We start from the raw sequence: 72,089 nt of genomic DNA, 5'->3' as shown, positions 1-72,089 counted from the left end.
TTGGCCTTGCTGTGTCTCATCGATTATCTCGGATAACTGACTCTTGGTGAACTAGTTGTGAACCAGTGGTGAACCTACTCAGAACTTTCACGCTCTTACGGCCCCAACAATGGCTTCCTTGCCTAACAACAGCCTTGGCGTCCCTTTCTTCCTTTGGTGAACTTCCTGCGAACTTCAGATCTAAGCTTTAGAGATAACTACTACCACAGCAGACAATATATGTGCGCAAAGTATTCAGATGCAGAATGGTATACTCATTTTATTTCAGAATGGATAAAGCTTCTTACAGAGAGATTCTTTACAGAGATTGACTATCATCGCATTTATCAGACTATATGTTGTTCGCAAGGAATAAGCAATACCGAAGGTTACCTGGCGAAAGATAGGCTCTGCCTCAGAATATGACTTCAACTCATATACAGACTAGATGACTTTCTAATATGATTCGACCGCTTTAGGTTCTCACCAGTGCCGAGCACATTGATGCGCAGGCTCCAAAATCACCTAAGGACTTGAGTTCTTCTCGTGATGTAAGCAGATTAGACTGAACGTCCGCAGATGCAGAGCAGGAGAGGCACTTGACACAAAACTCCCAAAGACTCAGACTGACTCAAACTCCGAATGCCTCAACAATGAGCCTTACCCTCATTATATAGGAAATGAGAGGGGAAAAACATTACTGTGGGCTATCCGTGAAAGGTGGATGGAATCATTACTTTCGGATAGTGCTAGGGCAATGTCCGCACAAAGATTCCAGTCCAATGGATGGAATGATTGCTTTCGGGTAATGCCAGAGCGACATCTGAACATAGATTCTCGTCCGAAAAATTAAATCTCATGAAAAATAATTTTGACAAAACACAGTGGATACTTTTATCCAAGCCCATGAGAAAATATAAAACCGACAAAACAAAGTGGATGCTTTTCATAAAAGCCCACGAGAAAATAGTGCATGAATTATTTACATAGTGGAGGCTTTAGTACAGCAAAGCCCACGAGAAATCTGGTCACAATTAAGCCCTTGTGACTGGTACTCATTATTACAGTATGGATGCTTTTATCGGAAAGCCCATGTGAACCGTCAAAATACTGTCAATCCAGGGAATCTATCTCTTCTATACAACATTTCGTCCCAGGCTTTTGTGTATATCCGGTGGACAATCATTGGTTTCCCTAGAACAATCTGATATTGGACTTTGGTTAATACAAGCCATTCCAAATGGTCTCTCATATATTCTTCAAGGGAATTATTATAAGGAGACGACTTATATGTAGACCACTCACCCTCTATCATGTCTTTTATAGTTCTATAGATTGGGTGAATACATTCTGCAAGGTTTTGTGCAATACATAGATTGCAATGGTTTTTACAATATAGTTCATGCCATACTGGGTCCATTGCAGTTCTACTGACACCATAATCAGTCCACCAATCTCTAAACCATTTACATTGCTGATATCCCTAATAATGGCCAATAGTGCTAAACTTTAATTTTGTGTAGTGAGTTCCTACCTTGTCATCAACGTTGAGGAAGTCCCACCAGATCTCTTTATATTCTGCAATGTTGTACATCGTATCTGGAAAAATAATCCTTGGGTCATTTCTGGGCCATCAGGCAGTAGGTTGAGTTCGGAGATGTATGCCTGTGTTGGGGCCTACATGGTACCAGATAGTGGCAATGTCATGAAAATTCTATTCTAGAGCTCTTTGTGCTATGTCAGCATCTCTCCTTGCTTTATCATATATCATGTCATGAATCCACCTACTTCCCTTAGGGTACACTTTCCGTTCTGGGACAAAGTGTTGGATGTCAGTGTGAGGTTGCAAGTTGGCATCCAATACTTTATTCCGAAGCTGCCAGGTGGGTTTCTAATTTCTTTTGTATTCTTCCCAGTCTTGGTCATCTGGGATAGTCCTTAGCACCTCCTATTTCTGATTTTGATCCCATTCTGTGATTATCATCATGACATGGTTATGTTCTTGTGCTTCAATATATTCCCTGCTAAGAAAATCAGGGAGATTGTTTTCTGCACCTCTAATGTGTTCCACTTGGAAATCAAAGTTTGCAAAAAGAGCTTGCCATCTGACAAACTTTGCTTCTCCGGCCTTCTTAATGTCCTCTGTTAACACCTTCTGTAAAGCTGATGCATCAGTTCTTAATAAAAAGGATTTATTAATAAGATACACTTCAAACTTACTGATGCAATTCCATGCTGCCTTGACTTCTTTTTCGATTGTGGAGTAGTTCTGCTCAGCTGGATTCCATACTCCAGATGCAAATTTTACTATTTGTTCGTCCTTTCCAACCTTTTGCTTTAAAACTCCACCCCATCTGATATTACTTGCATCTGATTCTACAATTTTATATGCAAGATCGTCAGCAACATATAAAATGGGCAAAGATTTTACCTTAGCCTTAATGTTCTGGACTGCTTTTTTATGGACTTCTATCCACTCTAGAGGATTCTTCTACAATCTCTTATTTAAAATTCTCCTAATAGTTGTACAGTCTTGATAAAAATTGCTAACATAGTTGAGGCAGCCTAAGAACCTTTGCAGTTGGTTCTTATCTGTGATGATATCCGGAAATTTATCTGCAAACTCTAGTGCATGTTTCTGCAAAGAAATCTACCCATTGCAGATTGTGTGGCCCAAAAATTTGATAGTGGTTTGGAAAAACTATATCTTCTTTTTACTAAGCACCAAACCATTGTGCTTAACTAAATTCTTAAATATATTTACATGGTTAAAGTGCTCCTGAATATTTTTGGAAAATATCAATACATCATCAATATATACAATAAGCCAGTCAAAATATGGCTTAAAAATACTGTCCATTACCTTTTGAAATTTTGATGGCGTATTCTTGAGACCAAAAGGCATGAAATTCCATTCATAATGTCCTGCTGGTATGCTGAAGGCAGTTTTGAATTTATCTTTCTCAGAAATGGCAACTTGCCAAAATCCTGCTTTCAGGTCAAACTTGGAAAAAATCTTAGCTCCAACTATCCTTCTGATTAAGTCTCCTTTATGTGGAATGGGATAGGTATCGTCTGGTTAGACTGAATTCAGAGGTTTATAATTGATTACTAGCCTCGGGATACCTCTGATCTGCTCAGCTCTTTTGTTCACATAGAACCCATAATAGTTCCAAGGACTGTTTGATTCTTTGATCAGCTTTCTGCTAAGAAGCTGTTGAATTTCGTTTTCACAAATATCTCTATATTCTTTGCTCATGGGAATAGCTCTGCTCTTACAAGGCTTACCAGCATATCCTTTCTTGTAAGGGAGCTCGACTGTGTGCTGCTTCCTATGCCAAAAAGCATTAGGTTCTTCAGAGCAGCATTCATCTTCTATCTGCTTTTTCAAATCTCCAATCTTGCTTTTCACCTGGGGCAATTTGAGCTGTTACTCTATTCTAAAAGTAGATTTCAGATCTTTCAAATTTGACAATCTAGGTTCAGCTCTGTCCAGATTCTGCACAGTTTGTACCATTGTGAAGATTCTTGGATTAGAAATATAAGGAAGCTCAATATTCTTCCTTGTCCCTTTAGATGTGGGGACTGATATAAAATATCCAGCTTTTCCTCCTTTGAGTCTGAGTGACCCATGAGGTTCTACTGCCACTAGAAAAAAATTGCCAAGTATGCAGTCTCCTGGGATGTCAGCTACTGCAAATTTCAAATATACACAGTGAGTATCAAAACAAAGAGAGGCTTTGGGTACCTCATATTGGAGCTTCTTATTACCCAGACCTACTACTTTCCTTTCTGCAGCAACCCAATATTTTGCTGGAATATTCTTCATGTTGAGGATATTAATATCTGCTCCTGAGTCCAGAAGAGCAATCATTTCAAACATTTGCCCTTTTATGCAGATATTTACCTTAACATGATGTTGCTGATAGGAGATAGTTAATAATCTCATATCTCTGAATCCAAAATTTGGATCTTTGGTTCCTTCAGCAACTTGGATTTCTTGATTACTGCTATATTGAGCAGTATCCCATGGCTGATCATTGTATTCTTCTTCTTTTGCCACTTGTTTACCTTTCTTCAATTCTGCAATCTGAGCTTTCATTGCAGAAATTTCTGTCTTAAGATTGTGAATCTCTCGACTCACTTCTCCTAGAGTAAGTGACCTTACTCTGTCAGGTTTCTGCTGATGCCTTTGAAATGATTTTGTGTTTCCTTCATATGAAGCATCAACAAATAAAGACTTTTTACCTGATTTTAACTGGTGCATGAATGCTTCAGTCAGGGGATTTTTCATTTCTCCGTCCTCCATGGCTCGGATCTGGGATAGAATCTTCAACTCATATTCTTCTGTAGCGGCCATGAGAACTTTTTCTTTTGGGGTTTTTTCTTTTCCCCATCTTCACTAGATTCACTGTAATATTCAGAATCATATCCATATTGGATTTGACAAGCACATTCTTCAGAGTCAGAACATAGACATTCTGAAGAATGAGAATCTGAATACTGCTGTATGTGTGCATGGAGTTCTTCTGCAGAAGAAGAACTGAAAGAATCATAAGAAGATTCCTATATCTGATGCTGCTGAGCTATCTCTCTGATCACAACATTTGGGCAGCGTTCTGTCTTGTGTGTATGAGAACCACATTTCATACATATCATTGGTCCTCTTCCTTCTTGCTTAACTTGTTTGCCTTTTTGAACAAAGGCTTCAGATTTCTTGCCTCTGTTTAGCTTTGACTCTTCACCTTCTGGACATCTAGAGGAAGTGTGTCCATTCTTTCCACATAACCAACAAGTAAGCTTATTCCATTTGTCCTGCTTAGTTGTGTGCAGGTGAATATCAGAGGGATTATAATAGTGTGTTCTAGGAACATACTTATAATATCCATTCTTTGTCCTGGAGGCTTGGCCTTGCCTCGGCTTGGAATATTGTCTTTTATTCTTTGGATAATTTCTTCGTTTTTTGTAGAAAGTTTCTTTGAACTCTCTTTTGGCTCTTTTCTTAGCCTTTCTTCATTTCACCAAAGGTTCATCCACTGTCAGTCCATACTTGCTGCAGATGGACTTTTTGTCTGGCAATCTGGAAAGTTTTTCCAGAGATTTGTTAACCTTTGAGCTGGTACAAAGACTTACTAGTGTTTTTTTAATGAGAGCATATATCTCTCTCCATGTATATGACTCAAAAGGTAATTGGAAGACTTTTTGCAATTTGATATAATCAACAAATCTGGATGGCAGGGCTGCAAGACATACCTGTTTCCATAACAGGTTCTTTGAATCTTTGACCTCGTAAATTCTCTCCATCTAATCTCTGTGGAAGTCTTCATATTGGGGCATTTTTTGGCACTTCAAATTCATTAGAATTACCTCATTTTTATCAGCAATCTCTGTTTCACTTCCACACCAATGTTCTAAGATCATTGATGTTAGTGCTCCTATCATATTGCTAATAATAGTGCCATCAGGATTGTGTATCACATCTCCTTTCTCATCCTTAGGAACTTCTGCTTCCATTGTTTCAATGAGTTTTCGAGAGGATTATGTCTCCCACTACATGAGGAGTGTACCTATAAAACACTGGATAATAGTCCTGCAAACATCAATTTCACTTTTTCCTCTAAGACACATGAGCTTATATTTTGTACACATCATATCAATCATTTGCCTGATTTGGCCTACACTCATGTTATCAATATTCCACTCTCTGTGGGATTCTAGGAAAAAAGCATGTGCTTCAGGAAGCTTTCCTTTTCCTTCTATATCAGGTGCTGGATATCCTGTGAACCTATGCTCAAGAGGTTCATATATGGGAAGGATTTGTGTATCCTGATTTTTCTGTTCTTTCCCTTTTTCTGTTTCTTCATCCTTGAATAAGGATGCAATGGTTATTTTTTTCTGTAGCCTCAGACTCTGAAGATGTGGCTACTTCTTTCGGAAATAGTGTTGGAAACCTGTTGACAGTTCTAACAGGATCCTGAATCTTTATGCTTCTTTTAACAAGAAAGGAGTTTGGAACTAGTTTTTCTACTTTTGACAGATTCATCTTTTGAACCTTACTTGTCAGACGAGTTATAAGATTTTTAGTTGAATCCAGATGATCAACTAATTTTTCTTCTACCCGTTTTATTTTAGATAAATATTCTCTTTTATATGAATGAATAAGACTGGAATAAAACTGTATATTATTCAAACATTTATTTACATCATTGAGTGATTCTTGAACACTATCAATTTGTTCCTTGACTTCTGCTGATTTTGCTGCAGTTATTTCTAAGCCTTTTAATGCAGTGTTTGTCCAATTGAGTTGTTCACTGGCTTTCTGTATTCTTCCATCAATGCCTAAGGCATTGTCATCTTTCTGTACCAGTGGAATGGCCTTGGCTGCGTTTTGGTTTTCTCCGATAACAATTCCTTTGAAAGGAGGAAATGTTGAAGGAGTTTCAACTTTTGTTCCATCTAGTGCAGTCCAAGCATGTTTATTTGTTGAAGTACTTGTGGAACTGGTAAAAACATATAATGGAGAAATATTATCTTTCCAAGAGTAGAAAGATATCCATGTGTTATTCATTTCCATAAAACGTTTCCAGTCTTCAGCTAATTCTTTTTTCTCTCTTGGAGTATAATGCTTATTAAACTCATCAGCCTGGGGATTGGTGTACAGATCCCAGTTTAGCATGGCTTTCTTCCATTTTTCACTAATCTCAAATTTCAGGCAGCCATCCATGAGAGAAAAAATTGTGTATTTCCATTACTGCAGGCTTTTTGTAGTCATCAGGAACTGGGTGAAATCTGCAATCTGGAATCAGGCAATTTACCTATTCAAGGTGTCCTAGACCATATCTGGGTTTGGCTGGTCTCATTAGACACATCATCTCAGTCAGCCTTGGGTCTTCTCCTTCTAATGTAACAATTTCATGCATCATAAGTACATGATCAACATCCTGCTCATGTGGGAAAGGAATGTCTAAGCACTTGGGATTTGGGCATGAATTAACAGATGTTGAAGGAGGAGCTATGCCAGTTCTGGGATTATGGTTTGAATGGATTGCAGTTTCTGCCAAAGTAAGCAGATTAATACTTTCTTGGCACTCAGGACATTTGACTTCTAAAGAGGAAAAATTTACAAGTTGTGCTAATTCATACAAAGGATTATGTCTACAAGAAGATGAAGTAGAACAAGCAGTATCTACAGTGGAAGGATCTCTGTAATATTTAGACTGTTTACAGGCAATCTCAATTCTTCGGCGGTCAATAGTGGATCTTCTGGGAAAAGATATGACTGCAGAAGATGAATTTTCTGTGATATCAGTGGAGGTAATTTTCTTTGGTATGAGAGGCTTAGGATTGTTCACCACCCAGTGTTCTGGAAATGTTAAGTCTTCCCATCTGATAGTTTGGTGTTCTATTTTCTGATTTTTGGGATCAGTCAGAACAACAATACTGGATTTGGAATCTCGACTGGGAGTATGGCGGATGGCTGGCCACAGCGTATTGGTGTGACGAAAATAGGCCTTGGTTTGTATGGCTATATTGTTTCTCTTTTTGTGCATATCGAAACCAATGGTTTGGATCTGGAGATGTAAGATCTGATCAATGGTTTCATCAAATGTATAAACAGAGAAATTTGGGTAATAGTCAAAATAGACTGGGCCATTAGACAAAGGAGCAACTATTCCGCCTATTAAGGAATCAGTGTGCTTATTATGCATCAGATCGCGGACAGTAGCTAACAAAAAAGTATGTAATCCTTTATGGATTAAAGGATTGATTCCTACTCGTATACAGCCTAAGTGCAGATAATTTGTCTTTAGTGTCTTGGCCTCTTCCTGTAACTCTTTTGGATTTAACAGACAAACGGTTTGAATACTATCGGCATTTTCTTAAATCTGGCTCACAGACTCTTTAATGCTAATTCTAGTAGCTGCGTTTAAATGGAAAACAGAAAGATCACTATATACTTCTGAGGGAGCTATAGCAGGTAGTTTGCATAGGGCAGAAGGCTGGGGTTCTTCATATTCAAGTTCGGCAGAATTTAGGACATGACAGGAACTTGATGCAAACATATCCATTAAAGGGTTTTATTTAGCCTTAGAATCTCTCTCTTCTAGTTCTCGGAAAGAAACTGATTTCTGGTAGGGGTCCATTCTTTTAATGAGTATAAGATTTAGAATACCGACCTCTAAACCAGACGTTGCTAGCTCTGATACCAATTTTAAGCAGGGGCTTCTGGTCACAAGCTTGCTACAGTGGTGCTATAGTGCTGCGCACTATGCTGCTGTCGCTTTCTCTGCTGACTTGACCTTGCTGTGTCTCTTCGATTATCTCTGATAACTGACTCCTGGTGAACCAGTGGTGAACCTACTCAGAACTTTCACGCTCTTACATATTTTAATTTATAATACTAAATTATAATTAGACGTGTGTATATATATGAGTAAATTTTTATTTTATTTTTATATATTTAAATAAATTATATGAAATAATCTTTTTAGCCGTTACCTATTTTAATTTATAAAAAAAATTATAATTATATATTTATAAAATATGAACATATTCGTCAGTAATGTATATATATATGAGTGAGTGAATGTTACATTTCCTTCAATGTGGTGGGTTGTACATAGAGATTAAGAAAATTAATATCTTAATCAATGAAGGTATTATAGTAAAACAATAAATTAGTAAAACTCATATTGTATTGGTATTATAGGATCAAATTTTCGGTATAACAAATTTTTTATATTTTTAAATAAGTTATAATATATAATAATCTTGTGGGTAAAATTATGGGTCGTTAAAATATGGAATCCAGAAATGATTTATAATAAGTTTTTTAGTTTACTTTATTGTTTTTAATTATATTTTATATTCTAATTTTATTTTTATGAGATTTGATCTACTCAAAATGTTTAGATACCATAACATAATATAAAAAGAAATTATAACATTTTTTTCACATTTAGACGTTTTTTAGTTTACTTTATTGCTTTAATTATATTTTATATCTTTTTTTTATTTTTATGTAGTTTGACCTAGTCAAAATGTTTAGATAGCATAACATAACATAAGAAGAAATTATAACATCTCTTCCATACTTATGCTTGTCATCCCAATAAAAAATGAATATATAATAATAAATATGGAATTAAAATTTATTATTGTTAGTTAAACAAATTAAAATAAAGAGAATATTAATTTTATTATGCGTTATTAATGTTATTATTAATAATAAGATGATCCTCTTTGTTTCTCTATTGGTAATCTTGAAGACATGGAAAGTTCGAACATTCTCTTTTTTTGGGATATTCATTGGGGTTTACATGTTGAATATTAATGATGAAAATATTTGTATCAAATGTGAGTTGAAGGGGATCATAACACCAAGTTTGAACCATTGTGAGGGTTTCTAATGTACCCAACGAATCTCTTGTGGTTTGATTGACACCCCCATCCCTCCCTACCAACTTCTCATATTAAAGCATTCAATGATTTGGTTTTTAATAGGCCCATGAATCAAAAGGAAATTCCCACTTGCTTTTCCAAGAATCTAGAGGAAACCTGTAAGGTAGATCCTTTGCCCCCCAGTCAAGATCTTAGGTTATACAATTCGCTGAGTGTACTCTTGTCGACTGCTTCATGGGGATTTGGCCCTCCCCGCACTTTGTGAAGGTATGGGTGGAAGTCATTAGTGAAGAGAATTTTGTCTTCCTCTTTCTTAGGGAAGGTTATTTTTACCTTCTTCCTTGAGAATAAATTAGATTGGAACTTGATCTCTATAAATGGGCTTTATTTTATGAGGTCGATTTGTTTTATCTTGATCGTTAGAGTCACAATTTGAATCCTAAAAGTAACATGTCACATATTTTTCTACTATAGGTGAACCTTCCATTTCTTCCCCTTCACCTCTGGCACAATACAACCTTTAGAAGTATCGATAATGCCTTCCATAAGTAATTTCATCATGTTGAATCAGAAGATGGTATCTTTTTATACGCAAGGATATATGTGGAAGTAGAATTGGATAAGGGGACTCTAGTGGCTATCAATTTGAATCTTGACAGTTTGCCTCACATCCAAAAGGTGGAATATGATCAAATTCCATTCTAATGCAAAGTATTCCATGAATATGGTCAGTTTGCATGACGTTTTAGAAGAAAATAAGAGGAATATAAAAAATAAGTTGAAGAGGGATATCAACGGTGAAAACCAAAGATAATAAGGGGCTCAGAAAGGAAAAGTAACAACAACCTAGTGAAACCTAACCCAAATGGAATTGAAGAGAAAGGATTAACGTCTCCAATAAAGAATTTGTCTAGTGAATAAAGAACGCACTAGCAAGACACATGGGAAGAAAGATAATAGAAATAACTATCAAGATTTGAATCTGATGAATGAGGAAAGAGAAATTCCTATGAACAACCTCCCAATGTCTCTGGAAAATGATCCAAAATTTACTTTTGAGTTAAATACAGAGTCAAATGATGAGAATATTCCTCCACTAGAGGATGTCCCTACTACTTCATAGACAATGAAAGAATCTTCCTCAGATGAGGAAGAATACCACTCTCTTAAGAACATTAACACAGGTCCTACCGTTGCTAGTTATCTAGACAAAAATTCTTAAGCAGGGAGGGAAAAAGAGTAATATTGGGTTCACAGAAAGGTAGGAAGGAACACAAATAAGGTAATAAAAATGGAAAAGGCGTAAAAGGATAAATAATTGGGAACCCAATTAATCCTAGATCCAAAATTTATCAAAGGAAGTAGAAATAATAGAAAAGGAGGAAAGTCTACCCCTCGTCAAGAGGAAACTAGAAGAATCAGTAAATGATGAAGGTAATCTCCTATAATTGTAAAGGGTTAAAATCTAAAATAAAAATGGCAAAGGTGAAATCATTAATCAAAGAAGAAATTCTTCTAGTCCTTTTGCTCTAGGAGACAAAAATAGGGTATCAAGAGATCCTCCAAAGACAACACAAGATATGACATGGTAGTGAAATTTTCCTAGTAAGTTCTTGTGGTGCTTCAGAGGGTGTATGCACCTGATGGGCTCAATATGTGCTAAATATTTTGGATCGACCATCATCCCTTTATTGTATGGCGACTCAATTTATGCATGTACCCTCAGATAAGGTATGTTCTATATATATATGTGCCAAACCATTTAAGGGATAAAATAGAGTGTTGGGCTTCCTTATTGGATATAATAAATTCTTAATTTGGTTCATATTTTATCTTTACAGCCTTTCATCAATGGGAGAAAAAATGGGGGATCTCTAGTTAGAGATCAATTTAAGGAAAATATGGAAGATTTCTTTCAAACAATAAGTTTGTTGGATATTAATCCATCGTCCAACGAGTTTACATGGACTCATATGTGACAAATTATGAGCCATATTGTTGCAAGATTAGATAAATATCCTATAGAGGACTCCTTATCACAAAACATATCAGATTCTTCTCATATGCTTGCATGGAATAGATAAAATAATTGGCCAATTGTGTTATATATTCTAGAAAATATCAATTACAATGCCCTTCCCTTTCACTTTTTTAAGATATGGATTGTAACAAATGGATTTAGAAATGTAGTGAAGCATGTATGATGAGAATAGGCTACTGGTAACCCAATCTCACTATGGGAAACGTGTAGCTATCGTGGTTAAAAGTTCATGTAAAAAAATATAAGACCAAGGTCATGGGACATATATTCCAAGCTGAAGGGTGGGAAAAACATCCTAGTTGGGTGTCATTTCGGTTATTATGGGTAAGGAAATTGGAAAAGGAAATGGCAAATGATTTGGAAAGGAAAAATGGCATTTGCAACACATTTATTTATGAAATAATGGAAATTAGGAGAACATGAATGTGAAAGGTCACAGGTTGCATGTGAGGAGTAAAATGAAGGGAAATAATAGAAAATGAAGAAAATAGATGCCTCATTGATAAAAGGGATTTTGAGGATTAGTTGGCAAGATTTTGCTCAAGTTTTTGCTAGGGCTTGGCTAGTGTAACCTTTTGTCAGTTCAGTTTTGGAGCTCTCTCATTATTCTCTCTCTCTCTCTCACTCTTGAACACTTAGAGTTTTCTTGGAGCACTTTGGCATTCGATCAAGAGAGGGAAAAGAAGTAAGAGGAAGGAAGGAGCAAGCAAGCAAGAGTAGGATCAAGCAGCTACAACAGGATTCTTTTCAGGTATCGATTTGCATGTGTGTTTTCCTTGCTAGATTTTGCATTCATGGCATTTGATGTGGTTGTATTTCTGTTATGGACATGGGTTTTGCCACATGTGACAATGTTTAGCCTTTCCATTTCTAGATATCCATGGTTTGATGGGGTTCTCATGTTTTGGTTGAGATTGATATTCGGATGGATTCAAAGCTAAGTGAGGTGGATCTCTGAAAGGAAGAACAAATGGCATAGAGATCCTTGGACCAGACTGTAGATTGTAGTAAAGCCACTCACCTAGTGACCCTTGAACCATACTCTTGGTTGTAGTAAAGCCAGGTATTGTGTGCCTCTATGGGCCTAGGAATCCTTGCAGGGTGAATGGTGGGATAAACGATACAACCTAGAGGGTGGAGTCTCTATTAGGGCTTAGTCATCTAGTGTTGATGGTGGTAAAGCCCAAAGACTGGTGTCACAGACATGGCCTAGTGATCCCTGGATTAGACTGTGGATTGTGGTAAATCCTAGAGACTAGTTGATAGGAAAATTCCTCACAGTTTAGGTGGAGAAATCCAGTGGCATCCATGCTTGTTATTCCTAGTGATCTGGTGGAGGTCATGGTAAAGCATGTTATTACATGTTTATTATTTTGGCCTAGTTATCCGATGTGAAATGCGATAAAGCCTGGTTTTTATCGATGAGGGTGAGGTGGCTTAGCCTTGGGTTGCCCTGGTGGGTTATTTTGGTTTGAGTCTCACATTCATGCTTGGAATATGGCACGGGGGTGATTGGTTGAAGAGAGGCTTGGCTCAGCCAATCTACGGCTGGGTGGAACATGGTAGTCCCATACCGGGTTGGATTTTGCATCATTAATATGAGGTTCCTTCTCCTTTTTATTTCATGATTATTATATTGGTTCATATGTGGATTATATGGTTGTTGTTTCCTTGATATTTTTGTTGTTATTATGTTGGTTATAAGCATGTATTATGATAGTGATGATGTCTGACTCTCATAATGTTTTGATTTGTAAATGAATGAATAATGTATCCATGACCTAATAGATGATAATGCAACTAATGACATATGGGAACAATTCTTCTTAAAAGTTCTTAGATAAGTATGAGACCCCTATGCTCAAATTTTTTGTTTAAACCTCTAGACTAGAAACAATAAAGATCTCAGAGAAAAGACATAAGGGTAATAAAGTGAGGAAGGAAGGCTACTACAAGTGTGTAAATGTCCAAATGATTTTGGGCTAAGTCTGTCTCATCTCTGTTATATTAGCAAAGGACCCAAGATTGTTCTAGGACAATAACAGTTCAGTTAAGGGATACATCAAGTTTGTAATTGTGATAGAAAGAGACGAAAGTCAGAGAGGCCCTCGTGGATTGAAGAAAGAGATTAGTGGAAGCCGAAGACTGTGTCTGGGGATACAAGAAAAGAGACTGAGATTCTCTAAGTGACAATGTCATAATAGTGTGAAGAAGAAGAACTAAAGTGATATAGTGCGAAGAAGGAAGACTGTGATATGAAGGTTGAAGAGTGCAAGAGATAGTTACAAGTGTCTTGAAGGTAAACTTGTGCCAACTTTCCTGGTCATGGTCTTGGTATTCGTCAATTGGAATCTCTATAAGAATATTTTTTTGCAGGTTTTCCTCTCAAAGAGTGAGAGGATTTGGCCCTAGAAGAAATCCAACATCTTGTGTTATTGTATCTTTTGTTTTCGTAACTACTTGATGAACTAAGAAGACACACCCTAATAATAACAAGAGAAGATTGTGTTAATAAGAAAAAGTTAAAATACCTCACAAATAGTTATCATGTATAGAAGAATATTATTAAGTTAATTTCCCTAGATTATTCAACATGGTATCAGAGCTAAGTTGTTGAAGTCAAAGGAAGGGCATAAAATATACATTCAAGGATCAAGCTTCAAGAAGGGCATCAAAGCAAGTTGAAGGCCTTTGTGTTTCAAAACCTACATCAGATATTGAAGGAGACAATCTACAATAGCGAGACAATTATTGATTTGATCCTTATCTAAAGTTCTCGGATTATTTCATAGTCTCATACTACCGACAATCTTGGTCTCAGAATCAAGTAATCTCAGTCAATAGATGAAGCGTTCAGAACTGGAGTACATGGTAACAATTTCGGTCTATGTCATATGGTGATCTCAATAATAACATGATCTCATCATACTAGTGATAGTCACTACCTCAGATTGAATCCTTTTCTATAAACAATATAGTCTTGACAGCTTAGATTCATGATGCATACTTGATGACATATTCAAGCGGATCATCTACAACATATCGTTCATAAATAGGTCTAGGTACTATAATGTGATCGTAGCAAGTAACCTTGATGCTCTACGATTCTAAACAATGCTTCATACTACAAGGTTCACTTGTGTGATAACGATATATTGTCATCTCAAATCATAAGGATTAGATGTATAAGTCATAGTAAATTGAAATCAAGCTTCCTATCATTACAACAAGGATCTCATTTGAAGGAAGCATCAATGTATCTGCTTCAACAACTTTCAACATGATCAAGGTCAAGATCTCATCTTCACCTATCAAGCAAGTATTTTTCTTTAATCAATTTCGTAAAATGACTTCATGATTGCAAGGAGATCTATAGGTTGGATGGGTCATCAAAGGTCCTTGCATGGAATAAGGAGGATTGTCATAATCCTCGTAGATAAGAGAATTCATTGAACATATCAAGGAAAATTGTCTCCTTTGAATTCATGGGAGGGAACTTTTAAGGTCCTCTCATCCCTATGTAGCAGGAGAGGAGACATAAAAGAGATATATTAAATACTAGAAGATATATTCTCTAAATAATGCAAAAAAGAAGGTCATATCACTTAGACCCAATCTACACAAAATTGAAGGTATCAAAGAATGAAGGGATATCTTCATAAGATCTCAATTGGAAATCTGGGAGAGATGATAAGAATATAATCATCATCGTTCTTAAATAAGCTAACTTATATGAAATGTAACAAATATCCATATACAAGGAAGTTACCTCATTCGAAAACTTATGGTCTCTATGGTAGATAGGAAAAGACAAGTTGAAGGCAAAAGTGTTGAAGTTTAAAGGACTCAAACATTTGTAGAAATTAAAGGGAAGTTTGATCCTCAAACAAGACCGAACATTTCTATGGAAAGATTATAAAAAGAAATTTCATATCATTGGAAAAATGGAGGATGATGAAGAAAAAGGACCAATGAAAGAGGGAGTAATAAATCCTTACTATGACTGAGATGGTAACCCTCACAAAAGGGTCTTATCATAAGCACCTAAATGTTTTGTTACATATATGACCGTGATAATAAGATGCATCGTGGCATCATGGAAGCATTAGAAGCAAGAGCTTGTGAAATCAACATGGGAATAATGAAGGAAAAAATCCATGGTAATCAAACATGAAGCTCTTGGGAACCTCATTGGACATTAAAGAAAAGGATGAAGTCATCTAGGAGAAGGATCATCATACATCATGTCAAAAGGAAACATCTGTCAGATGGGGATATGCAAGATCCTTGAGATTCTTTGATGGAATCCTCATCAAGGGAATCACTAATCTAGAGAGAAAGTAAGTGTTTCATCAATAACTCCAGCTTATGGCATTCATGGGATGATGGTATGATGAATAATATCAAGGGATTGAATATCTTCTCAATCAAGGAAGCTATTGAAAGAAGTCTAGATGACCTAAAGGTAAAATGAGCTATGTATGCTTGTATTTAATATTATAAAGTCATGTCATATGGTTGCAGGTAACATGGATCACTACTTCTATCTTGAGAAGCATGATCAAGGGAAAAATGATCTCTTCCTCTGAAAGGATGTAGGAAGTCATAAGTCCCACTAGATAAAATCAAAATAATATGTCCTCATCTGATGTATGTGGTGGTTGACTACAATTAAGAAACTTTTATTGGAATCTCCTGGCAATGGAATGTGTGAGGAAGGAAGAGATCATGAGATATGCAACCATGATGAAGGCGATCAACATCCAAAAGACCAAGAGGATTTGACTACGAAAGCTCCGAGAAAGATATGGAGACTCTTAAAAAAGTATGAAAAGGATGGAGACCCTTGACAATGGACATATTTGGAAGATGTGTCAACATGTATGAAAGATGATGATACCTATAGACAATGTCATGATGAAGACCCATCTTGAAAGGTACTATTTTTCTTAATTTTATGTTCTAATTTCTTGAATAATATCTGGATGAGTTCATGCAGGGCTACTGGAAAAAGAGTTGCAAGTACAAGTACAACTAGCATTCATGTGGTGGATGGAAGTTCTTGAAAGAAACATGATTAGGAAGAAGTAGCCATATGATGAAGGTTCTAGATATATATCAAGAAGGCCACTTGCCATGAAGAAAGGAGTGACATGACGAACCAAGAAGGAAAGTTATTGATGGCTCATGCCATACAAGGAAGAAGCTTGAATTAATTTCATGACATAAAGGAAGGAAATTGATCAAGCAGATGAAGGACCCATGAAGAAGAAGTTGTTGATGAAAAAGGAGTCCCTAGTTAAAAGGGAGCTTTGAAAATTCCCTAATTGAGAGGGAGCTTGGGAAAGTTCCTGGTAAGAGGGAACTTGGGTACATTCCTTTACATGAATGGGTATATCTTCCTTGGTTGAGAGGGAGAGATAGATGCACCATTCTTGTCTTCACTTGGGAATAATGAATTGAGGATTGGGTAATCATCTAGAACCCGATGCTCTTTGAGGATGTGTAGGGCATCCAAGAGAAGAGTAGGCATGAGGAACGATATTATTTGAGGGCTAGGAACCCAAGATAAGAATAGTCCTAGAAGGTCATACTCAGTGAACACCCGAGTGGGTATGTATCCTTAGAGACAATGATGAAGTTGTCTATATTTATTGGTCTCGCCAACATTAGGCTATCATCTAATGAGAGATAGAATTGTCATTCAAGGCCTTTCTGGGGAAAAAAAGTTGGTTACTATGATGATATACATATGGGTTACCAATCTGATTCTTCTCATGAGAAATTCTTCAGATTGAGAATGACCAAGTACCGTTATGAATACCTCCCTAGTTAAGAGGGAGTTTTGAAGAAAGTGTAACTAGGTTCGGTCTTCATAATGACTTGTAATTATGATTTTATGTAAAGAAGAAACAAATTCATTTATTGTATTCCTTGCATCATGGGTTTCATGATAAAGAAGTGTTCTTCATAGGTGAAAGACTTCTTCTTGATGTCTTTAGGAATTTGTTGTCTTGTAATAAATATAAATAAGAAGTCATGAAGTCATGTTACACATGTATAATACATGTCATTTATGTAAAATTTGCACTCCAAGACATTGTCACTATCCCTCTTGCAGTCAGATAAAAGAAAGACAATATTCTCCTTAAGGAAAAGTCAGCTTATATGCAGGATCTCATGTTGGCCTAGATAGCAAGCATAAGTCACTATATAAAGAGTGACGTTTCCTCATAGTGACAAGCATCTCGGAAACATCTTATATGAAGCAATATGGATCCCAGAGCAAAGAGATAAGGGTAATACAGTGAGGAAGGAAGGCTAATACAAGTGCGTAAATATCTAAAATGATTTCGGGGTAAGTCTTTCTCATCTCTTTCATATTAGTGAAGGACCGAAGACTATTCTAGGACAGTCACAATTCAGTTAAGGCTACATCAAGTGTGTAACTAGGATAGAAAGAGACTGAAGTCAGAGAGGCCCTCGTGAACTAAAGGAACAGACTAGTGGAAGCCGAAGACTGTGTCTAGGGTTGTGAATAAAAGAGACTGAGACTCTCTGAGTGACAGTGGCATAACAATGTGAAGAAGAATGACTGAAGTGATAGAGTGCAAGGAAGGAAGACTATGATATGAAGGCCGAATAGTTGATGAGATAATGACAAGTTTCTTGAAGGTAAACTTGTGTCAAGTGTCCTTGTCATGGACTTTCTATTCGTCAATTGGAATATCTATAAGAATAATTTTGTGTGGGTTTTCCTCTTAAAGAGTGAGAAGTTCTGGCCTTGGAAGAAAGCCAACATCTTGTGTTGTTGTCTCTTTTCTTTTAGTAACTATCTGATGAACTAAGAAGACACACTCTAATAATAACAACATAATATTCTGCCAATAATAGAAAGTTGAAAAACCTCACAAATAGTTATCATGTAGAGAAAAATATTATTAACTTAATTCCCTAGATTCTTCAACATGAGATACATTAAGGTATGAGTTTTCTTATGGTTTATATTTGGTTCTTGATTGTTTGATTATGTCGTCTACTTTGTGTTTGAGAGTTTGGTGTCTATTATTTTGTCTAGTTGATTTACCTAATATGGTATGTTTATAGCTTGTTGAATGCTTTATTTATTGCATGACATGAGTATGAGTCGATAGGATTGCATGAAGGAATGATATTGCTTTAAGATGGTTCTACTAACACTAATGTGTTGAGACAACTGATATATACTTATGTGTAAGTAGGTGAGAGTTGTAGCATTATGTCTAATGTCTTTGAGTTGACTATGGATTATGGCATGATTGTTAGTCTTGGTAGAGGTTGATTTCAGATTAATAGATATGATTGTCTTAGTATTTAGAACATGTGATTGACATGTATGAGGAGTTGAAGGGTAACATGCTTGGCATTAGTAACTAGTATATTGTTATGTTTACCTATGTACTAATAGTTATGTGTTTATGGGAGTATGATAATGGGATTGAATGGAAAAGTATATTACCGTGAAATCTTGAAGAAGGCTACGGTTGAGCTTTCCCTTGGAGGGTTTGGGAACCATGGGGTTTGAGTCATGGTGTTTGTTGCTAGTCTTGTAATTTTGGTATTTTGTGATTTGTTGAGCTTGATTTGTGGTCTCATTTATGTCTAGTGCAAGGCCTTGCCACTTTGTTGTGGTGTTGTGTTGTCATTGGTTTTCAAGGTCTTCTTGTTTGCATCTTGTGCTTACCTTTTATGTTTTGAGCCATGGGAATTGGTTGGGAAAGAGGAAAGTTAATGGAGCTTGATAGAAGCTCAATGAAATCCAACAGTTAATGAAAGACTCAAATGAAGTTGGTGCATGTGTAAGGGAAGTTGAAAGAGAGTATGGCAGTCGGTTGAGTTGGTTGGGTCCATTGGGATACATGAACAATGGCCGAACAATCATGTGAAAGGTAATAGGAAGGGTAAAGTAAATGGACTTTAGGTGTCAGATGCCTTGGCTATGTTGGGAATCGTTATTCTCAATGTTGTGCATGATGTGCATGGAGAAAGGGAGTTATCTTAACCTTGACCTTATGATATTTGGTAATTATGTTGTGATCATGTTTATGCTAATGTTTATATATATGCATGTATATATATATATATATATATATATATATATATATATATATATATATATATATATATATATATATATATATATATATATATATATATATATATATATATATATATATGTCGTTGTCTGACATGATCATGATTATTTTATGTTGATGTTTATATGTATATATATATGTATGTATTCATATCGTTCTCTAATAGGGTTGTTAGGAATAATTCTTTTAGAGGAATGATTACTTACGTAGGTGAATGACATGAAGAAGTTCCTTGTTTATGAAGAATCAAGTGGGAAAGTAGTCCTAACAAATATACAAGGTCAGTGTAATGTGGCTATGAGTTGATATTATGTGATTATATTATTCATCTGTTTATGTTATGACACATAATACTAAAGGATACATCAGCGGAATGAAAACAATGTGCTTTGCGGCATTCTAGGATAAGCATGGACTACGGAGAGACACTGGAAGCAAGGGTGCTTGGTAGAGGCAATATAGTTTTGGATGTGCAGTGTTATTGTTGTGTATATGTTGTGTATGTTGTATATTCAGTGATTATACATATGGTGATGTGTAATGTTATATATGTAGTATTGTGTACATATGATGTTGTATGCCTATTGTATATATGATGTTGTGCATATATTACATATGCAGTGTTGGCTATATATGGTGCTACGTACATGTTGGATATATGGTGTTATGTACATATCGTACTGTGCATATGTTGGATATGTGGTGTTCTTTTCATATGGTGTTGTGTGCATGTTGTACGTATGGTGTTGTGTGCATGAATGTACATGTGGTGTTGTGTACATGTTTTACATGTGGTGATGTGTGCGGGTGGTGTTGTGTGTATGTCATGCACGTGGAGCCGTGTACATATGATTTCATGTACATGTCATGCATGTGGTGTTGTGTACATGTGGTATTGTGTACACATTGTATAGGTGGTGCAGTGTACATATGGCGTTGTGTACACGTTGTGCAGGCGATGTCGTCTACATGTCATGTTGTGCATACATTGTGAAGGTGGTATTGCGTACATGATGTACATATGGTACTGGTGTACATGTGGTATTGTGCACATGTCATACATTCTCTGTTGCAGACATGTGGTACTATGTATGTGCATTGGGTAGTAATGGTATTGTGACACATGTATTCATTGTGTTGTAATTTGTGTACGTATATCTATTATGTTGTACACCAGGTGTAAGTGTATGTATTATGTTGTGATGTACATGGGATGTAGGAGTATTTATTGTGTTGTGTTGTACACTGGGTGTAGGTGTATGTGTGGTATGTCAAATGTAGGTTCATGTATTTCACGGCATTGTATGTCATGTGTGGTTGTATGTGTGTGATGCACACTATGTGGATGTTCACATGGTTGAAGAGAAGGAGTTGGGTGTTTGTCAGATGTGACAACTAATCTGGTGTGCGTACGGAATAAAGGCAAAGGTAGAAGCTAAATATTGATTAAAGGATAAGTATCAACATTTTATTTCATTTTTATTATGCATGTGATTTATGATTTTGGTCTATGATGAGTACATGGGATCTATGATTCTGGTTTATGATGGTTATATGTGATTATGATTTTGATCTATGATGGTTGTGTTTTGAGATAACCTGACGTGATATGTTTATAAATGATGATTTGCTCAAAGATTCTACTTTGACTTTTTGTGTTAGGAAGCGAACATAATTGCAAGTGTACCTTATTGACGGGCCACCAATGAGGTATGATTTGAAGTTATTTCAATTTATTTTGAGTCTAATGGAAATTATGTGCTTGGTATAGGAAAGCATGAAATGCTCAGTTGGGTGGTCGAAACTGGTAGCAAGCATTACCAAAAACAACAAAATAAATTAGAACATGTAGCAGTATGTTGGTAAAACAGTTTGGGAGCAAGGCCATTATGGGACATTGGTTCCCACTAGTGTCCATTGATTGCCATGAGAATTCTATGACTGGTATGATGGTTTTGAGGAAAGTATATTCCTTGGTTGTTTGATCTTCTGATGCGAGGAATCCCTGTTAATGGATGGATTGCCTAAGATATGGTATGCTAGCTGAACTTAGAAGGTGTGTCTAACAGAACTTGGAAGGTGTGTCTAACGGAACTTGGAAGGTGTGTGACTGCACGGAAGGGGGTGACCGGATTGCCCGAGATAATTTGTAGCAGAGAAGGGAAGGGCATGGATGGATTTGTTTTGGTCATAATAATTGCCATATGACTCAAATGCACATTAGGAGTGTGCTCTAGAGCAATAAGCTGGTAACTATTCATTGAGAGGACAAGTGGCGCAGGATTGTAGCACCAGACATTGGATGCAGATTTGGCCTTGCACTAGATTCTGGATTTTCTGGAAAGAAGGTGAATCCTAGTATTAATTTGACAGTAGAGGTGTGGGCCTCTAGATTCACTTGTTGTGGATGTAGGCATCGTATACTTTTATTTTCTAATTGAGAAAATGTCTGTGTATATCCAGTTATTGTAAAACCATAATGAGTTTTGTTATAAATCTTGAGTAAGCAATATGATTGTCATGCTTCAATATTGATCATTGTAAATAGTGCATGGAGCTGCATTATAAAGCTCCAAGGGAAGTATATTTTGTTTTTAGTAGTCTTCTTGGTTATAAGTGTCATTGAACACTGAGGACAGTATTCCCCCAAGGGGGAGGGTTCTCTAACAACATTGGTTGAAAATTCATGTAAAAAAATATAAGACCAAGGTCATGGGACATCTATTCCAAGATGAATGGTGGGTAAACATCCTAGTGGGATTTCATTTCAGTTATTATGGCTAACGAAATTGGAAAAGGTAATGGAAAAGGCTTTAGAAAGGAAAAATGACATTTTAGGCACATTTATTTATGAAAATAATGGAAATTAGGAGAAAAGGAAGGTCAAAGGTCAAAGGTTACATGTGAGGAGGAAAATGAAGGAAAATAGAGGAAAATTAATAAAATACATGCCTCATTGGTAAAAGGGCTTTTGAAGATTAGTTGGCATGCTTTTGGTTAAGCTTTTGCTAAGGCTACATCAGTGTAACCTTTTGTCTATCTAGTTTTGGAGCTCTCTCATTGTTCTCTCTCTCTCTCACTATTGGACACTTAGAGTTTTCTTGGACAAATTTGGCATTAGATCAAGAAAGGGAAAAGAATGCAAGAGGAAGGAAGGAGTAAGGAAGAAAGAGTAGAATCAAGCATCTACAACAAGATTCTTTGCAGGTATCGATTTGTATCTGTGTTTTCCTTGCTAGATTTCGCATGCATGGTATTGCATGTGGTTCTCTTTCTGTGATTGGCATGTGTTTTGATAGATGTGACAATTTTTTTCATCCTAACCTTGCCATTTATGGATAGCCATGGTGTGTTTGGGTTCTCATGTTTTGGTTGAGCTAGATTGTCGGATGGGTTTGAAGCTGAGTGAGATGGATCTATAAAAGGAAGCAAACATGGCCTATTGATCCTTGAACCAGACTATGGATTGCGGTAAAGTCACTGGTCCAGTGACCCCTAAACCAAAATGTGGGTTGTGGTAAAGATAAGTATCTTGTGCCTCGGTGGGCCTAGGACTCCTCGACCAGTTAATAGCAAGATATATGGTAAATCATAGAGGTGGTTTCGCTTGATTAGGCCTAGGAATCCTTGCTGGTGAATGACGGGATATATGGTAAAGTTTAGAGGGTGGAGTCTCAGATAGGGCCTACTAATCCGGTGTGGATTGCGGTAAAGCTCAGAGATTGGTGTCTAGGTTATGACCTAATGATGCCTAGATCAGACTATGGATTGTGATAAATACTAGAGACTGGGAGACAAAAAAAATCCCCACGATGTAGGCAGAGATATCCATCGGAATCCATGCTTGTTTTGGCCTAGTGATCTGGTGGAGATCATGGTAAAGCCTATTATTACATATTTATTCTTTAGGCCTAGTAATCTAGTGCGGATTGCAGTAAAGCTTGGTTTTTATTGATGAGGGTGACATGGTTTCCCTCGGGATGCCTTGGTTGGTTCTTTTGGTTTGAGTCTCACATTCATGCTTGGAATATGGCACGGGGGTGATTGGATGAAGAGAGACTTGGCTCAGCCAATCTACAGTCAGGTGGACAGTGGTATTCCCATGCCAGGTTGGATTTTGCATCATTAATATAAGGTTATTTATCCTTGTTATTTGATGAGTATTATATTGGTTCATATGTCGATTATATGGCTAGTTCTTCCTTGATATTTCTGTATTTATTATATTGGTTATAATTATGTATTATGACAGTGGTGATGTATGTCTCTCCTCATCTCTTGATATGTAAATAATGAACTATGTATCTATGGCCTACTAAATGATAAGGAAGCTAATGATATAAGGGAACAATGTTTCTTAGTAATTCTCATATATATATGAGAACCCTATGCTCAAGTCTATTATTTAAACCTGTAGACTACATATTTATGACATGTCTGACGAAATGTTTGTCATGGCTAGTAGGGGTCCAGTCTAAACCTTGTCAATGTTTTTGGAAATATATCATTGTTGTATTGTGCAAATTCATTTCTGAACCTCTCATTGAGTTCTAGGTAGTGACCTTGGCTCTGGGCCTGAAAAGGCAGCACAAATCCTGGATTCGTAGGAATAAGTCCGAGGGGAAAATTCTGTAGATGCATGCATACCCATTCTATGGGAGAATCTGGAGCCTCCCAGATGCACCCTTTTCCATATCAATGGAGCATCTAAGGGTTTAATTGTCTAAGAACTCATGCGACCGAAGGATTGGTTACTTGAGTGGTTGGGATGGCTCCTAAGAGTTTTGTTGCTGATGTGGGTGGTCCATGTGGTGTGTTTTCGTCGATTCCACTCCCCTAAGGTCACCTAGGAGGTTGAATCCCATTAGAGTGCCCTTTTGTCGCATACTTACCTTGGTTTTCCGATTACTTGGGTAGATGTGCAATGAGGGAGTTACAAAATTAAAATGAAAAAACTCATAGAAGAACTAAAGAAATCTTGGGTTCAAGACTCAAAATCGTCTTCCTAAAGATTTCTTTAAAAATCAAGGTGGATTTTTGTAAGAAAGGAAAATATTTGACAATATCATTCTTCTATAGGTAGTGAATCACTCTATTCAAGATAGAGGTGATAAATGTATGACAATAAAGCTTACAATGGAACATGCATATGATAGATTCAAGCGTGAGTATTTATTAAAGTTTATGCCAAGATTTGGCTTTGAAACTAAATTTATGGAGTGGGTATCTCTCTGCATCAAATCACCTTAGGTTTTACCCTTAGTTAGTAGGAGATAAATAGGTCATTTCAATTCTTTAAGAGCTCTTTTCTAGGGTTGCCACTTATCCCCTTTCTTGTACATCATCATGGGGGGTGGTCTTAGTATAAGGTTGGAGTGTGGAAGAATTTGAGATTGCTAACCATATGTAAGGTTTGTAAGGGTTAAAAAGACCATAATTCATTCTAAATTTTTTGATGAAACCCTTATTATGAGACAACCTTCAAGTATAATTTTAGGAAGTTTCAAATTCATTCTTGATAATTGTCTTGAGGATTCTGGGGGACTAATAAACATAGGGAAACCACACTTTTCCTCATGGAATATCTCCTTTTATAAGAAAAATCAAATTGGAAGAATATTTATTTTTCATTCACTGAAAACTTGAAAATAATTCAAATACTTATCGATAAGTATTTATTTAATATCTCACTCCTCACAATATTGGACTCAAAACATTTCCAAATTTAAGAGGAAATTCTTAGCTTGGGGTTCTCGTTGGCTCAATCTAGTAGGGCTCATTGCACTGATTAAGGATATCCTTTCTACTCATCTACTTTTCCAATTCTCATCTGATACCCCGCCCAAAAGAATCCTCTCCATAATGGGAAAGGACATATGCAAGTTTCCATGGGAAAGAGGTTGATTTAGTCTGAAAAAACTTTACCTACTAAAATGGGCCAGAGTAAAGTTCCCTAAAATCCAAGATGGCCTTTGCATTAGAGATCCTATGCTCATGAACAAATAAATAGGAGAAAAATTAATGTTGATATTTATCATTAGGAAGAATATTTGTGGAAGACTGTCCCCAACAAAAAATATCTTCAAATAGAGAGTGCAAGAAGTCTTGAATTAATTTAGGTAGCTAGGGGAGGCTCCATTGTATGGAAACTATTTTCAGTGGTAGTTCGACTCCTTAGCTCTAGAACATATTGGATGTTAGGAAATGGTAAAAACATAAATATTTGGAAATATAGAATAATGGAGAAAGAACCTCTAGAGTGAAAACTGTAGCTCCTAACTCTAAGATAATTATTCTCAACACAAGGTAAAATAGCTTTAGAAAATATTTCTAATTTGCAAAATGATGGAAATTAGATTGGTTGGGACTTTAGAAGTGTCCCTCAAAATTTGTAGTATCTTGTAATGAAACATTGGGCCAATCTGGTTGGGTTTGTGCCATTGAGACATGAGGAAGACAATTGGGTGGGTTGGAAAAACTTAATGTAGTAGATGTGAGAAGGATATGCTACACTTCACTCCCCTGAAAGAGATCCTCCAAAATAAAGCTATTGGAAGAAAAGATGGAGGGAAAATTTGAACCCAAAGATTGATACCTTTTGATGGCTACATGTTCATAAAAAAATATTGAAAATAGAAAACTTGAGAAAGAGTGGCATTCAAGGTCCCTTCAGATAACCTATTTGGAAACAACAAGAGGAATCTATCTCCCATATATTTTTGGATTGTTATTTCATAGAAATGATCAAGGTGGAGGTGATATCTCTACTATCAAATTCGCTAAAATGCCAACCTCACTTCGGTAGTTATTTTTGTCTTAGATAAATAATTATGTAGGTAGCTTTACTAAGAAACCCGTTTTCAAGAAATTATGAGAAGCCCTTCCAATATTCATGAGTTAGGAAGTGTGGCTTGAAAGGAACAATAACATCATTAAAAATTTTAATCCCCTCCCTTATTCTATAGTTATGAAATCTATGGTCTTATGTTTTTATTTCTAGGATAAAAATATAAAAAATATTCTCCTAAATAGAGATTGGATCCCCTTCAAAGTGATTAGTGTTCGAAGTATTTATCTTAGTAAATTCCTTCCAATCCTTGGAATTAAATTATAATATATTTTATAAAAGTCGAAAGCTTATTGTCAAGCCAGGATATATCTCCTTAAAACAAAACTTTGTTATATTCATTAAGGCTAAACATTATTATATATAAGAGGGAGTGATTGTTCGGTTCATCTCCCGACTCTCTATCTTCTCTATTATTTGTTTACATTAATTACAATTGTTCACCCAATCCTTCTAATTAGGTGTCAACATTCCCCCACTTAATCTGAAGGGTTGTTGGTGAGTCCAAACATCGTTCTGAATCTTTCAAGCTTTTCTCTTCCAAGTGCTTTGGTGAATATGTCTACAATTTGCTCATTAGTGGAACAATGGTGGAGATGGATTGTTTTGGCCTCAACATGATGTCGAATTAGATGATATTTAGTATTGATGTGCTTTGTTCAATCATGGAACTTTGGGTTCTTGGCCAACTTTATTGCAGATGTATTGTCAATCATGGGTGGAGTTGATTGCACTTGTTTTACCTGCAAATCTTCAAGAATTTTCCTGAGCCACACAATTTGTTTTGTTGCCTCAGATGCTGCCACATATTCTTCCTCTATTGTAGAATCTGCAGGAACTGATTGTTTGGGTGATCTCTAGGAGACAACTCCTGATCCAAGACTCATAGCATAACCTGAAGTAGATACCCATGTTTCTTTATCTCCATTGAAGTCTGAATCAGAGTATACAATCAAGATGAAGTCGTCCACCTGTGTATGCTTGATTCCAAAGTCTTGAGTTCCCTTCAAGTATTTTAGAGCTCTTTTTGCAGCAAACCAATGTCCCTCACAATGCTTTTGCATAAATTTGGAGAGGATTCCAACGGCAAAAGAAATATCTGGTCTGGTAGTTGTCAGGTAGCTGAGACTTCCTACAAGCTGTCTATACTTTGTTGCATCCTCAAATTCTTTTCCTTCGTTTGATGTGAGCTTTAAGTTTTGTTCCAATGGAGTAGTCAGAGGATTGCATTCAGTCATACCAAATCTGTTCAACAGATCTCCAATGTATTTCTTTTGAGAAAGGAATATGGACTTTGGATGTTGAGTTACTTCAATACCAAGATAGTAATGATCATAGCCCAAATCAGTCATTTCAAAACCTTTCTTCAATTCCCTCTTTATGGATGTAATGTAGCTTTTATTTTTCCCTGTTATCAACAGATCATCTACATATAGTACAAGATATACAACTGTTTTGCCAACTTTCTTGACAAACAGAGTTGCATCATCAAGATCATAATGTTTGAAATGGAGTTTCAGAAGATGCTCCATCAATTTTTCATACTAGGCTTGTGGTACTTGTTCGAGGCCATACAAGGATTTCACAAGTTTTCATACTTTATCTTCATGTCCTTTCACAGTAAAACCTTCAGGCCGAGACATAAAAACATTTCCTTTTAGCTCTCCATTAAAGAAAGCGGTTTTTACATCCATTTGATGGACTTTCCAACCATTCTGAGCTGCTAGGGCAAAGATTGTTTGGATGGTGGCTCATTTTGCTGTGGGGGCAAAAGTCACCTCATAATCGACCCCTTCCTTCTGTGCATAACCTTTTTCCACAAGTCTGGCTTTGTGCTTGTCAAGTGAGCCATCAGCTTTATACTTGTTCTTGTAGACCCAATTGCAGCCAATTGGTTTAGTTCCCAATGGAGGATCAACCAGCTTCCAAGTGCCATTCTTTATCATGGCATCATACTTCTTTTTCCTTGCTTCTTTCCATTCATCATGAGAAGAATCTTCTTTGAAGGAAGTTGGGTCAAAATCTATAGACCAATTTAATTCACAATCATAAGAAACATCCATATCAACAGGTGAATCAGAGTCATCTACATTACCTCCATTTCTCTGATTTGAATTTCTAGTTCCTGTTTCTCCAACCTCATCAGGATGAACATTTTCAAGTGTCTTTGTCAGCCACTTTGGGGGACCTTTCTCAGATGGTCTATTGACTGAGTTGGGGCTGAATCAAGATTGAGTCTCCCAATTCTGTCAATCACATCACTCAAAGTATCATCTGATGTTGGAGATTCATGTAGGGGAGAGAGTGCTTCTGAAGAAGATTCCACAGGTTGATCTAGTATAGGAATCCCCCCTTCAAGATGTGGAATCTGATTATCAAATTCTTGAAATGATTTTGCAGTTATGAATCTATCCAAGCGATCAAGTTGCCTTTCAACAATATTGTCAGTTTTGGATGATTCAAGAAAGATTACATCTCTAGAGACAACAAAATTTTTTTTGACTTCATCATAGAGACGATATGCTTTGGAGGTGTTTTAATAGCCAAAGAAGATACACTTACGACTTCTTGCACCAAGTTTCTTTCTATGTACTTTTGGTATTAGGGCATAACAGGTGGAACCAAAGACCCTGAGATGCTTACCGAAGGAATGTACCCATACCACTTTTCATAAGGATTCTTGTTTCTAATAGCATTATATGGACATATATTCTTTATATATACAACACATAGAACAGCATCAGCCCAAAACATTACTTTTACATTTTTGAAGAAGAGCATGGAGCGTACCATATTTAAGATTGTCCTATTCATTCTTTCAGCTACTCCATTCTATTGGGGATTATAAGGCACAGTTGTTTGATGTTTGATCCCATGTTGGCGAAGATAGTTTTCAAATTCATTTGAAGTGTATTCTTTTCCATTATTAGTGCGAATAGATCCAATATGAGATTGTGCATCATTTTCAATCCATGCATGAAAGTTCTTGAATGTTTGAAAAGCATCAAATTTGTTCTTCAATCAATATACACAACACATTCTAGTGTAGTCATTAATAAATGTTATCATATATTCATTTGTAGAAGAGACAGGCATTGGACCACATAAATCTGAATGAATGGGTTCAAGTTTTCTATGTGCTCTGGAATGTGAATCATGAAAGGGTTGTTTGCTATGCTTTCCTAGAATACAAGCATCGCATTGCTTAAGCTTCCTAGGAATTGTAGGCAATCCAGCAACACCATTTTTCTTTAATAAGCGAAGGCTATCATAGTTCAAATGTCCAAATCTAGCATGCCATAATAGACTTGATGGAAGTGTACCTTCTTCATAATTAGAATTGTATGAGAAATGTTGTGCACGAGCAGAGGTACCTTGTAGCTTGAGAAGCCTTTCTTCTTCAATCCCTGTCATGACAAGTGAGTGGTCAGATGCTTTTCTTACCTCAAGCTTGCCATCAAACATATGAATGGAGTGGCCTTGCTGTCTGATATGGACCAAGGACAACAAGTTTCTCCTCAACTGAGGGAGATATAGAACATGATGCAGAAGAAAGTCTGGAAGACCAGGCAATTTAAGCCTGATTGTGCCAAGCCCTAATGGCTTGAGTTTTGATTGGTCTGCAAAGTAAACTGCTCCATCAACATTGTCAGTGAATTCTTCAAAAAAATATTTTCTATGAGTCATGTGGCAAGTTGCTCCTGAGTCAAGCAACCAATCATTTTTCCAAGAAGCAAGTGAAGCATTAAATAAGTCTTCATTTACTCCAATATTACATTGTGCCACAACATAATGAGTTGATTCAGGTGATTTACCTTTGTCTGTGTCATTAGTTTTACCTTTGGGTTGGTTTCTTTGCTGCTCAATTTTATCCCAAGGCATCTTGCATGTGGAGGCATCATGTGATACATTTCTTTTATAGTGTATGCAATGCAAATCTGACTTTTGTCCTTGAGAGTGTTTGCTCCCCCTTCCTCTGAATATCTTCCTCTGCCTCTTCAACCACCTCTTCCTCTGGAAGAGTCTTGGGCAAGACTCTTTTCTTTATGAGCAAGGAACATAGTCTCTTCAGAAGATTCAGGGGTTGTTTTCTTTCCAAAATCTTTCTCTCTTTCAGCAAATTTCTTTATAAGAGAGTCAATGGTGATATCTTTGAGATTTCCATTTGCTTGCAATGACTCATGATAATTAGAGTAAGTAGGATAAAGTGCCTTGAGAAAAGCAATTAGAGGGATATCCATTTCAACATTAGTGACTTCGATATCATGCATTATTGATTTTACTTTGGATGCCAGAGCAAGAGGATCACTATTTTGTAACTCAAGGGTGAAGAGTTTAATCACGAGTTGAACAATTTCAAGTGCAGAGTGTGAGTCATAGAGTTCCTTCAGCTTTTGTAATGCTTCAAATGCAGTTGAAAATGGTTTGATGTGTCGAATGACATGAAGAAGTTCCTTGTTTATGAAGAATCAAGTGGGAAGGTAGTCCTAACAAATATACAAGGTCAGTGTAATGTGGCTATGAGTTGATATTATGTGATTATATTATTCATCTGTTTATGTTATGACACATAATACTAAAGGATACATCAGCGGAATGAAAACAATGTGCTTTGCGGCATTCTAGGATAAGCATGGACTACGAAGAGACACTGGAAGCAAGGGTGCTTGGTAGATGCAATATAGTTTTGGATGTGTAGTGTTATTGTTGTGTATATGTTGTGTATGTTGTATATTCAGTGATTATACATATGGTGATGTGTAATGTTATATATGTAGTATTGTGTACATATGATGTTGTATGCCTATTGTATATATGGTGTTGTGCATATATTACATATGCAGTGTTGGCTATATATGGTGCTACGTACATGTTGGATATATGGTGTTATGTACATATCGTACTGTGCATATGTTGGATATGTGGTGTTCTTTTCATATGGTGTTGTGTGCATGTTGTACGTATGGTGTTGTGTGCATGAATGTACATGTGGTGTTGTGTACATGTTTTACATGTGGTGATGTGTGCGGGTGGTGTTGTGTGTATGTCATGCACGTGGAGCCGTGTACATATGATTTCATGTACATATCATGCATGTGGTGTTGTGTACATGTGGTATTGTGTACACATTGTATAGGTGGTGCAGTGTACATATGGCGTTGTGTACACGTTGTGCAGGCGATGTCGTCTACATGTCATGTTGTGCATACATTGTGAAGGTGGTATTGGGTACATGATGTACATATGGTACTGGTGTACATGTGGTATTGTGCACATGTCATACATGCTGTGTTGCAGACATGTGGTACTATGTATGTGCATTGGGTAGTCATGGTATTGTGACACATGTATTCATTGTGTTGTAATTTGTGTATGTATATCTATTATGTTGTACACCAGGTGTAAGTGTATGTATTATGTTGTGATGTACATGGGATGTAGGAGTATTTATTGTGTTGTGTTGTACACTGGGTGTAGGTGTATGTGTGGTATGTCAAATGTAGGTTCATGTATTTCACGGCATTGTATGTCGTGTGTGGTTGTATGTGTGTGATGCACACTATGTGGATGTTCACATGGTTGAAGAGAAGGAGTTGGGTGTTTGTCAGATGTGACAACTAATCTGGTGTGCGTACGGAATAAAGGCAAAGGTAGAAGCTAAATATTGATTAAAGGATAAGTATCAACATTTTATTTCATTTTTATTGTGCATGTGATTTATGATTTTGGTCTATGATGAGTACATGGGATCTATGATTCTGGTTTATGATGGTTATATGTGATTATGATTTTGATCTATGATGGTTGTGTTTTGAGATAACCTGACGTGATATGTTTATAAATGATGATTTTCTCAAAGATTCTACTTTGACTTTTTGTGTTAGGAAGCGAACATAATTGCAAGTGTACCTTATTGACGGGCCACCAATGAGGTATGATTTGAAGTTATTTCAATTTATTTTGAGTCTAATGGAAATTATGTGCTTGGTATAGGAAAGCATGAAATGCTCAGTTGGGTGGTCGAAACTAGTAGCAAGCATTACCAAAAACAACGAAATAAATTAGAACATGTAGCAGTATGTTGGTAAAACAGTTTGGGAGCAAGGCCATTATGGGACATTGGTTCCCACTAGGGTCCATTGATTGCCATGAGAATTTTATGACTGGTATGATGGTTTTGAGGAAAGTATATTCCTTGGTTGTTTGATCTTCTGATGCGAGGAATCCTTGTTAATGGATGGATTGCCTAAGATATGGTATGCTAGCTGAACTTAGAAGGTGTGTCTAACGGAACTTGGAAGGTGTGTCTAACGGAACTTGGAAGGTGTGTGACTGCACGGAAGGGGGTGACCGGATTGCCCGAGATAATTTGTAGCAGAGAAGGGAAGGGCATGGATGGATTTGTTTTGGTCATAATAATTGCCATATGACTCAAATGCACATTAGGAGTGTGCTCTAGAGCAATAAGCTGGTAACTATTCATTGAGAGGACAAGTGGCGCAGGATTATAGCACCAGACATTAGATGCAGATTTGGGCTTGCACTAGATTCTGGATTTTCTGGAAAGAAGGTGAATCCTAGTATTAATTTGACAGTAGAGGTGTGGGCCTCTAGATTCACTTGTTGTGGATGTAGGCATCGTATACTTTTATTTTCTAATTGATAAAATGTCTGTGTATATCCAGTTATTGTAAAACCATAATGAGTTTTGTTATAAATCTTGAGTAAGCAATATGATTGTCATGCTTCAATATTGATCATTGTAAATACTGCATGGAGCTGCATTATAAAGCTCCAAGGGAAGTATATTTTGTTTTTAGTAGTCTTCTTGGTTATAAGTGTCATTGAACACCGAGGACAGTATTCCCCCAAGGGGGAGGGTTCTCTAACAACATTGGTTGAAAATTCATGTAAAAAAATATAAGACCAAGGTCATGGGACATCTATTCCAAGATGAATGGTGGGTAAACATCCTAGTGGGATTTCATTTCAGTTATTATGGCTAAGGAAATTGGAAAAGGTAATGGAAAAGGCTTTGGAAAGGAAAAATGACATTTTAGGCACATTTATTTATGAAAATAATGGAAATTAGGAGAAAAGGAAGGTCAAAGGTCAAAGGTTACATGTGAGGAGGAAAATGAAGGAAAATAGAGGAAAATTAATAAAATACATGCCTCATTGGTAAAAGGGCTTTTGAAGATTAGTTGGCATGCTTTTGGTTAAGCTTTTGCTAAGGCTACATCAGTGTAACCTTTTGTCTATCTAGTTTTGGAGCTCTCTCATTGTTCTCTCTCTCTCTCACTATTGGACACTTAGAGTTTTCTTGGACAAATTTGGCATTAGATCAAGAAAGGGAAAAGAATGCAAGAGGAAGGAAGGAGTAAGGAAGAAAGAGTAGAATCAAGCATCTACAACAAGATTCTTTGCAGGTATCGATTTGTATCTGTGTTTTCCTTGCTAGATTTCGCATGCATGGTATTGCATGTGGTTCTCTTTCTGTGATTGGCATGTGTTTTGATAGATGTGACAATTTTTTTCAGCCTAACCTTGCCATTTATGGATAGCCATGGTGTGTTTGGGTTCTCATGTTTTGGTTGAGCTAGATTGTCGGATGGGTTTGAAGCTGAGTGAGATGGATCTATAAAAGGAAGCAAACATGGCCTATTGATCCTTGAACCAGACTATGGATTGCGGTAAAGTCACTGGTCCAGTGACCCCTAAACCAAAATGTGGGTTGTGGTAAAGATAAGTATCTTGTGCCTCGGTGGGCCTAGGACTCCTCGACCAGTTAATAGCAAGATATATGGTAAATCATAGAGGTGGTTTCGCTTGATTAGGCCTAGGAATCCTTGCTGGTGAATGACGGGATATATGGTAAAGTTTAGAGGGTGGAGTCTCAGATAGGGCCTACTAATCCGGTGTGGATTGTGGTAAAGCTCAGAGATTGGTGTCTAGGTTATGGCCTAATGATGCCTAGATCAGACTATGGATTGTGATAAATACTAGAGACTGGGAGACAAAAAAAATCCCCACGATGTAGGCAGAGATATCCATCGGAATCCATGCTTGTTTTGGCCTAGTGATCTGGTGGAGATCATGGTAAAGCCTATTATTACGTATTTATTCTTTAGGCCTAGTAATCTTGTGCGGATTGCAGTAAAGTTTGGTTTTTATTGATGAGGGTGACGTGGTTTCCCTCGGGATGCCTTGGTTGGTTCTTTTGGTTTGAGTCTCACATTCATGCTTGGAATATGGCACGAGGGTGATTGGATGAAGAGAGACTTGGCTCAGCCAATCTACAGTCAGGTGGACAGTGGTATTCCCATGCCAGGTTGGATTTTGCATCATTAATATGAGGTTATTTATCCTTGTTATTTGATGAGTATTATATTGGTTCATATGTCGATTATATGGCTAGTTCTTCCTTGATATTTCTGTATTTATTATATTGGTTATAACTATGTATTATGACAGTGGTGATGTATGTCTCTCCTCATCTTTTGATATGTAAATAATGAACTATGTATCTATGGCCTACTAAATGATAAGGAAGCTAATGATATAAGGGAACAATGTCTCTTAGTAATTCTCATATATATATGAGAACCCTATGCTCAAGTCTATTATTTAAACCTGTAGACTACATATTTGTGACATGTCTGACGAAATGTTTGTCATGGCTAGTAGGGGTCCAGTCTAAACCTTGTCAATGTTTTTGGAAATATATCATTGTTGTATTGTGCAAATTCATTTCTGAACCTCTCATTGAGTTCTAGGTAGTGACCTTGGCTCTGGGCCTGAAAAGGCAGCACAAATCCTGGATTCGTAGGAATAAGTCCGAGGGGAAAATTCTGTAGATGCATGCATACCCATTCTATGGGAGAATCTGGAGCCTCCCAGATGCACCCTTTTCCATATCAATGGAGCATCTAAGGGTTTAATTGTCTAAGAACTCATGCGACCGAAGGGTTGGTTACTTGAGTGGTTGGGATGGCTCCTAAGAGTTTTGTTGCTGATGTGGGTGGTCCATGTGGTGTGTTTTCGTCGATTCCACTCCCCTAAGGTCACCTAGGAGGTTGAATCCCATTAGAGTGCCCTTTTGTCGCATACTTACCTTGGTTTTCCGATTACTTGGGTAGATGTGCAATGAGGGAGTTACAAAATGAAAATGAAAAAACTCATAGAAGAACTAAAGAAATCTTGGGTTCAAGACTCAAAATCGTCTTCCTAAAGATTTCTTTAAAAATCAAGGTGGATTTTTGTAAGAAAGGAAAATATTTGACAATATCATTCTTCTATAGGTAGTGAATCACTCTATTCAAGATAGAGGTGATAAATGTATGACAATAAAGCTTACAATGGAACATGCATATGATAGATTCAAGCATGAGTATTTGTTAAAGTTTATGCCAAGATTTGGCTTTGAAAGTAAATTTATGGAGTGGGTATCTCTCTGCATCAAATCACCTTAGGTTTTACCCTTAGTTAGTAGGAGATAAATAGGTCATTTCAATTCTTTAAGAGCTCTTTTCTAGGGTTGCCACTTATCCCCTTTCTTGTACATCATCATGGGGGGTGGTCTTAGTATAAGGTTGAAGTGTGGAAGAATTTGAGATTGCTAACCATATGTAAGGTTTGTAAGGGTTAAAAAGACCATAATTCATTCTAAATTTGTTGATGAAACCCTTATTATGAGACAACCTTCAAGTATAATTTTAGGAAGTTTCAAATTCATTCTTGATAATTGTCTTGAGGATTCTGGGGGACTAATAAACATAGGGAAACCACACTTTTCCTCATGGAATATCTCCTTTTATAAGAAAAATCAAATTGGAAGAATATTTATTTTTCATTCACTGAAAACTTGAAAATAATTCAAATACTTATCGATAAGTATTTATTTAATATCTCACTCCTCACAATATTGGACTCAAAACATTTCCAAATTTAAGAGGAAATTCTTAGCTTGGGGTTCTCGTTGGCTCAATCTAGTAGGGCTCATTGCACTGATTAAGGATATCCTTTCTACTCATCTACTTTTCCAATTCTCATCTTATACCCCGCCCAAAAGAATCCTCTCCATAATGGGAAAGGACATATGCAAGTTTCCATGGGAAAGAGGTCGATTTAGTCTAAAAAAACTTTACCTACTAAAATGGGCCAGAGTAAAGTTCCCTAAAATCCAAGATGGCCTTTGCATTAGAGATCCTATTTTCATGAACAAATAAATAGGAGAAAAATTAATGTTGATATTTATCATTAGGAAGAATATTTGTGGAAGACTGTCCCCAACAAAAAATATCTTCAAATAGAGAGTGCAAGAAGTCTTGAATTAATTTAGGTAGCTAGGGGAGGCTCCATTGTATGGAAACTATTTTCAGTGGTAGTTCGACTCCTTAGCTCTAGAACATATTGGATGTTAGGAAATGGTAAAAACATAAATATTTGGAAATATAGAATAATGGAGAAAGAACCTCTAGAGTGAAAACTGTAGCTCCTAACTCTAAGATAATTATTCTCAACACAAGGTAAAATAGCTTTAGAAAATATTTCTAATTTGCAAAATGATGGAAATTAGATTGGTTGGGACTTTAGAAGTGTCCCTCAAAATTTGTAGTATCTTGTAATGAAACATTGGGCCAATCTGGTTGGGTTTGTGCCATTGAGACATGAGGAAGACAATTGGGTGGGTTGGAAAAACTTAATGTAGTAGATGTGAGAAGGATATGCTACACTTCACTCCCCTCAAAGAGATCCTCCAAAATAAAGCTATTGGAAGAAAAGATGGAGGGAAAATTTGAACCCAAAGATTGATACCTTTTGATGGCTACATGTTCATAAAAAAATATTGAAAATATAAAACTTGAGAAAGAGTGGCATTCAAGGTCCCTTCAGATAACCTATTTGGAAACAGCAAGAGGAATCTATCTCCCATATATTTTTGGATTGTTATTTCATAGAAATGATCAAGGTGGAGGTGATATCTCTACTATCAAATTCGCTAAAATGCCAACCTCACTTCGGTAGTTATTTTTGTCTTAGATAAATAATTATGTAGGTAGCTTTACTAAGAAAACCCTTTTCAAGAAATTATGAGAAGCCCTTCAAATATTCATGAGTTAGGAAGTGTGGCTTGAAAGGAACAATAACATCATTAAAAATTTTAATCCCCTCCCTTATTCTATAGTTATGAAATCTATGGTCTTATGTTTTTATTTCTAGGATAAAAATATAAAAAATATTCTCCTAAATAGAGATTGGATCCCCTTCAAAGTGATTATTGTTCGAAGTATTTATCTTAGTAAATTCCTTCCAATCCTTGGAATTAAATTATAATATATTTTATAAAAGTCGAAAGCTTATTGTCAAGCCAGGATATAACTCCTTAAAACAAAACTTTGTTATATTCATTAAGGCTAAACATTATTATATACAAGAGGGAGTGATTGTTCGGTTCATCTCCCGACTCTCTATCTTCTCTATTATTTGTTTACATTAATTACAATTGTTCACCCAATCCTTCTAATTAGGTGTCAACATTCCGCCACTTAATCTGAAGGGTTGTTGGTGAGTCCAAGCATCGTTCTGAATCTTTCAAGCTTTTCTCTTCCAAGTGCTTTGGTGAATATGTCTACAATTTGCTCATTAGTGGAACAATGGTGGAGATGGATTGTTTTGGCCTCAACATGATGTCGAATTAGATGATATTTAGTATTGATGTGCTTTGTTCAATCATGGAACTTTGGGTTCTTGGCCAACTTTATTGCAGATGTATTGTCAATCATGGGTGGAGTTGATTGCACTTGTTTTACCTGCAAATCTTCAAGAATTTTCCTGAGCCACACAATTTGTTTTGTTGCCTCAGATGCTGCCACATATTCTTCCTCTATTGTAGAATCTGCAGGAACTGATTGTTTGGGTGATCTCTAGGAGACAACTCCTGATCCAAGACTCATAGCATAACCTGAAGTAGATACCCATGTTTCTTTATCTCCATCGAAGTCTGAATCAGAGTATATAATCAAGCTGAAGTCGTCCACCTGTGTATGCTTGATTCCAAAGTCTTGAGTTCCCTTCAAGTATTTTAGAGCTCTTTTTGCAGCAAACCAATGTCCCTCACAATGCTTTTGCATAAATTTGGAGAGGATTCCAACAGCAAAAGAAATATCTGGTCTGGTAGTTGTCAGGTAGCTGAGACTTCCTACAAGCTGTCTATACTTTGTTGCATCCTCAAATTCTTTTCCTTCGTTTGATGTGAGCTTTAAGTTTTGTTCCATTGGAGTAGTCAGAGGATTGCATTCAGTCATACCAAATCTGTTCAACAGATCTCCAATGTATTTCTTTCGAGAAAGGAATATGGACTTTGGATGTTGAGTTACTTCAATACGAAGATAGTAATGATCATAGCCCAAATCAGTCATTTCAAAACCTTTCTTCAATTCCCTCTTTATGGATGTAATGTAGCTTTTATTTTTCCCTGTTATCAATAGATCATCTACATATAGTACAAGATATACAACTGTTTTTCCAACTTTCTTGACAAACAGAGTTGCATCATCAAGATCATAATGTTTGAAATGGAGTTTCAGAAGATGCTCCATCAATTTTTCATACTAGGCTTGTGGTGCTTGTTCGAGGCCATACAAGGATTTCACAAGTTTTCATACTTTATCTTCATGTCCTTTCACAGTAAAACCTTCAGGCCGAGACATAAAAACATTTCCTTTTAGCTCTCCATTAAAGAAAGCGGTTTTTACATCCATTTGATGGACTTTCCAACCATTCTGAGCTGCTAGGGCAAAGATTGTTTGGATGGTGGCTCATTTTGCTGTGGGGACAAAAGTCACCTCATAATCGACCCCTTCCTTCTGTGCATAACCTTTTTCCACAAGTCTGGATTTGTGCTTGTCAAGTGAGCCATCAGCTTTATACTTGTTCTTGTAGACCCAATTGCAGCCAATTGGTTTAGTTCCCAATGGAGGATCAACCAGCTTCCAAGTGCCATTCTTTATCATGGCATCATACTCCTTTTTCCTTGCTTCTTTCCATTCATCATGAGAAGAAGCTTCTTTGAAGGAAGTTGGGTCAAAATCTATAGACAAATTTAATTCACAATCATAAGAAACATCCATATCAACAGGTGAATCAGAGTCATCTACATTACCTCCTTTTCTCTGATTTGAATTTCTAGTTCCTGTTTCTCCAACCTCATCAGGATGAACATTTTCAAGTGTCTTTGTCAGCCACTTTGGGGGACCTTTCTCAGATGGTCTATTGACTGAGTTGGGGCTGAATCAAGATAGAGTCTCCCAATTCTGTCAATCACATCACTCAAAGTATCATCTGATGTTGGAGATTCATGTAGGGGAGAGAGTGCTTCTGAAGAAGATTCCACAGGTTGATCTAATATAGGAATCCCCCCTTCAAGATGTGGAATCTAATTATCAAATTCTTGAAATGATTTTGCAGTTGTGAATCTATCCAAGCGATCAAGTTGCCTTTCAACAATATTGTCAGTTTTGGATGATTCAAGAAAGATTACATCTCTAGAGACAACAAACTTTTTTTTGACTTCATCATAGAGACGATATGCTTTGGAGGTGTTTTAATAGCCAAAGAAGATACACTTACGACTTCTTGCACCAAGTTTCTTTCTATGTACTTTTGGTATTAGGGCATAACAGGTGGAACCAAAGACCCTGAGATGCATACCGAAGGAATGTACCCATACCACTTTTCATAAGGATTCTCGTTTCTAATAGCATTAGATGGACATCTATTCTTTATATATACAACACATAGAACAGCATCAGCCCAAAACATTACTTTTACATTTTTGAAGAAGAGCATGGAGCGTACCATATTTAAGATTGTCCTATTCATTCTTTCAGCTACTCCATTCTGTTGGGGATTATAAGGCACAGTTGTTTGATGTTTGATCCCATGTTGGCGAAGATAGTTTTCAAATTCATTTCAAGTGTATTCTTTTCCATTATTAGTGCGAATAGAGCCAATATGAGATTGTGCATCATTTTCAATCCATGCATGAAAGTTCTTGAATGTTTGAAAAGCATCAAATTTGTTCTTCAATCAATATACACAACACATTCTAGTGTAGTCATTAATAAATGTTATCATATATTCATTTGTAGAAGAGACAGGAATTGGACCACATAAATCTGAATGAATGGGTTCAAGTTTTCTATGTGCTCTGGAATGTGAATCATGAAAGGGCTGTTTGCTATGCTTTCCTAGAATACAAGCATCGCATTGCTTAAGCTTCCTAGGAATTGTAGGCAATCCAGCAACACCATTTTTCTTTAATAAGTGAAGGCTATCATAGTTCAAATGTCCAAATCTAGCATGCCATAATAGACTTGATGGAAGTGTACCTTCTTCATAAATAGAATTGTATGAGAAATGTTGTGCACGAGCAGAGGTACCTTGTAGCTTGAGAAGCCCTTCTTCTTCAATCCCTGTCATGACAAGTGAGTGGTCAGATGCTTTTCTTACCTCAAGCTTGCCATCAAACATATGAATGGAGTGGCCTTGCTATCTGATATGGACCAGGGACAACAAGTTTCTCCTCAACTGAGGGAGATATAGAACATGATGCAGAAGAAAGTCTAGAAGACCAGGCAATTTAAGCATGATTGTGCCAAGCCCTAATGGCTTGAGTTTTGATTGGTCTGCAAAGTAAACTGCTCCATCAACATTGTCAGTGAATTCTTCAAAAAAAAAAATTCTATGAGTCATGTGGCAAGTTGCTCCTGAGTCAAGCAACCAATCATTTTTCCAAGAAGCAAGTGAAGAATTAAATAAGTCTTCATTTACTCCAATATTACGTTGTGCCACAACATAATGAGTTGATTCAGGTGATTTACCTTTGTCTGTGTCATTAGTTTTACCTTTGGGTTGGTTTCTTTGCTGCTCAATTTTATCCCAAGGCATCTTGCATGTGGAGGCATCATGTGATACATTTCTTTTATAGTGTATGCAATGCAAATCTGACTTTTGTCCTTGAGAGTGTTTGCTCCCCCTTCCTCTGAATATCTTCCTCTGCCTCTTCAACCACCTCTTCCTCTGGAAGAGTCTTGGGCAAGACTCTTTTCTTTATGAATAAGGAACATAGTCTCTTCAGAAGATTCAGGGGTTGTTTTCTTTCCAAAATCTTTCTCTCTTTCAGCAAATTTCTTTATAAGAGAGTCAATGGTGATATCTTTGAGATTTCCATTTGCTTGCAATGACTCAAGATAATTAGAGTAAGTAGGATAAAGTGCCTTGAGAAAAGCAATTAGAGGGATATCCATTTCAACATTAGTGACTTTGATATCATGCATTATTGATTTTACTTTGGATGCCAGAGCAAGAGGATCATTATTTTGTAATTCAAGGGTGAAGAGTTTAATCATGAGTTGAACAATTTCAAGTGCAGAGTGTGAGTCATAGAGTTCCTTCAGCTTTTGTAATGCTTCAAATGCAGTTGAAAATGGTTTGATGTGTCGACTCACCTCTTCACTTACAGATGCAGCAATCAATGCATATGCTTTGCTGTTTTTATTCTCCCAAATGGCAAGCTCTTTGTCAGAGGTAGGCTGAACTGGGTTTTTGTCTCCTTCTCCAACACACACTCCTTTGCACAACTCATTAAAAATAAGAGTGTGTTGGGGTTTCCTCAACCATTCAGGATAATTCTCTTTTTCGGTGAGATTTATTCCCACAATAGATATGATTGAATGCATATCGAACAACGTAATACTTTCAACATTCAACATTCACCCGAATACCGGAGTCAAAATCTGACTGTAACTATTTATTGCATAAATGAATAGTGGATGATGAGCGATGGATGAATGCTCTGATACCATGTCAAGCCAGGATATAACTCCTTAAAACAAAACTCTGTTATATTCATTAAGGCTAAACATTATTATATACAAGAGGGAGTGACTGTTCAGTTCATCTCCTGACAATCTATCTTCTCTATTATTTATTTACATTAATTACAATTGTTCACCCAATCCTTCTAATTAGGTGTCAACACTTATAATATGAGAGGTAGATTTAAGAAATCGGAAGAAGTTGTGAAAACAATTGATTATCAATTTCAATGGTGCCTTAACGCAAAGTCCAGGGATGGTAGGAGGGGAACCGCTACTCTATGACCCTGAGGAAGCTAAAGTTATAGAGTATGCATGGGTATTAGGCCACCTAACAAATAATGAAGTAGAAACATATGGACTTTATGAAGGCCTTCTCATGGCTAAGGAAAATTATGCCAAGTGATTTATTTTTTTGGGAGGCTCTCTCCTAATTCTTCAACATATAGGAAAAGGGCTCCTTCTCGAAGGATAAATTTCAAGAGAATCATATAAGAAAGATTAGAAAATTTACAGAAGGATTCCCCTTCTTAGCATTCTTTCATTTCCAAAGAGACCTAAATAAAGAAGCAAATATCCATACCAATAGGGGGTGTAAATTTCAAACGATGGAATTTAAAATTAAAGGGAAGTATTAGGCCCTCTCTAATACATTAGAGGATGATGGATTGAAATTTTTAAAATAGTTTTTTTGAAGAAAAAAATGTTCAAAATGTATGTTTGCCCCCCTTAGCAAAATGTGCTAGCCAGATTTAAGTTTTCACTTGCAAATAAACCCAACATTCATATCAATGTCATGTCATAAGATAATGAGTATAGAAAGGTCATCCTTTCTAGGAAAACAAGTATAGAGTTCTTCAATTACTAGATCATGCTCCTACGGGTTGATATCAACCTGCATATGATGCTCCTATGGGTTGATATCAACCTACATTGTTTGACACTTCTTGATAGTAATGGTCAATGAGTTGTTAGTGAGTGTGATACTTTCTTGAAGGGATGGACCCACGGGGACTTCTCTAAGGGAGCAATATCATACCACATGGGTTCATATTGGGGGATATTTATTGAGGAAAAAATGACATAATATATTCGGAGATATATAGGGGGTAAAGGGTTTTTTATTTGGCAGGTATAAAAAATGGAGCTCAAAGTTAATGGAAAAATATAAAGGGGTATAAAAAATGTTAATGAAAAAATGGATACCTACAATATCTAGTGAAAGTAGGGGTTTTTTAATTGGGAAGGTCTATTGGGTTTATGTTGGTAGGGGGTTAAATAATGTGATTTTTCGAGGCATTTTCCAATATGTATTCAAATTAAGGGTATTGTTTAATATGCCATGAACGCACGTGATATGTCAAAGGTTCATTGAGTGAAGCCCTCGTGGATGGATCATGTCAATCCCGCCATCCTTGTGCATGAGTAACATGATAAAATAAAAATGGAAGTGGGAAGGAGAGGTAAACACTCCAAGAATTGGCAAGCTTACTCTATAAGTGATTATTTTGAGAGGGAGGGGGCACATTTTCCTTTTCCTTTTGACCCCGGGAAAGGGTTTAGTGTCAACCAATGGGAATCATGCAAGTCTCCTTTGTGTCGAATCCTGGTCCTACTGGAGCATACATTCTATGTTGGTGATCATTTCTTAATCAAGTTTGCATATAAGAAAGTTTGTTGTGAAAAAATTGTGAATTTTATTCGAATAGCGTAGACAAGAACTTTGTGTAGAAACTATAGTGCTTTCTTTAGTGATTGCACCGTTCTCATTCTAAGTTGGTGATCATTTCTTAATCAAGTTTGCATATAAGAAAGTTTGTTGCGAAAAAATTGTGAATTTTACTCGAATAACGTAGACAAGAACTTTGTGTAGAAACTATAGTGCTTTCTTTAGTGATTGCAGTGTGCGATATGTATAGGGGAATCTCTTGTCTATCATTGTGGTGAATTATGGTTGGAAGTGGCATAGAAAATTGGTGTTAGCCTCTTCTCACCATTGTGGCGAATTATGGTTGGAAGTGGTACAGGAATTATTAAAATAAACGGGCTTATTAAAAACAAATTCACAAAGCGGTGAATCACCAAACGTAGGCATCATTATCTTTCCGTGAAAAACTACTTAGTGCATGTCCAAATTCCGAACTTCCCTCATCATGATATCAAGTAGAACAAATACCGAACATGTAAAATTTAGGAGCAAGCTGCTTCCGTCATCACGATATCAAGTACAGGAAATACCGAAGATATAAAATTTAGGAGCGAGCTGGGGTGTATCATCTACAGCCCCTGGAAAATTGATCGCCGATGAAAATGGTGCGGCATTGGTTTCTCTTCATACAAAGTCAATTATTATCGTCATTAGTGTATGACAGACGCAATTACTACACTGGAATCTACAGATCAACGATCTCTTACCCTAGTTGAGCCTCTAAACAAAGGTCCCACCTTAGGGATATTCGTTCTTCATGCGTTTAAGGAAGCAAGTGAGAATCTTCCCTAGGAATTTTATATAGAGGAGCGACGTGTAAACAAGGAAGCGGCCCAAATATAAAATGGGAGGTCAGGCCATTTACGTTTTGAAATTTTCAAACACGGGGAGCTAACCAATCAGGATGAGAGTGCCATCTGATCTCATGCTGAAAGTGTGGCATACAACCAGCGCTTGATTTTCAATATTGTTCAGTAAAGATATGGGCAGAATCCAGATCAGGCGTGCCTTAATTGACAGTAACGCCTGTCGTTGTGATTCGTTGTCATCACAACAATAATTGAATGAAATATCTTACCGTACACACCGCCCTTAGCATTCGTTGACATTAGATCAATGCTTGAACGAGGTATCGAATACCGGTAGTGCAGCTATAAATGTGGTAGGTGCAAATACCGACTGATATTTCGGAGTGAAGGCAATCTCTGTGGAAGAAGAGATGGAAACGATTGGAGCGCAGAGTGGGAGTAGTGTTTTTAATAGAGCGCGGGTCGATTCCTTAGATGTGGAGTCCAGTAGAGTTTCGAAGACGCATCAAGGTGTGAAGGTAGGTATAAATGGTATTTATCATTTTTTTTACAATTTTTTTTGCCATTTAATTTGTTGGAAAATTTTAAGCACGGAAATTTATTTTAATGTTCAAACATTTTAGCAAATTTTACTAGAACATTTCTTTGTGTGTATAAAAATTCATAAATTATTAAGCTTATAAATGTATAACCACATTAGATCTCAGTTTCAAAATCTTTCTTGTAATACTGACCTATCTAGCCTTTTAGGTTGTCAAAATTACAGGCTTCCTACAAGCTTTTTGAGCATAGTAATAAAATCTTAAATCAAACTAAATAATTTGTTTCTAACTAAATAATTTGTTTCTTTAGGTCAAATAGACCAAAATTTGGTCAACGTAAACGTTAACATCACCATCATCGGTTTATTAGTCTTATTGTCTTTCTGAATATTTAACTCACTCATTTCATATGCATTTTAATTTTTATAATAAAACTACTTCAATTTTAAGTTTCTGTGATCTTTATTTAGAAAAGAATGATTCAAAATTTTCACAGTATAATTTGAAATCTGAATCTTGTCAAGGTTTCAAATCTAAAAACAATTCTATCTTGAAAACAAGATTTAAATTATACTGTAAAAAAATCTGGAACCATCTTTTTCTAAAACCACTTACCTTTAAAAATGGTAATCAACCATGGTTGACGCTAGGTAAACATTTGAACACCATAGTTCTTAGACTTGGCGTGATGTATCACTATTTGTATTGCTGTGATTTTGCAGGTGTTAACTACCACCGCCACTCTCAGTTTGGCGTTTCAGACCATCGGTGTCGTTTACGGGGACATCGGCACTTCTCCACTCTATGTATTTTCCAGTACTTTTACAAATGGGATCGCTCATACGGATGATATTATTGGAGTTTTGTCTCTCATCATATATTCGCTCACTCTGTTGCCACTTCTCAAATATGTTTTCATTGTGCTTTACGCCAATGATAATGGAGAGGGTATGGGGTTTTTTTAATAATTCCTTATATATAAACTTTTGCTACAGATTTTTTTTTTTTTTTTAAGGTTTGAATATAGATGGGATAGATAACAACTATTTCACTCTAGTAATTTTAATTAACTACTCTGAAACAAACATAATATACATAACATTTTTTCCCTCAATCACATAATTTTAATATATATGTAAACTCAACTTAAATCTGAATTAAAGTGGTGCATATACATAAAGCATAGCATATCACCGAAGTTGCATATGTGTTCTGCAATTCCACAACTACCTCCGTTTATTTTTATTTTTATTATTATTATTTTATTTTTTCAAAATAGTGAAAATTATAAGGATTAAAAATATAATTTTTAAAATTATATTGCCATGCCTTTATGCAGGTGGTACGTTTGCGCTGTACTCCTTAATATGCCGGCATGCCAAGGTAAGTCTCGTCCCCAATTATCAACCGGAAGACAGAGAGCTTTCAACGTATAAACTTGCCACACCCACCAGACAGTTGAAAAGAGCTTTGGCCATCCAGGAAGCCCTAGAACGAAGCACTGCAGGCAAGACAGCTTTGTTAGTGCTGGCGCTTCTAGGAACCTCCATGGTAATTGGGGATGGTGTGTTGACTCCTTGCATCTCAGGTATCATCCTCATCCATTTTTTTAAAAAAAATATTTAGCTCTATTTAAGGTATATTATATAGTTCTATTTTTAATTTTTATTAAAAAATAATATTAAATTTTCAAATATAGCTAAAGATTTGATTTGTATAAACAAAATCATTTATCAAATTTCTGAAATATTGTTTCCCTTTATCTTTGAATTTTTGTTTCAAAATACCAATCTATACCCGTGACTCACAACTATTTAAGGACCTATTTAATGATTCCTAGTGGCACAACCGGCAATTAAATTACTTTTACAGCACAATAATAACGTGCAATCCATGTGCAAATTTATGGTTTTTCACTATGTTTCATGGTTAACCTTATTTGTTACGTTGTGTATGCGACAGTTCTATCGGCAGTGTCCGGGATAAAATATAAAACCACTCTTAGCACAGGTAACACGTTTTCCTCTTGAAATATGATATTTTAGGGCCAACTCAATTAGAATCTACTGGTTTATATAAAAATATGATCAGAAAGTGAGGATTTTTATAGTTGTTTATCATGTTGAAGTGTAGTTGTTTATCCGGTTGAATGGTTTTGTTAGAGATTTGTAGATTAACACTGTGTAATCAGTGTAATTTGTTGAACTTTTTCTTTTTTAAGGTGATATGTGGTCTTTCAGGATGGAGTCACCATCCTAAACTATGGATAGATTACAGAAATTACACAGTGTTGTCTTTCATGATGGAGTTACTATCTGAAACGATAGACAGATTACACAGTGTTAGTTCAGAAATTTCTAATAATAATATAATTAACTGTGAAAGTCTCCAATTACTTATATTGAATAAATTTTCTTTAATAATTTATATAATAAATTTGTAATGAGATGTATAGACACCCTACCATCATCAAAACTGAAAAGGTCCAGTGATTAATTTCTAATACTAGATGATGGTAGTGTGTCCAAATCCATTAAACATGTTATTCCAAAATAAACTATTCTGATATCTAGTCAAATTGCAGTTGGTAAGGATTATTTCTGCTCAAATCTGATTGCACAACTGCTAAACCTATTTTGATTTGACTTTGATGTTGCAGATGCCGTTGTTGGGATATCTGTGGCGATTCTAATTGTCCTCTTCTTAGTCCAGAGATTCGGAACCGATACAGTTGGTTACGTATTTTCGCCTTTTGTTCTGGTTTGGTTCTTGTTTATCTCAGTGATTGGCCTCTACAACCTTGCCAAATATGATGCAAGCGTGTTACGTGCTTTCTATCCAAAGTATATCGTTGACTATTTCAGAAGAGACTCCAAAAACGCTTGGATATCCCTGGGAGGAGTCGTTCTTTGCATAACAGGTAGGTCTGCTTTCTTGCCGGCCAATTGCACATATTCTGGAATCCTGTTATTCACTCATCACATGGAGATGCGAACTTTATTGCTCATAACAAATTATATCACATGGAGATGCGAACTTTATTGGTCATAAAAAATTATATCACATGGACATGCGAACTTTATTGCTTATAAAAAATTATGTATGGTGCAGGAAATGAAGCTTTATTTGCTGACTTAGGCCATTTTTCTGTTCGGTCCATCCAGGCAAGTCTATTCATTTCACAATCGTTTAATTTTAAATAGTTCAGCCTCTAATTAAATTCTCGCATGATTTTTTAGATTATTATTTAAAAACAATAAATTAATTTTAAAAAAATCCTAAATTATATAAAATTAAACTTTTGGCCATGGAGTATGGTGAGGCGTTTTCCTGGCAAGTCCATGTTTTCCAAATTTTTATTATATTGTTTAAAACTATGATTTGGGCGGTGTTTCTAACACCCTTATGTGAATTTGAAAGCAATAAATCCCTTTCAAAATTCAAACTTCCCGCGTAGTTTCCGTTGGATTATATATATATATATATATATATATTCTAATTTCTCACGTAATTTCCTACGTCGTCTCCTTTGGATTATATATTCTAACTCTAACTTCCCACGTAACTTCCTACGTAGTTTCCTTTGTATTATATATTCTAACTTCCAACGTAGGTTCAGGTTGGATTATATATATAATTATAATTATAATTATGATTAGAAAAATATAATTATTTAAATATTACTAAATATTTGTAAATAATAATTATTTATTTATTCTAGCAAATTGGTTGTTACAGTCAATAATATATTTATGGTGAGAATTTTTTTGGAATATTGTGTCGTGTATAAAATTTTAGAATTAAAAAATTTGATTTCCTTTTAACAGTTAATAAATTTAGAATTAAAATATATATATATATATATATATATATATATATATATATATAATTATTTTCTATAATTTTATATATATAAATTGATTTTATTTTTATAATTTTATTTATATTTATCAAAATGTTTAAATAACTTAATATAATAAAACATTACATCAAATAATAAAACCTTCAAACTAACCCCGTTTAAATATTTATAAAAATAAATAATATATATTTTCATAAATAAACAAATAAAACATAAGGCTACCCACGTTTAAATTAAATTAGATTCCTTATAATTATATCATGATTCTGAACAAGATTTTCTCCGCGATGTAATTCCATTATATGTAAGTATATAGTTTTACACATGTCAACGTTTGTTATGGACATCGTTATAATTACCTCTTGCACTTGAAAGAAAAATTTCTCCAATTTTCTTTTAAATAAAATAGTGTTAGAAATTTAACCTTCACAAAAATATTATGATTTTTCTTTCATAAAATTAATTATATTTAAATTATATAAATAATATTATATTTTATTATTATTGAGTTAAAATATATATTTATATATATATAAAAGTTTTAAATTTTATTAATAAAAAATATGTTTTTTTAACGTGATGAATAAAGATTATATAAAATTTGTGTTTCTTTGTAGTAAATATTTGGGAAATTCATTAATAGTCATGAGTTTTAGAAGATTCTTCACTAAGGAGTTGTGTGTCACATTAGGAAAAACTACTAACCAAAAATATTAATATACATATATCCAAGAAAATTGAGATAAGAGAAGAGAAAATTTATAGAAAGATCATAGTTTTCTCTACAAGCATGTTCAACTCAAGTTGTAGGTTGTCAGAGACAGGGCTTGGGGTAGAGTTAGCAGAATAGGGATTCTCGATGACATTACCAATTAGCTTAAGGTTACCAAGTTGTCTTTGAATAATGTCAAGCTCGTCATCTTGGTGGGAGATTTTGATTTTGAGTCTCGATTTATTTTCTGATGAAAATGAGTAAATTGTCCCGCTCATGAATTTTCCATTTTAAATCGAAATTCTCCACCTACAAGGCCTCCAGAATCCGGTTGCATGCATTACAAGTAGAATTTTGAGAGATGGCAAAATTGCTAAGTCTAGAAGACATAATTCACGATATAGTGATCTAAATCTAAAAGGAAATAGACTTTGTTCACCAGTTGTTTATGTAGAGGATGTCATAAGGAATTCACGAGAGAGTATTGAGCTTAAGCATATATGGGATGAAGGAGAAACACTAGAGGGATTTTTTAAGCTCTGGGAGGTGAACCACTCGAGGTTGAGATTAATGAAGGGAATGCTAGGGGGTTCTGTGATTAAGAAGGAGAAACAACCATCAAACTTAGAGAGGTAGGTAAACAAAAAGAAGGCCCAAATCAACGCAGGTGGGCGGAGGAGGTTCCAAAGTAGCCCAAATTGACAAGGACTAGAGAGAGTGGAGCAAACTACGAAATTAGGAAGATGGGGCTAGAAAGAAACTAAGCACAAGCACTGAAGACAAACTTGGAGGTGCCCAACACTATCGAACTCCAAGCTACAAAAGTTCTCTCGCACTTTGGCTATGCCGCCATTCTTCTTAGGAAGGGTCACTAAGGGAAAATTCCTTCAATTTACCAGGATGCAGGGATAGGGAGCCAAGGTCTCCTCCCACTGATGTTGAGGGTGTTTTCAATCACAAGGGGCTCTTTACAGATCCTCTTGGGGAACATACTTGCAGATGCCATGATGTTATCATAAGGGAGGAGCCCACAATTACAATGGAGATGAGAGGGAAAGATCCTTAGTAGAGAAATTTCCCAGTCAAAGATGTAAAGGGGGCTGAGCAACTTTTGAAATTTATCATCGAAGAGGCAGCCCTCACACTCGATGTGTATCATATCACAATTAAAACACTATATGCTCAAACTAGTCAGATTCATCACTCTCCAAGGTGGTGGAGATGAACGAGACACAATATTTTGTACTGTCTAAAGAGAAGCGTTGGGAGTTAATATAATCTGCCATACATGGACCAAACTCTTAGTGTGTGCCATGATGCAAACCAACATGGCCCCTAAAATTTGTATTCCAATGTTTTCATTGTTTCATTATGTATTCACATGGGGGCGGCGCAAGAAAGGGAGGATGGAGAAGAGAATTGTCATTGGGGAGCTCAGGAATAATGTATCAATCCTCGATATCATTAAATTCCTTTTGTCCCACTTCCAGGAGGAAAGCTATGCTGGTTTGATGATAGACCTCTGAATTTTGGCTTCTAAAGATATGGTAGCAATATTTTGAGGATATAAGGTCCAAAACACAGTTTATTCTTCCAGAAAGAGTATAAGGAGATTCTCCATAGTGTATGAACCATTGGTTAGGTGTTGTATAGTAATCACAATATCACCCAACATCGTTACATATGAAATTCCAATTTCATGAGCCAATGTTAAACCCAATAAAAGACCACACATTTCTACTTGATTGTTGGTTTTCTTGCATACTCCCCAAGACTATTTGGAAACAATTTTTCCCTCAAGACTATATAATCCCCCCCCCCCTCGTGCCACCCCTAGAAAATATAAAAGTTTTAATATATATTTTTTTTAAGTTATTTTAGCTAACACCCATAAAGAAGAAAAATTTTAATCTAATTAATGTCAAAACAAGGGATTACTAATAAAGACATAAAATGTTGTTGAAGGGGATTGATTATGATTTTTAGAGCTCTATCCCCAACATATAACCAAAGGATCCACATCAATAAGTGAAATGAAACCCATGATTATGTTATTGTACTAGGTTGGGTTCCTTCAAGATCACTGAAATAAAATTGGGGTATTTCTTATCTACTCATGGAGTTGTAGGTATTGTGTTTTCACTCTCTCTTCTCTCTCCCAAATTTTCCAACCCGTGGAGTGATGCGGTTGGTTGTGAACCAATCTAGTCAAGCTAATAAGCCTATAGTGAGAAAATATAGGGTGAGAAGGTTGTAATCTCAAATCAAAAAACACTCCAAGGGATACATATTTGGTGGTCGAGTGGTGATCTTCTAATGGTGTAAGGAGCAATGAACCAATAGCCATTTTATTTTAATAGTGCTTCATTCTAGGGATTGTACCTTAACATACATAAGAAAAGTAACATAAGTTAGAGATATATCAAACAAAAATATATCTGAGTTGGAACCATTGTAGAATTTTCACTGTAGATCTCCTGATATATGCAATGTCCTAAAGCATAATACTAGATCTACTTCTACCATAAACTTTGCGGAAGCTTAAACATATATGAGCATCATCAAGCATGAACAGATATAACTGAGAATGAGAAGTAATCAACCATAACACAGAAGATATATCACTGGGGAAAGCACCAACCTAAAACCCCAACTCTGTATTATCATACAAGTGGAAATCTTGTTCAAGTTACAAAAAGAATAAGCTCTCAAGCTATCCTGCTCTCTCTGTAATCAAACAATACAGCTCACAGACTGAATAGACATAGAATATATCTTCCTCAAGCCCTCCATACCTCCTACTTCCTTGCGCAGTTTTGATTAGGGTCCAATGATATCACATGTGTGAATTGGCCCCAGTAGGGTCACTGTAACCTCAGGTCCAACTGCGCAATCCTCAAGGAATAATATTTCTTCTGCATGCAAGGAATATTCACAATAGAATATTCTTGCAACTGATAGTACACTGTCCGTCCATCTGATCTCAACTAGGTCTCCGACTGAACTGACATGGATGAGTTATCCATGAGTGAATAATCAGTTATCTGAAATACAGTAGTTACTTGCATGCAAGCATTAACTAACTGAACTCTCATTAATTTAACAAACTGTTAAATTAATCTAACTGGACTTGACTCAGTTAACTGAGCCAACTAATTACAACTCATCCTTATCTCTTTAACTAATGGATAAATCCCTCAATCAAAGGAGAAACTGTTGCATGTCCTCACATAGACTTCAAGTCTGATTTTCCTTAACTAATTAACTCAAGATAAATTAATTAATTAATTTTCAAACTGTTGTTAATATCAAATTCGAATTTTACTTCCTATGGTTAGTCCAGGGACTGACTAAAATAAGAAGGGATCCCGAAATTCTATTTCTAGAAAAGCTATTTTTATCACTTTCACTTTTCACCCATTGTTACTAAGATCCACAATGGCTGAATTGCTATTTATAACAGGGCTATTTATAGTAGTGCTATTTTTAGCATTTTCTATTTTTAACATTTCTTGTTGCACATCTCAACACTCCCTCTCAACAAGAAAGGGATTATCAGTAACCCTGATCCTGTCTCTGTGGAATTCGAACTTGCATTTTCACAATGCCTTAGTCAAAATATCTGCATCCTGCTCCTCGGTCGAAACATACTGCAACATCATGATCCTCTTGACCACATAGTCCCGTAGATGATGGTAACGGATTTCTATATGCTTGGACCTATCATGAAACACTAGATCCTCAGAGAGTTTAATGCAACTCTGATTATCATAGTATATCACTGTAGGATCCATCATCTGACCAAACAATCCCACTAGAATCTTCCGCATCCAAATGGCCTCGCATGTTGCCTAACTGGCAGCTATGTATTCAGCCTCTGCTGAGCTAAGTGCAATTGGTATCTATTTCCTGCTGTACCAAGAAACTGCAGCTGAACCAAGGTTGAAGATTCCTCCAGAAGTGATCTTCTGGTCTAATGGACTACTTGCCCAATCCGCATCCATGAAGCCTTGCAGCTTCACTCCCTCTATCCGTCTGTACCATAATCCATACTGTATAGTGCCTCTGAGATATCTCAGCACATGCTTCGCTACCTTCCAAAATAGCTTGGTAGGCTGAACCATAGCTTAACTCAGCTGGTTCACCACAAAGCATAAGTTGGGTCGTGTGTTCACCAGATACATAAGTGAACCCACCATCTACCGATAAACAGTAGCAACTACTACCTCACCTGAGGTAGATCCTCCTTCCTCCAGTTCCCAGCTAGAGGAGTCTGCATGGGTTTGCACTTCTCCATGTGAAAGTGCTTGAGTATCTCATTGGCATACTTGCCTTGAGACATAAATACTTCCCCATCTTTCTGCCACACTTCCATGCCTAGAAAGTAGTGCATGAGGCCCATGTCCTTCATCTCAAACTCTCTTGCAAGGTCCTCCGTGCAAGACTGTATCAGTTGGTCACCACCTGTCAAAATCAGATCATCGACATAAAGTACAATAATCAATGGCTTACCTTCTACCATGATGTGGTAAAGGTTCACATTTGCTTCACTCTTGGTGAAGCCCAATCTAGTGAAATAGCTATCAATCCTAGTATACCAAGCGCGGGGTGCTTGCTTCAGCCCATACAGTGCTCGCTTGAGTTGGCAGACATGCAACTCGCAATAGAAGGTCTCAAATCCTTTAAGCTGCTTAATGTATACCTCTTCCTTAATCTTCCCATTGAGGAACGCCGTCTTCACATCCATCTGATGGATCTTCCAACCCATCTGAGCTGATAGAGCTAACATCGATCTGATAGATGAGTACCTTGCTATGGGAGAAAAGGTCTCATTGTAGTCGATCCCCTCAACCTATGAGAAACCTCGGTCAACAAACCTTGCCTTGTGTTTCTCAACATTGCCATCAGCTGCTTGCTTTACCTTGTAAAGCCATCAGGAACTAACCACTGACTTGTCCCCAGGTCTAGGGACAACATCCCACACACTGTTCCGTATGATAGAATTGTACTCTTCTACCATTGCATCAACTCAGACTGGTTGCTACACTGCCTCCTGAAAAGAAGAAGGTTCGGTCGCTACACACTCCCAAACCAGGGCCATGTAGCTAGTGTATCTCTTGAGAGATCTCCTCTATCTGCATTGAGAGGATGGCTGCCCCACATTCTCTCTCGCATCTAACATCAATTTTTCAGCTGCCCCAGAGTGTTTCCACCCATCTCTCGAAGACTCTCGAGGAGTGGTGGTCTCCATTACTGGATCCTCTACATGTGGCTGATCCACATCATCAGGAGACTCCTCTTCCTTTGGAACTAAAAGTTCCTCAGCACCATGCAACTTGAGCTCCCTCTAAAGTGACACTCGCATGGCTCTCTGCTCGTCGAACTTCAGATCCCTGCGCCCTACAGTCCTCTGACTGGTAGGAAGAAACACATGATAGTTGTGGGGTGTATCTGTGTACCCCACAAGTATCCCAACTTAGTTGTTGGGTCTAGCTTCTTCCGAGCATCTCTGGTCATATGACAGAAAACTGGTGATCCAAAGATGCGGAAGTGACTCACATCTGGTCACTTCCCCGAAAAAGCCTCCATGGGTGTCTTCATCCCCAAGATACGATGAGGACTTCTGTTCTGAAGGTACACTGCTATATTTCATGCCTCAGCCCATAGATGAAGTAGTAGGCCTTGGTCATGCAACATCGCTGGAGTTGCTCCCACAATAGATCTGTTCTTCGTTTCCGCCACCCCATTCTGTTGTGGGTTATGAGGTGCCGTCAGTTCCCATTTAATTCCTTCTACAACACAGAAGTCTTTAAACTAATGGGAAGCATACTCTCCACCATTGTCGCTACGCAAGGCTTTTACTTTCTCTCCAGATTCTTTCTCTGCCAAGGCTTTAAACTCACAAAACGTCAAGAACTTCTGATCCTTCTTTTGCATAAAGTAGATCCAACATCTACAAGAAAAATCATCAATAAAAATAACATAGTACCTTTGCTTAGTGGTGGAGGCTGTAGAGAATGGTCCACACACATCTAAGTGAACTCGCTCTAGGATTTCTCCAGCTCTACTATCCCGATCCTGAAAAGAAACTTTCACATACTTACCCAGGGTGCATCCTTTGCATGTATCTGTTTGCTCCAGTTTTCCCTTGGGTAAGCTGATAGAAATTTTTTGCATGATCTTCAAGGCCCCATGATGCAAGCGGCCCAGTATTCTATGCCATAGCTCGCCAACATCTTGGCTTTGCACCACCTCTACTTTGGAACTCAGTGCAACACAATCATCTACCTCCAGCTTGTAGAGATCCTTTACTCGAATCCCAATTCGCTTGGTTTGTCAAGTGCCGATATGCTGCAGGAAAACTTTTCCTTTACTAAAGACTACATCATAGTCTTTATCTTCTAGCATAGCAATAGACACAAGATTCTTTTTCAAACCTGGTACATACTTAATAGTAGATAGGGTGAGAGGAGCACCATGCTCCCTCTGAAACACAACTGTACCTTCACCTGAGAAACATTACTTTCCATCATCACCCATCGCGATTCACATTTGGAGATCCTTCTCCTCCAAGGTACTGATAAGATTCTTATCACCTGACATGTGGAAAGAGGCTCCATTATCTAGATACCAAACACATCCCACCATGGATGAAACCATGCATGCGATAAGAGAGAAATCCAACTCAAATTGTGAAGCTAGTGCATCACCATCAGATCCCTTTGAGGAACCCTTCTTGGATTTCTTCTGTGGACAATTCATAGCATAATGGCCCACTACATGACAGTGAAAGCATCGCACCTTCGACTTGTCAACCTTCTTCCGACCATGAGAAGATTTGGATTGGGACGCCTTCCCTTTCCCTTTCTTAGCTTTACTTGCTAAAGCTAGATTTTCTTCATCATCTAGTTTCGATGAAGATCCATCCCTGGTGCTTCGCCTTATCTCCTCCTGCATTAGGTCCGACCAAAGTCATTCGAAATCTGGCAGTTTATCTCTTCCATTAACTGAGTCCTAGTAGCTATGCCAACTCTTAGGAAGACCGAGGAGTGTTAGACTCACCATGTCGTCGTCAGCTGTCACAACCCCTATGCTTGCAAGCTCATCCCAGCAGGTGGTGAGCTTGTTCAGGAACGTAGAGATTGTGTTGCCCTTTTTGCACTTGATCTTTCAAAGCTTGTCTTTCAACGTCAGCTTCCTCTGATCGCTACTATTCTGATAAAGATCTTTCAATGTTTTCCACATCGAAAACGGAGTCTCCTTCCCATGGAGGCTTGAGACAATGTGATCTCGAACTCCCTCCAGGAGGATTCTCCTTGCTCTAGCCACACACTTTTTCCATTCCGCTAGTTGAGTAGCATCAATCAACTTTTGGACTTCTTGATCATTGAAGTCCTTAAGACCGTCATCTTCTAATACTGCCTCCATGCAATCTTTCACACTATATAATTCGAATTGCCATCAAGGGCATATCTGAGTCTTAAACCACTGAACGCCATAGGTGAAATAGATGTGATAAGAACTCAATTCAATATTTAGAAATCAAACTTTGTACTTCTCCTAATTGTATACTATTCTTCCTTGATCACCTTTGCTCTGATACCATGTAGAATTTTCACTGTAGATCTCCTGATACATGCAATGTCCTAAAGCATAATACTAGATCTACTTCTACCATAAACTTTGTGAAAGCTTAAACAGATATGAGTATCATCAAGCATGAACAGATATAACTGAGAATGAGAAGTAATCAACCATAACATAGAAGATATATCACTGGGGAAAGCACCAGCCTAAAACCCCAACTCTGTATTATCATACAAGTGAAAATCTTGTTCAAGTTACAAAAAGAATCAGCTCTCAAACTATCCTGCTCTTTATGTAATCAAAAAATACAGCTCACAGACTGAATAGACATAGAATGTATCTTCCCCAATCCCTCCAAGCCTCCTACTTCCTTGTACAGTTTTGATTGGGGTCCAGTGATATCACATGTGTGAATTGGCCTCATCACACTCACTGTAACCTTAGGTCCAACTACGCAATCCTCAAGGAATAATATTCCTTCTACATGCAAGGAATATTCACAATAGAATATTCTTACAACTGATAGTACACTATCCCTCCATCTGATCTTAACTAGGTCTCTGACTGAACTGACATGCATGAGTTATCCATGAGTGAATACTCGGTTATCTGAAATACAGTAGTTACATGCATGCAATCATTAACTAACTGAACTCTCATTAATTTAACAAACTGTTAAATTAATCTAACTGGACTTGACTTAGTTAACTGAGCCAACTAATTACAATTCAATATTACAACTCATCCTTATCTCTTTAACTAATGGATAAATCCCTCAATCAAAGGAGAAACTGTTGCATGTCCTCACATAGACTTCAAGTTTGATTTTCCTTAACTAATTAACTCAAGATGAATTAATTAATTAATTTTCAAACTGTTGTTAATATCAAATTCGAATTTTACTTCCTATGTTTAGTCCAGGGACTGACTAAAATAAGAAGGGATCCCGAAATGCTATTTTTAAAAAAGCTATTTTTAGCGCTTTCACTTTTCACCCATTGTTGCTAAGATCCACAATGGTTGATCTGCTATTTATAATAGGGCTATTTATAGCAGTGCTATTTTTAGCATTTTCTATTTTTAGCATTTCTTGTTGCACATTTCAACAACTATGTCGATAAATCAAACATTTTTTGGTCATTTATAGATCTAGCGTAGACCCTCAACTATAGTAAGGAATCAAGATACCAAACACTTTATGGTTGATGGAAGTTAGTAATTTAAAAAGGAATGATGCCATCACAAGGAAGAAGGAAAAAAACACTGCACACAAATGTGACCCATCCGTAGAACTTTCTTATGAGTAGACATCCATAGAAAATATCATTATTGGTTTTGACTTGCAAACATTGAGGAGATTGTGGGATATGGACCCATAGGTTGGATGATTATTTATTAATAGTTACCCCCCTACTATCAATTTTTGGGAAAATAATAAGTTCGAAATCTTATAGAGTTGGCCTTTGATGTAGGGCTTAGAATATAATGTCTTATAGCACATGGTAAAACTAAAATAAGTGAAAGTCCCTGTCGATTATGGGAAATGTGAAGAGTGGCTAAGCTTATCTTGTAGATGGTATTCATTGATCCCTTGCAATTGTTCTGTGACCATTCATGTCATAATTACTCACTATTGCATGTTTATGCTCAAGATCAAGTCATAAAATCCAAATCCTTACTAAGATGTTAGGGAGGTCATTGGAGAAATGAAGGTAACATCATAAAATATTCAAGGCTAATAACGAATAATATTTAGCCAATGGATTTACATCACATAGGGTCAATGATGAAAACTAGGTATATGATCATTAAATGATAACCTAGTCATAAGACATGTCTCAGTCTAGGTAAGGAAGCTTTAAGTGCCACCTAGGATTTCCAGATATTTTTGAAAATCAAGGTGATTTAAGTTTTTTCTATTTAAAGACTTGTCAAGATAGATAGAAAACAAATTTCTCACCAAGCCTATTTTCTTAGAGGCTAACCTTACTTAATATGCCCTATACTAAAGGGATTTCCAAACATCCATACCTTCGCCAAACCCAAGCCAACAACTTGGCACACAATGCCTACATCCCCTTTTCATTTTTTACATTTACATACCTCCAAATTCTCAGAGGGTACATCTAATTTTGCAACTAGTTCTATGTAAGTTGCTTCATTTGTAAGTCTAACAAAGAGGAAATTGCAAAGGGATTTTTCTAATATCTCATACACTAACATATATGTTTCCAAACATGAATAGTAGTAGACATGTGTTACTAGTAGGGTTTTGCTAGAAATCCAAAACTTAGCAAACGATGTTGATATTTTGGTAAATCACTTATCAATCTTTTTTAATTTAGTTTAAATTTTGACAACATTATTGATAGCTTTTGTTTGTGGTATGTACAAACACTTTCGTTTATGTTGAATATTTTATAGTGTGAATTTAAATGAAAATCATACCTATATCATCATTTAATTTCTCATTCTTAATCACATATTAATCAAATTAGTCATATTCATGTATTTATAAATAATTTAACACGTAAAACCCTAGCTAAGAGTGAAGTGAGCTAGTACTTTAGGAAGGGAAAATAACCTTGAAACAAAAACAATAACAATAATAGCCAGATAGTACAAGAGCTTTAAAGACAAATATTTAGGTTATTAATTTCTCCAATTGGCCTTTAGGTAAGAAACAATAGATTTGACCAAGCTTCACACATTCCAAGAGTTAAGAAAGAAAACATAAATAACTCATACATATAAATTGAAGGATAGAAACATACGATTGAAAGATTATGCAATAATACATAATTAAACCAGATGCTAGAAAAGGGGAAGAACTCCTAAAGCGATGTATGAAGTGATTAGAAACAATGGGAACTATTGGTGAATTCTCGTTGGGGAGGACATTAGTCATTCGAACCTTGTGGACTAAGTTGGAAATTACTACATTAATGGGTCTCACCTAATTAAAGAGGTCACCTTGGATTCCAACTTCATTGGATATGTTTGAGTGGTGTGACCTCCTTAGGGAGTTCATGTTCATTATCTACATCAATTCCTCTCAATTCAGTTTGAAATCATCCCTACTTTTGTCATAGTTTGTGAATAAAACCATTCAAAATCATGCTTGTAAGGCGAGATGAATTACTAATGATGATATATTGTTGCAAATGAACAAGAGTTCTAAATATTTTTTTCTTGTAAACTAAGAATGAACTATGTGATGGTAATGCAATCAAGATAGTTAGTTAGAGTTAAAGCTCTAATTCTACGTAGATACATAGAGTTGGAAGACAAAATAAGTATAATTCATGATTTATGTTAAGAAAGAGGTAAATATATTATATTTTAATAGGTAGAAAGAATAAATCCTTTGGATGTGTCATGGTAGTTGACAAAGGGCCAATATGGAGCTACTAGTGCCATCTAAGAATGTAACTGTCTATGCACATGTTAACATGAATTATTGTACACAGTGTGAAATCCTAGCCAAGTAATATGGTTTCATGGATGTGGGGGATTCTTGATTTGTGTCTTCATTATGAATTTATGAATAGTCACTAGATAAGGACATAAACTAAGAATTAAAATTTGTATACATGTGAGGTGTTATAAAAAAAGGATGTTTAAGTGCACATTGGTGGTTGGGAGTTGGCATGACCTAGCTTGATTTAGTGTTGAATAAGTTGATGTGGCATGCCAAATAACAATTTTCCAAATGAGAAGGTGTGTTTCATAGAATGGATCCATTGGTTTAGTTGCTTAAAGCATATAGTAGTTGATGAAATCAAAAGGTTTAGTTCAGGTTTCCTAGGTGATATGGAAGTAAAGTGTGATTGAATTGGTATGGTCATGTCTTGGTAGTGATGAGTATGAGCATACAAAGTTACTAGCTTGTAAAGACTATGCCCTTCCCATATATAATCCCTCTATGAAGATAATAAATGGATGGTGGTGTTCAAACTACATAGTTAAATTAAGTTTATTGATCTATACATGATCACTCTCACCCTTTAATGTGATGGATGTCCTTTTGATAGTTCAATTAATCCTTAGAAAATGATAGGAACTATTGTGGTATTATGAGAAGAGGGGATGAAGGTACACTTTTCAAAGTGTCCCAATATATTTCACCTCATAAAGAGAAAGTTGAGGGTAGTGATAATCTAATTATACTGTTGAGATAAACACTAGTGCTAAGAATGAGAATGCATGTTAGCTATATTATATGTCTATTAGTTGGACTACTCAAGTTGGTGAGAGAGAGGGTAATTTTTTTGTGTGAAGGAGAGTTGTTAACTTGAAGTGAGTGTGACTACAAAGTGTCGTGTTGTGTAGTGGGATAGAACTACAAAGTTGTTGGATAATTTTTTGCATTTTTTTACTTTGGGGTCTACTAATAGCAATGGGGTGAAGGAATGAAATGGTTTTTATGTACATGTAAAAGAGGTAGCTGATAATACTGTAGAGTTATAATATATATGGTAGTAGTAGGAAGGGGGAGGTTTTAAAATTGAATGAAAATCAATGGGTTTTTGTACGAGGTTCGAATGGATAGGGGAACTAATGTTGATGTGAGAGAAGGTCTAAGACAAGAGAAATTTGAGGTATATGGGTGTATGGAAGCAATGGGGCAAAAAATGTGGATGGAAAATAACTCATGGAGGCTAATTTGTTGAATGACACTGAGGTGAGTACGATGGCCATTAGTTATATTTGGTTTAGAGACTTTTTTATATTTGAAAATATTGTAGTTATTACAATGAGAATCATTGATAGCCTTATTTTTCTTGTTGGTAAGGGAGGTATATGATTAAATAAAAAAATCAAGTTGAGAGTCATCACAATAAAAGTATTTCAAAGGGTCAATAATAAATATTGGCACGCCATTTGTTAATTAGCAATGAGGACCATGTTGTTGTACACACTTGAGATGATTGAAAGTGGATGGGGGGTGGTGGGAAGTTGGAGACATAGAAAAATGACATATGGATGAGAAGACAATGGAAGAAAATAGGTGGAAATTTTTTATACATAGTTAGGATGCATATGTGCTACTAAATCATATACAAATACTACAATCCTAGGTCATAAAACACCTTTCTAGGAAAACTTTTGTCCACCCATCTTACATGACGCAATACAATAAAAATATTATAATTAAGAAGTGTTATAATATATTTACCAACATTTATAACTTTCATGATCTTGTTAGAAATTATCACACCACTTCTAGATAAGAAATTATGAAAAAAACCATATCACTTTAAAGTGACACATGAAGTACCATTTATGAGAACAAATATCATGTAATGTGATATGGAATAGGAGTTGACATGCCGTGGTAGAGTCATATAAATATCTAATCAATGATGAAGATCTCATGATAATGTAAATTGGAATAAAAAAATATGACTGGGATAACTCATCCCAATAACATTATTGCACTTAGCAGTCATCTGAAATTAATTTATTTTAGGGGATTAATAATCATATTGATAAGCCACATTCTTACTTGATTTGCTGGTAGAGGATAGCTTTGTTTCTTAAGAGAATTTTTAACTTTCAGATTTGTCTCTTCTTGCTTTGGTGCAATTTCGCTCACCTAATTATATAACATGGTTGTGGCATATATCCCCATACTAAGTACTAAGGAAACCAGATAAGTTAAATGGATAGTAAATATAGCTAGGCATGAAAACACTCACCTCATAATATATTCAAGACTATTAACTAAATTTTAGATTTGTTTTAAATTATTATTATTATTATTAATTAAAAAATGAATTACTATATGATTTAAACATATATAAATTCAAAAAAAGATGTAATAAAATTATCAATGGTGGAGATACATCTCCACTTTACCATGGATATTCTTAACCTATAAATAGTCTTTCTTACAATACCATGGACCAGTACATGACTTACTAATACGACATGTCCAAAAAACCATAACTCATGTTCACATGGTACTGTTTTTTAATTAGCTTTAACTAAAATGGAAGAAATGTCATATATCTTAACATCCTTTCAAACCGAATATGGTTGTTCACACACAATAAGAAGGTACTACACAATTTAAAATTCTTTAAAATTTTATTGCCATTCTAAAAAACATTAAAGGAAGTGTTATAAGATCACCATGTTTTTGTTGAGTTAAATGCTCATGAAAGATGGTAGTTTGAGTATATGTTGGATATTCTATGATTTTTTTCTCATATTCAATCCTCTTAGTGTGACAATGATGACATATTCTTTTGCCCCATGGTGAACGGACCAATTCCCAGTTCCACTATGGAGCTCATAATTTTTTTTCTTATTTAGCAATTTTTATTTTCTTCTTTAAGCTAGTTAAAACCAAGAGATATTTTTTTATTTTCAATATAGGTTGATAACTTCCTTGTGATATCTTAATTTTTTTTTTCTCTAACTTTATAACACCTCCATTTTTCCAATTTTGATATGCTAATATTTAGAATATTATCTTTATTCTACAAAATGAACTCTTCTTCTATACTCAGACAATCTACCAAAGACTGCCCATCCTTATGTCATCTTTGGTTGAGTGGAATGTGGTTTTTCCTAGAGTCTAAAGTAATTTTAGGAAGACTATCATCTTCCATGTCGTTTAACATCTTCTTATACTATAGGTAGTTACTCATAGGCATGTTCTTAATGGTAGAAATACTTGTTTCAATGAAGAAGGGACAGGGTGTATTGCTTTTCGTTTTGAAATTATAAATTACAAATTGCTTTTAAATCTCTTTTATCATTTCTCACAATTTTTAGAAATATTACATTTCCAAACTTAACATCCATATAACATAACGTAGGTGAAGATAATCTTAATATTTATTGCATTTTCAAACCTAGCATCCATATAAAATAACATGGTAAAGAGAATCGTAAAATATATATATTTTTAAATATCTCAATATTCCCTAATGATTGTTTTCAAAATCATTTCCGGAAAAGATTTCTTCAATTGTGATCGGTGCAAATGCGATCACTGCTAATGCTCTTTTATCTTTCAGATTGCGTTTTGCGTAATTGTTTATCCTTGCCTCCTTTGCGCATATGCTGGACAAGCTGCTTACCTTACAAAGTTTCCACTAGATGTCGGAAACGTGTTTTACCGGTCAATTCCAAGTAGGTTTATTTCTTTGCGTCCTAGTGTTTTTATTCAATTTTTATAATACCATTCTCGGATATACAATTTTTTTGTTATAATACGATTCTCAACTTCGGTTTTATTTTCTATTTTGGTTTGAAAAAGAGAAACTGAATATATTGTAATATACAGCTCCTCTATTCTGGCCTATGTTTGTTATTGCGGTTGCCGCCGCTATTATTGCAAGCCAAGCCATGATCTCCGCTACATTCTCGATTTTGAAGCAATCCATGGCTCTTGGGTGCTTTCCACGTGTAAAAATTATCCACACCTCAAAAAAATATGAAGGGCAAGTGTACATTCCAGAAATCAACTACATTCTCATGATCTTATGTGTGATTGTTACAGCCTGCTTCAAAACAACCGCTTTAATTGGAAATGCATACGGTATGTACTCTGCGACCACTTCATAAAGCTTTATTACATATTTACATATTTGAATTACGATACAAACTATTTATCGTTTTTGCCAGTGTTGTTTGGTTTTTCTTTTAAACACACTAAACTAATATATTATTGTTTAATTAAGGATAAATTCTTTTAGATTTATAAGATGGTTACAAATAGGTAGCAAAAAATTATATCAGAGAAATATAATATATTCCGTTTAGAATTTAATAAAATTTATTATTATTAAAATAATAATAAATAAGTTTGTTGTAATTTGGATAATTTAAATAATAAAAAAATTAGTATTTTATTCCATATTATTTTTAACAAATAAGTGACCAGAATATAATTAATTAATTATTATAAAAAAATTTATTATTATTAAAATAATAATAAAAATAATAAATAAGTTTATTGTAATTTAGATATTTTAAATAATAAAAACATTAATTTTCTATTTCAGAATATTTGAATTACTATACAAACTATTTATAGTTTTTGCTATTGTTGTTAGGTTTTTCTATTAGACAATCTAAACTACTATATTATTATTTAATTAAGCATATATTTTTTAGATTTATGGGTTATAAATAGGTAGCAAAAAATTATATCATAGAAATATAATATATTCAATTTAGAATTTAATAAAATTTATTATTATTAAAATAATAATGAAAATAATAATATGGTGTAATATGGATATTTTAAATAATAAAAATATTGGTTTTTTATTTCACATTATCTTTAACATATAACTGACTAAAATATAGTTAATTAATTATTAAAATAATAAATTTATTATTGTTAAAATAATAATAAAAATAATAAATAAATTTGTTGTAATTTGGATATTTTCAATAATAATAAAAATAGTTTTTTATTTCACATTATTTTTAACATATAAGTGACCAAAATATAATTAATTAATTATTAAAAAATTAAGATTAAAATTATTTCAATTATGTGGTGAATTTTTTCATTTATCAAATGTTTTTTACTTATAAAAGTTTAATTTTAATCTGTCTTAATTTTCTATTTATAAAATATTTAGAAGATCCCAAAGTAAAATATAAGTTTGTGTATATTTTAAAAATATTTGAATGAGAAAATATTTATTATGAGCCAATCATTTACTATAATAAAAGGCATAAGAGAGTTTATAATTAAAAGGATTCCTTAAAAATTTTGAATACAAAAATAAAATTTAGATGGAAAAACATAAATAATTTTATAACTTTTCTTATAAAGAAACCAATAGTTATGTGACATTTCTTAATTTTCTAAAAATTGATGGAAAAATATAAATATAATCTACAGTATTGAAGAGATTGTAACGTAAAAGATTATGGCATAATTGCATAATTGACCGTCAATATTAAGGAGATTGTAACTTATTTTATATTGGAAATCTGTCATAATTGTTACTTAATATTAAGACTTATATAAAATTAATAAAATAATTTTTTTTTTATATTAAAGTATTTAATGTTAATTAATTTTAATTATTTAGAAATTTATATCTTAATATAGCATATTTTATAGACAAGATTGAAAACTTGTACGGAATGCTATCCTTGAAATTAGCTATATTTATTATTCAATTTTAAATTTTATACAAAATTAATAAAATAATCTCTTTACGAAAATTATAATATTAATTAATATTAATATTAACCTTCGTTTTTCTATAATTTACCTCACTTACACTTTGCTATCATAATCACAATATTAATATTAATATCATTATATATTAATATAATGATATAATATATAATAAAAGGCATAAGAGAGTTTAGAATTAAAAGGATTCCTTAAATTTTTTGAATTCAAAAATAAAATTTAGAAAGAAAAATATAAATAATTTTAGAATGTTTTTTATAAATAAATGAAGTAGTTAGGTAACTATTTCTTAATTTTCTAAAAATTATTTGAAAAATATAAATATAATCTACAATATTGAAGGGATTGTAACATAAAATATTAAAGAGATTGTAACTTATTTTATAAAATAATCTCTTTACAAAAATTATAATATTAATTAATATTAATATTAACCTTCTTTTTTTTTATAATTTAATTTACTTCAATTACACTTTGCTATCATAATCACAATATTAATATGAATATCATTATATATGAATATATAATATATTAATATTATGAGTAAAAATATTACCCGTATTTCATCCCATTTATCCGTTGCACAAGATATATTTATTGAATATAACACTTTATAAGAATATTTTGTAAAAATCTTGAATTCCAAAGGAATTCCATCCTTTTATTATTGCCATAAAATGGTTTTTCATTTTCGTTTATTAGTATTGTACTACTTATTAATATTATATTACTTGATACCAAAGCTCGTTGTAGTTAATAATTCTGATTCATATTTTGAATTGTAAATTGCATGCAGGCATTGCTGTGGTTGGTGTTATGCTTATCACCACAGCGTTTCTGACCCTCGTAATGCTTATGATATGGCAAACAAATGTGATTTTGGTTGCAATGTTTGTGGCTGTGATTGGAACATTGGAGTTGATATACTACTCATCTTGTCTTTATAAGTTTCCCCAGGGCGGATACCTCCCCTTAGCGTTTGCAGCAGTTATGATATTTATAATGTATGTGTGGCATTACGCCCACATAAGGAAATATGCCTATGACGTGGAGCACAAGGTGTCCAATGAACGCGTTAAGACTTTGTTCACAGACTTGAATGTGAACAGAGTTCCCGGAATTCTGCTTCTATTCTCCGAACTGGCTCAAGGAGTTCCACCCATATTCTCACATTTTATCACCAATCTCCCTTCCATCCATTCCGTCGTTGTATTTGTTTCTGTAAAGTATTTGCCTGTCAGCACAGTCCCATTTGAAGAACGTTTTCGATTTCGACAAGTGAATCCAAAGGAATACAGAATGTATCGATGTGTTGCATTGTATGGCTACGGAGACAATAGGATTGGGAATGTGGAATTCGAAAAAGATCTACTAGATTCCTTGAAGCAATTTATAGAATCCAGACATCATCAAATTGAAGCAAGAGTGAGCCAGAGATTTGAGAATAATGACGTTGGGTCTGAAGGGAGTGAAATTGATGCTATGGCCATCTCCCAAATTAAAGGAGTTAACGACGCCCAGTCGGAGTTGCGGCAAGAGGTTGACTTCTTGGAAAAAGCGAGAGAATCCGGTGTGGTATATTTGCTGGGAGAGAGCCAGGTAAACGCGACGGAGGGTTCATCATGGTTTAAGAAGTTTGTGGTTAACTATGCATATCTCTTTCTGAAGAGGAATTGCAGGCAAGGAACCACTTCTCTGGACATTCCCCACAGGAATATCTTGCACGTTGCCATGAACTACGAGATTTGATTTCAATTAGATTTATGTTTTTGAACTTCCTCAATATTTTAGTGTGTATGAATTTGCTCAGCATGACTGGCTAGTAGGTGTGGGGCTGAGAGAAGTCAATTTGCTTTCAATAGGTGGTCTGTATAATGTGTGTATGTAGTAAACGAATGATTTGTAATTTGTAATTTGATTTTAAATAGTGGAAGGTATTCTTAAGATGTAAATTATTTTTTTAGATTTAGATTACGAATAAATTGGTTTAGATATATAAATAAAATGGTAGATGATATTTGATAAATTTGAGATATAATGTAAGTAGAAATAAGTAAGAAAGATAATTATAATAATGAGTAGGAATTTAAATTTTAATGTTGGTTGAGTTTAGTTTGGGTGGTTGTGTAGAATAGTTTTATATATTTACACTTTGGAATAGAGTAACTATGTTTTACTTTTCTTAAGTCAACCTTTTTGCCTAAAACTACTCAATGCCAAAAATTTATAAGTATTTTTTTTTAAAAAAATTCAAATTTAAAGACACTGAGCTAACAACCTTTTACTAATACAAATAATCACAAATTTTCTTTTCGAAAATACAAATAACTTAATAAATTTAAAAACACAAATAATAAAAATCAATTTAGTTTTAATTTAATTGAGGATGACTAGTCTAGGTAGAACAAATTATTTTGAGAACCACTCCTGATCCTTAATGATGACTTGGTACTATTCATTATGATCACTATAAAGAACTGGGCATTGGCACTTCTAATCTCCTAGATGGTCCCCTTTTTGGTATTAAATTATAATTGGACATGTGTTAATAAATTGTTATACCCCTGTTAACTTAGGTTGAATAGTTCTTACTTGAAATGAAGACACTTGTAATGGCACCCCTCCTTCATGTTTCACAAGGTTCATGTGATACATATGGTATGCTTGTATTCGTGGTTCTTGTTATCAATACTAGGATATGGTTCTCTAGACTCATTAGGCCCTTGCCATGAATTATATTTGATTATTGATTATGTTGGAAAAATATATGTATGCGATCACTTAAATTTTTATTAATGACTAACTCATAATCATTAAGAGTTAAATGTTACTAAGGATGATTGTACCAATTGTAATCTTTAAAGATGATTTTATATGATCTATCATCGTTAAATTTGAATAATGTTGTATACATGTAATGGATTCCTTTCTATTTAATATAGTATAATTTGTTATATATACACATATCTTATTATAGTGTATATGTGTGGGGAAACTTTTTATTAAGACATTCTATTATATTGAGAAATGATTGTGATATTAATGTAACATATATTACGGATGAACTAATTTGTTACTGGTGAAGTAGGAAAAACATATGCAAGGGAAGGATTCGTGACTCAATGAGAGTTTGTATATGATCATATTGTCTAAGAATATTTGAGAATGGAAAATCACTTGTGAAAATGATCTCCAAAATTAACTTTGGTAACGTGATAGAAGCAGAAGGGGTTATAATTCACATTTTCTCTACACTAAATGCATATAAATTCACTATACAGATCAAATATGTCTTTGCATAGCATAGGGGAATGTAAAGACAAAAATATTGGGAAGATGTTACTTTAAGAAGAATTATAAAAGAAGTTGGTTGCCCATTGTTAAAGTTGGCTACCTCATGCATATATTCTCTATCAAAATAATTTTGGTAAATGCACCTAGGCTATGACATTGAATGGCTAGGTAGTACTACGTCTATGTTGGCATAATATATGTAGATTAATTGGTTAGGAGTGTACCTTCAATATGAGGAGGTACTAAATCTAAATAGTATTCCTTTCTCGCAGTATTTTATTTTAGGCCAAATTCGTAGGATGCCACTACTATTGTCAATGGCATCACTAGCTAAAGGATTTAGTAAGATATTCATAGAGTAGGATGCCATTGATGTTATGGTTGTGTTCACCAACTAAAAGTGGTAGTAAGATCGTTTGCAAAGAAGGATGCCATTATTATTGTGGTTATGATTACTAGTTGAAGGTGGTAGTAAGATCCTTATTTGAAGTGGGGTACCACTAGTATTATGGTTTCTCACCCACTAAAAGGTGCATTAAGATTCCTACATGTTAGAAAATTGGAAAGGTAGGAAGATTTTCTTATACTTGATAATTACTTGTGATTCTTTTATCTTTATGTTCTTATTTTATCATTTAGTTCATCAAGAAATTATAAAAAATAATAACACAAGGAAATCAGATGTAAGTGGGAAGCTAGGTTAAAACCCCTATCTAGGGGAAAACCCAGTGAATAATTATTCCTTTAATACTTTCTTGAGATAATCGAAGACTCTTTGACCTATAAAGATACTTCCACCACACCAAGTTAACCCTTGATCCTTCTAGCATATGAGAACTCTTCAAAAGAAACTTCGACCTAGTAGCATCAACATGTAGTAGCAACTTCGGCCTAGTATCAACAACAACAACAACCTTTACTATACTAGAAAAACTTCGATGTCCCTTGATACACCTTAGAAGTGAGAGAGAGTTGGCCCAAAATTTTGATATTGGTGTCTATTATCTTCCTCCAAAAACTCACACTCCTTTCCAACTCTCCTTCCAACTCATTTCTAACTTTGCACTTCCCAACCTCTAGCTTCAAATATCGAACTGTGTGTGTAAGATTTAATTGTTGCAAATGAATTTGAACTTCCTTGTATATATAGACCTCTAGTGAGGTTAAATTACCCTTCTTGAGGCCGACTTGCTGTGGAGAAGACTAAATCCATTTTTGACTAAAAAATAACTCTTTTTACATGATTCAAAAGCCAAGAAGGGTCTCTTTTAATGGTAAATGACTCTAATGAATTAGAATAAATCCTAGAAGTTCTTAATGGGGACTTTGAAAAAAAAAAGATGACCCAAGCATGACACCCATGCTTTAATAAGTAATAATAATAATAATAGTTTCTTCATTCTTTTGATAAGTACATTTCATTGTGAATCAAATACATTTATGAAGACAAAACCTAGTTACATATTTCAACAGTCCCTCTTAATGAGGGAGGTATTCATAATGAAAAGTACAAGGAAGATCTCAAAACACATGAACCATGAATAGTTTTAGGCATCGGAACGCCATGGACTAGATTCCTGACCATAGCAATCTATCCAAGGTCCTCCTATAGTTTAGGCACCGCAATGCCATGGACTAGATTCCTTACTAGGGTAGACTATCCAGGTGGGACTAAGATGGACTAAAGCTTTCAGCCTCTCTAGGTAACATTGGGTTTACTTACTAACCATAAACCCAAGGATCTAGGTGCGTTTCCAAGGTCAGAGCTCCATGACAATGCCACCCTCCCTACTTTGGGAACTAGACATCAACACAAAATGTTGTCCAGATGTCCTCTTAGGAAATGTGTCTCACACACAAAGACTCAAATTTCTTGACTATTACAATCGGTAACAAATTCTCCTCAATCAAACATATCGGTAACAACAAATATCTCCCAATAAAACTGATTAATAACTCTAAGCATGTAAAACATGCTATCAAAACTCTGAGAGATTTACCTGTACAAACATAACCCCAATGAGTAAAAAAATTTCAAATGTACATAAATAAACAAAAAACTCCAGGTTCTTTCAGACATCTTGATGTTTCTTTTCAACTTCTAAGAGTAGT

General features: G+C 35.3%; 1 protein-coding gene across 1 annotated transcript; it reads left to right on the top strand.

Moving 5' to 3' along the window:
- Positions 1-45,127: 45,127 nt before the first annotated feature.
- On the top strand, positions 45,128-68,623 carry LOC149202679 (potassium transporter 5-like). Its single transcript, XM_089400028.1, has 9 exons — positions 45,128-45,320; positions 46,067-46,292; positions 46,684-46,932; positions 47,307-47,354; positions 48,004-48,264; positions 48,456-48,508; positions 64,537-64,651; positions 64,806-65,060; positions 67,480-68,623. Exons 1-9 carry the CDS (start codon positions 45,213-45,215, stop codon positions 68,430-68,432), a joined length of 2,268 nt encoding a protein of 755 aa, XP_089256154.1. The 5' UTR covers positions 45,128-45,212; the 3' UTR covers positions 68,433-68,623.
- The last annotated feature ends 3,466 nt before the right edge of the window (positions 68,624-72,089 follow it).

This window comes from Pinus tabuliformis, chromosome 2_1, assembly GCF_031772625.1.
Source record: "Pinus tabuliformis cultivar Carrire ecotype Pingquan chromosome 2_1, CPIR1, whole genome shotgun sequence".
NCBI classification, from domain to species: domain Eukaryota; kingdom Viridiplantae; phylum Streptophyta; class Pinopsida; order Pinales; family Pinaceae; genus Pinus; species Pinus tabuliformis.
The sequence above is the reverse complement of the archived record's forward strand: the minus strand, read 5'-3'. Positions and strand labels throughout refer to the sequence as shown.

Excerpts from the sequence above, each read along its gene's own strand:
- LOC149202679 (XM_089400028.1), top strand. The coding sequence starts at position 45,213 with ATGGAAACGATTGGAGCGCAGAGTGGGAGTAGTGTTTTTAATAGAGCG. Across the intron at positions 46,933-47,306 it reads GTTGACTCCTTGCATCTCAG|TTCTATCGGCAGTGTCCGGG; the intron begins GTATCATCCTCA and ends TGTATGCGACAG. Across the intron at positions 47,355-48,003 it reads TAAAACCACTCTTAGCACAG|ATGCCGTTGTTGGGATATCT; the intron begins GTAACACGTTTT and ends TTGATGTTGCAG.